Below are 72,089 nucleotides of genomic sequence, written 5' to 3'. Positions count from 1 at the left end.
GCAGATAGTGCTAGTTTTGGTCCGTGTCACCCTTATTACCGTCACCACTCACATCGACTGTAAAAAAACATGGAATTTTCTTTATTGATTTCCCAGGCCATATGTATGTGAACATATCACCAAACCAACATTTTCTTTATACGTATATCAAGCAGCCCAGGCAGACTGAGGCTAGGAGTTCAGGGGCAGATAGTGCTAGTACTGGTCCGAGTGTCACCCTCATTACCATCACGACTCACATAGATTGTAAAGGAACATTGAATTTTCTTTATTGATTTCCCAGACAATATGTATATGAATATATCACGAAACCAACATTTTCTTTATACATATTTCGAGCGGGCCAGGCAGATTGCGGGAAGGAGTTCAGATGCAGATAGTGCTAGTCTTGGTCCGAGTGTCACCCTCATTACTGTCGTCACTCACATCGATTGTGAAGGAACATTGAATTTTCTTTATTAAATTCCCAGACCATATGTATATGAACATATCACCAAACCAACATTTTCTTTATACATATATCGAGCGAGCCAGGCAGATTACGGCAAGGAGTTCTGGGCAGATAGTGCTAATCTTGGTCCGAGTGTCACCCTTATTACCGTCACCACTCACATCGACTGTAAAGGAACATGGAATTTTCTTTATTGATTTCCCAGATCATATGTATGTGAACATATCACCAAACCAACATTTTCTTAATACATATATCAAGCAGCCCAGGCAGATTGAGGCAAGGTGTTCAGGGGCAGATAGTGCTAGTCCTGGTCCGAGTGTCACCCTCATTACCATCACGACTCACATTGATTGTAAAGGAACATTGAATTTTCTTTATTGATTTCCCAGACAATATGTATATGAACACATCACCAAACCAACAATTTCTTTATACATATATCGAGCGGGTCAGGCAGGTTGATGCAAGGAATTCAGGGGCAGATATTGCTAGTCCAGATCCGAGTGTCATCCTAATTACCGTCAATACTCACATTGATTGTAAAGGAACATTGATATTTCTTCATTGATTTCAAAGACCATATGTATATGAACATATCACCAAACCAACATTTTCTTTATACATATATCGAGCGGGCCAGGCAGATTGCAGCAAGGAGTTCAGGGGCAGATGGTGCTAGTCCTGGTCCGAGAGTCACTCTCATTACCATCACGACTCACATTGATTGTAAAGGAACATGGAATTTTCTTTATTGATTTCCCAGACCATATGTATATGAACATATCACCAAACCTACATTTTCTTTATACATATATCGAGCAGGCCATTCAGGTTGATGCTAGGAATTCAGGGGCAGATAGTGCTAGTCCAGATCCGAGTGTCAGCCTCATTACCGTCACAACTCACATTCGTTGTAAGGGAACATTGAATTATCTTTATTGATTACCTGGACCATATGTATATGAACATATCGCCAAACCAACATTTTCTTTATACATATATCGAGCTGCGCAGGCAGATTGTGGGTAGGAGTTGTGATGCAGATAGTGCTAGTCCTGGTCCGAGTGTCACCCTCATTACCGTCGTTACTCACATCGATTGTAAAGGAACATGCAATTTTCTTTATTGGTTTCCCAGACCATATGTATGTGAACATATCACCAAACCAACATTTTCTTAATACATATATCAAGCAGCCCAGGCAGATTGAGGCAAGGAGTTCAGGGGTAGATAGTGCCAGTCCTGGTCCGAGTGTCACCCACATTACCATCACGACTCACATTGCGTGTAAAGGAACATTGAATTTTCTTTATTGATTTCCCAGACAATATGTATATGAACACATCACCAAACCAATATTTTCTTTATACATATATCGAGTGGGCCAGGCAGGTTGATGCAAGGAATTCAGGGGCAGATAGTGCTAGTCCAGATCCGAGTGTCATCCTCATTACCGTCACCACTCACATTGATTGTAAAGGAACATTGAATTTTCTTTATTGATTTCCCAGACCATATGTATATGAACATAATACCCAACCTACATTTTCTTTATACATATATCGAGCGGGCCAGGCAGATTGCGGCAAGGAGTTCTGGGGCAGATAGTGCTAGTCTTGGTCCGAGTGTCACCCTCATTACCGTCATCACTCACATTGATTGTAAAGGAACATTGAATTTTCTTTATTAAATTCCCAGACCATTTGTATATGAACATATCACCAAACCAACATTTTCTTTATACATATACCAAGCAGCCCAGGCAGATTGCGGCAAGGAGTTCAGGGGCAGATAGTGCTAGTCCAGGTCCGAGTATCACCCTCATTTTCCGTCACCACTCACATTGATTGTAAAGGAACATTAAATATTCTTTATTGACTTCCCAGACCATATGTATGTGAACATATAACCAATCCAACATTTTATTTTCATATATATATCGAGCTGCCCAGGCAGATTGCGGCAAGGAGTTCAGGGGCAGATAGTGCTAGTCTTGGTCCGAGTGTCACCATCATTACCGTCACCACTCACATCGACTGTAAAGGAACATTGAATTATCTTTATTGATTTCCTGTACCATATGTATATGAACATATCACCAAACCAACATTTTCTTTATACATATATCGAGTTGGCCAGGCAGATTGCGGTTAGGAGTTCTGAGGTAGATAGTGCTAGTATTGGTCTGAGTGTCACCCTCATTACCGTCACCACTCACATCGACTGTAAAGGAACATTGAATTATCATTATTGATTTCCCTGACCTTATGTATATGAATATATCACTCAACCTACATTATTCCTTATACATATATCGAGCGGGCCAGGCAGATAGTAACAAGTAGTTCAGGGGCAGTCAGTGATAGTCTTGGTCCGAGTGTAACCCTCATTACCGTCGTCACTCACATCGATTGTAAAGGAACATTGAAATTTCTTTATTAAATTCCCAGACCATATGTATATGAACATATCACCAAACCAACATTTCCTTTATACATATATCGAGCGAGCCAGGCAGATTACGGCAAGGAGTTCTGGGGCAGATATTGCTAGTTTTGGTCCGTGTCACCCTTATTACCGTCACCACTCACATCGACTGTAAAGGAACATGGAATTTTCTTTATTGATTTCCCAGACCATATGTATGTGAACATATCACCAAACCTACATTTTCTTTATACATATATCAAGCAGCCCAGGCAGATTGCGGCAAGGAGTTCAGGGGCAGATAGTGCTAGTCCTCGTCCGAGTGTCACCCTCATTTTCCGTCACCACTCACATTGATTGTAAAGGAACATTGAATTTTCTTTATTGATTTCCCAGACCATATGTATGTGAACATATAACCAATCCAACATTTTATTTACATATATATATCGAGCTGCCCAGGCAGATTGCGGCAAGGAGTTCAGGGGCAGATAGTGCTAGTCTTGGTCCGAGTGCCACCCTCAATACCGTCACCACTCACATCGACTGTAAAGGAACATTGAATTATCTTTATTGGTTTCCTGTACCATATGTATATGAACATATCACCAAACCAACATTTTCTTTATACATATATCGAGTTGGCCAGGCAGATTGCGGTTAGGTGTTCTGGGGTTGATAGTGCTAGTCTTGGTCTGAGTGTCACCCTCATTACTGTCACCAATCACATCGACCGTAAAGGAACATTGAATTTTCATTATTGATTTCCCGGACCATATGTATATGAATATATCACTCAACCTACATTTTCTTTATACATATATCGAGCGGGCCAGGCAGATTGTGGCAAGTAATTCAGGGGCAGACAGTGATAGTCTTGGTCCGAGTGTAACCCTCATTACCGTCGTCACTCACATCGATTGTAAAGGAACATTGAATTTTCTTTATTAAATTCCCAGACCATATGTATATGAACATATCACCAAACCAACACTTCCTTTATACATATATTGAGTGAGCCAGGCAGATTACGGCAAGGAGTTCTGGGGCATATAGTGCTTTTTCTTGTCCTTGTCACCCTTATTACCGTCACCACTCACATCGACTGTAAAGGAACATGGATTTTCTTTATTGATTTCCCAGACCATATGTATGTGAACTTATCACCAAACCAACATTTTCTTAATACATATATCAAGCAGCCCAGGCAGATTGAGGCAAGGAGTTCAGGGGCAGATAGTGCTAGTCCTGGTCCGAGTGTCACCCTCATTACCATCACGACTCACATTGATTGTAAAGGAACATTGAATTTTCTTTATTGATTTCCCAGACAATAAGTATATGAACACATCACCAAACCAACATTTTCTTTATACATATATCGAGCGGGCCAGGCAGGTTGATGCAAGGAATTCAGGGGCAGATAGTGCTAGTCCAGATCCGAGTGTCATCCTCATTACCGTCACCACTCACATTGATTGTTAGGAACATTGAATTTTCTTTATTGATTTCCCAGACCATATGTATGTGAACATATAACCAATCCAACATTTTATTTACATATATATATCGAGCTGCCCAGGCAGATTGCGGCAAGGAGTTCAGGGGCAGATAGTGATAGTCCAGGTCCGAGTATCACCCTCATTTTCCGTCACCACTCACATTGATTGTAAAGGAACATTGAATATTCTTTATTGACTTCCCAGACCATATGTATGTGAACATATAACCAATCCAACATTTTATTTACATATATATATCGAGCTGCCCAGGCAGATTGCGGCAAGGAGTTCAGGGGCAGATAGTGCTAGTCCTGGTCCGAGTGTCACCCTCATTACCGTCACCACTCACATCGACTGTAAAGGAACATTGAATAATCTTTATTGATTTCCTGTACCATATGTATATGAACATATCACCAAACCAACATTTTCTTTATACATATATCGAGTTGGCCAGGCAGATTGCGGTTAGGAGTTCTGAGGTAGATAGTGCTAGTCTTGGTCTGAGTGTCACCCTCATTACCGTCACCACTCACATCGACTGTAAAGAACATTGAATTATCATTATTGATTTCCCTGACCATATGTATATGAATATATCACTCAACCTACATTTTCTTTATACATATATCGAGCGGGCCAGGCAGATTGTAGCAAAGTAGTTCAGGGACAGACAGTGATAGTCTTGGTCCGAGTGTAACCCTCATTACCGTCGTCACTCACATCGATTGTAAAGGAACATTGAAATTTCTTTATTAAATTCCCAGACCATATGTATATGAACATATCACCAAACCAACATTTCCTTTATACATATATCGAGCGAGCCAGGCAGATTACGGCAAGGAGTTCTGGGGCAGATATTGCTAGTATTGGTCCGTGTCACCCTTATTACCGTCACCACTCACATCGACTGTAAAGGAACATGGAATTTTCTTTATTGATTTCTCAGACCATATGTATGTGAACATATCACCAAACCAACATTTTCTTAATACATATATCAAGCAGCCCAGGCAGATTGAGGCAAGGAGTTCAGGGGCAGATAGTGCTAGTCCTGGTCCGAGTGTCACCCTCATTACCATCACGACTCAAATTGATTGTAAAGGAACATTGAATTTTCTTTATTGATTTCCCAGACAATAAGTATATGAACACATCACCAAACCAACATTTTCTTTATACATATATCGAGCGGGCCAGGCAGATTGCTGCAAAGAGTTCAGATGCAGATAGTGTTAGTCTTGTTCCGAGTGTCACCCTCATTACCGTCGTCACTCACATAGATTGTAAAGGAACATTTAATTTTCTTTATTAAATTCCCAGATCATATGTATATGAACATATCACCAAACCAACATTTTCTTTATACATATATCGAGCGGGCCAGGCAGGTTGATGCTAGGAATTCAGGGGCAGGTAGTGCTAGTCCAGATCCGAGTGACATCCTCATTACCGTCACCACTCACATTGATTGTAAAGGAACATTGATATTTCTTTATTGATTTCCCAGACCATATGTATGTGAACATATCACCAAACCAACATTTTCTTTATACATATATTGAGCTGCCCAGGCAGATTGCTGCAAGGAGTTCAGGTGCAGAGAGTGCTAGTCCAGGTCCGAGTGTCACCCTCATTACCGTCATGACTCACATTGATTGTAAAGGAACATTGAATGTTCTTTATAGATTTCACAGACCATATGTATATGAACATATCATGAAACCATCATTTTCTTTATACATATATCGAGCGGGCCAGGCAGATTGCGGCAAGGAGTTCAGGTGCAGATGGTGCTAGTCCTGGTCCGAGTGTCACCCTCATTACCATCACGACTCACATTGATTGTAAAGGAACATGGAATTTTCTTTATTGATTTCCCAGACCATATGTATATGAACATATCACCAGACCTACATTTTCTTTATACATATATCGAGCGGGCCAGGCAGGTTGATGCTAGGAATTCAGGGGCAGGTAGTGCTAGTCCAGATCCGAGTGACATCCTCATTACCGTCACGACTCACATTCCTTGTAAAGGAACATTGAATTATCTTTATTGATTACCTGGACCATATGTATATGAACATATCACCAAACCAACATTTTCTTTATACATATATCGAGCTGCCCAGGCAGATTGTGGTTAGGAGTTGTGAGGCAGATAGTGCTAGTCCTGGTCCGAGTGTCACCCTCATTACCGTCGTTACTCACATCGATTGTAAAGGAACATGGAATTTTCTTTATTGATTTCCCAGACCATATGTATATGAACATATCACTAAACCTACATTTTCTTTATACATATATCAAGCAGCCCAGGCAGATTGAGGCAAGGAGTTCAGGGGCAGATAGTACTAGTCCTGGTCCCAGTATCACCCTCATTACCATCACGACTCACATTGATTGTAAAGGAACATGGAATTTTCTTTATTGATTTCCCAGACCATATGTATATGAACATATTACCCAACCTATATTTTCTTTATACATATATCGAGCGGGCCAGGCAGATTGAGGCAAGGAGTTCTGGGGCAGATTGTGCTAGTCTTGGTCCGAGTGTCACCCTCATAACCGTCATCACTCACATTGCTTGTAAAGGAACATTGAATATTCTTTATTGACTTCCCAGACCATATGTATGTGAACATATAACCAATCCAACATTTTATTTACATATATATATCGAGCTGCCCAGGCAGATTGCGGCAAGGAGTTCAGGGGCAGATAGTGCTAGTCTTGGTCCGAGTGTCACCTTCATTACCGTCACCACTCACATCGACTCTAAAGGAACATTGAATTATCTTTATTGATTTCCTGTACCATATGTATATGAACATATCACCAAACCAACATTTTCTTTATACATATATCGAGTTGGCCAGGCAGATTGCGGTTAGGAGTTCTGAGGTAGATAGTGCTAGTATTGGTCTGAGTGTCAACCTCATTACCGTCACCACACACATCGACTGTAAAGGAACATTGAATATTCATTATTGATTTCCCTGACCCTATGTATATGAATATATCACTCAACCTACATTTTCTATATACATATATCGAGCGGGCCAGGCAGATTGTGGCAAGTAGTTAAGGGGCAGACAGTGATAGTCTTGGTCTGAGTGTAACCCTCATTACCGTCGTCACTCACATCGATTGTAAAGGAACATGGAATTTTCTTTATTGATTTCCCAGACCATATGTATGTGAACATATCACCAAACCAACAATTTCTTTATACATATATCAAGCAGCCCAAGCAGACTGAGGCAAGGTGTTCAGGGGCAGATAGTGCTAGTCCTGGTCCGAGTGTCACCCTCATTACCATCACGACTCACATTGATTGTAAAGGAACATTGAATTTTCTTTATTGATTTCCCAGACAATATGTATGTGAACATATCACCAAACCAACATTTTCTTTATACATATATCAAGCAGCCCAAGCAGACTGAGGCAAGGAGTTCAGGGGCAGATAGTGCTAGTCCTGGTCCGAGTGTCACCCTCATTACCATCACGACTCACATTGATTGTAAAGGAACATTGAATTTTCTTTATTGATTTCCCAGACAATATGTATGTGAACATATAACCAAACCAACATTTTCTTTATACATATATTAAGCAGCCCAGGAAGACTGAGGCAAGGAGTTCAGGGGCAGATAGTGCTAGTGTTGGTCCGAGTGTCACCCCCATTACAGTCATCACTCACATCGATTGAAAAGGAACATTGAATTTTCTTTATTGATTTCCCTGACCATATATATATGAATATATCACTCAACCAACATTTTCTTTATACATATATCGAGCGGGCCAGGCAGATTGTGGCAAGTAGTTCAGGGGCAGACAGTGATAGTCTTGGTCCGAGTGTAACCCTCATTACCGTCGTCACTCACATCGATTGTAAAGGAACATTGAAATTTCTTTATTAAATTCCCAGACCATATGTATATGAACATATCACCAAACCAACATTTCCTTTATACATATATCGAGCGAGCCAGGCAGATTACGGCAAGGAGTTCTGGGGCAGATATTGCTAGTTTTGGTCCGTGTCACCCTTATTACCGTCACCACTCACATCGACTGTAAAGGAACATGGAATTTTCTTTATTGATTTCCCAGACCATATGTATGTGAACATATCACCAAACCAACATTTTCTTAATACATATATCAAGCAGCCCAGGCAGATTGAGGCAAGGAGTTCAGGGGCAGATAGTGCTAGTCCTGGTCCGAGTGTCACCCTCATTACCATCACGACTCACATTGATTGTTAAGGAACATTGAATTTTCTTTATTGATTTCCCAGACAATAAGTATATGAACACATCACCAAACCAACATTTTCTTTATACATATATCGAGCGGGCCAGGCAGATTGCTGCAAAGAGTTCAGATGCAGATAGTGTTAGTCTTGTTCCGAGTGTCACCCTCATTACCGTCGTCACTCACATAGATTGTAAAGGAACATTGAATTTTCTTTATTAAATTCCCAGATCATATGTATATGAACATATCACCAAACCAACATTTTCTTTATACATATATCGAGTGGGCCAGGCAGGTTGATGCAAGGAATTCAGGGGCAGATAGTGCTAGTCCACTTCCGAGTGTCATCCTCATTACCGTCACCACTCACATTGATTGTAAAGGAACATTGATATTTCTTTATTGATTTCCCAGACCATATGTATGTGAACATATCACCAAACCAACATTTTCTTTATACATATATCGAGCTGCCCAGGCAGATTGTGGTTAGGAGTTGTGAGGCAGATAGTGCTAGTCCTGGTCCGAGTGTCACCCTCATTACCGTCGTTACTCACATCGATTGTAAAGGAACATGGAATTTTCTTTATTGATTTCCCAGACCATATGTATGTGAACATATCACCAAACCAACATTTTCTTAATACATATATCAAGCAGCCCAGGCAGATTGAGACAAGGAGTTCAGGGGCAGATAGTACTAGTCCTGGTTCGAGTGTCACCCTCATTACCATCACGACTCACATTGATTGTAAAGGAACATGGAATTTTCTTTATTGATTTCCCAGACCATATCTATATGAACATATCACTAAACCTACATTTTCTTTATACATATATCAAGCAGCCCAGGCAGATTGAGACAAGGAGTTCAGGCGCAGATAGTACTAGTCCTGGTCCGAGTGTCACCCTCATTACCATCACGACTCACATTGATTGTAAAGGAACATGGAATTTTCTTTATTGATTTCCCAGACCATTTGTATATGAACATATTACCCAACCTATATTTTCTTTATACATATATCGAGCGGGCCAGGCAGATTGAGGCAAGGAGTTCTGGGGCAGATTGTGCTAGTCTTGGTCCGAGTGTCACCCTCATAACCGTCATCACTCACATTGATTGTAAAGGAACATTGAATATTCTTTATTGACTTCCCAGACCATATGTATGTGAACATATAACCAATCCAACATTTTATTTACATATATATATCGAGCTGCCCAGGCAGATTGCGGCAAGGAGTTCAGGGGCAGATAGTGCTAGTTTTGGTCCGAGTGTCACCTTCATTACCGTCACCACTCACATCGACTCTAAAGGAACATTGAATTATCTTTATTGATTTCCTGTACCATATGTATATGAACATATCACCAAACCAACATTTTCTTTATACATATATCGAGTTGGCCAGGCAGATTGCGGTTAGGAGTTCTGAGGTAGATAGTGCTAGTATTGGTCTGAGTGTCAACCTCATTACCGTCACCACACACATCGACTGTAAAGGAACATTGAATATTCATTATTGATTTCCCTGACCCTATGTATATGAATATATCACTCAACCTACATTTTCTATATACATATATCGAGCGGGCCAGGCAGATTGTGGCAAGTAGTTAAGGGGCAGACAGTGATAGTCTTGGTCTGAGTGTAACCCTCATTACCGTCGTCACTCACATCGATTGTAAAGGAACATGGAATTTTCTTTATTGATTTCCCAGACCATATGTATGTGAACATATCACCAAACCAACAATTTCTTTATACATATATCAAGCAGCCCAAGCAGACTGAGGCAAGGTGTTCAGGGGCAGATAGTACTAGTCCTGGTTCGAGTGTCACCCTCATTACCATCACGACTCACATTGATTGTAAAGGAACATTGAATTTTCTTTATTGATTTCCCAGACAATATGTATGTGAACATATAACCAAACCAACATTTTCTTTATACATATATTAAGCAGCCCAGGAAGACTGAGGCAAGGAGTTCAGGGGCAGATAGTGCTAGTGTTGTTCCGAGTGTCACCCCCATACAGTCATCACTCACATCGATTGAAAAGGAACATTGAATTTTCTTTATTGATTTCCCTGACCATATATATATGAATATATCACTCAACCAACATTTTCTTTATACATATATCGAGCGGGCCAGGCAGATTGTGGCAAGTAGTTCAGGGGCAGACAGTGATAGTCTTGGTCCGAGTGTAACCCTCATTACCGTCGTCACTCACATCGATTGTAAAGGAACATTGAAATTTCTTTATTAAATTCCCAGACCATATGTATATGAACATATCACCAAACCAACATTTCCTTTACACATATATCGAGCGAGCCAGGCAGATTACGGCAAGGTGTTCTGGGGCAGATATGCTAGTTTTGTTCCGTGTCACCCTTATTACCGTCACCACTCACATCGACTGTAAAGGAACATGGAATTTTCTTTATTGATTTCCCAGACCATATGTATGTGAACATATCACCAAACCAACATTTTCTTTATAAATATATCAAGCAGCCCAAGCAGACTGAGGCAAGGGGTTCAGGGGCAGATAGTGCTAGTCCTGGTCCGTGTGTCACCCTCATTACCATCACGACTCGCATAGATTGTAAAGGAACATTGAACTTTCTTTATTGATTTCCCAGACAATATGTATATGAACATATCACCAAACCAACATTTTCTTTAGACATATATCGAGCTGCATAGGCAGATTGCTGCAAGGAGTTCAGGGGCAGATAGTGCTAGTCCAGGTGCGAGTGTCACCCTAATTACCGTCATGACTCACATTGATTGTAAAGGAAAATTAAATGTTTTTTATTGATTTCACAGACCATATGTATATGAACATATCACCAAACCAACATTTTCTTTATACATATTTCGAGCGGGCCAGGCACATTGCGGGAAGGAGTTCAGATGCAGATAGTGCTAGTCTTGGTCCGAGTGTCACCCTCATTACCGTCGTCACTCACATCGTTTGTAAAGGAACATTGAATTTTCTTTATTAAATTCCCAGACCATATGTATATGAACATATCACCAAACCAACATTTTCTTTATACATATATCGAGTGGGCCAGGCAGGTTGATGCAAGGAATTCAGGGGCAGATTGTGCTAGTCCACATCCGAGTGTCATCCTCATTACCGTCACCACTCACATTGATTGTAAAGGAACATTGATATTTCTTTATTGATTTCCCAGACCATATGTATGTGAACATATCACCAAACCAACATTTTCTTTATACATATATCGAGCTGCCCAGGCAGATTGCTGCAAGGAGTTCAGGGGCAGAGAGTGCTAGTCCAGGTCCGAGTGTCACCCTCATTACCGTCATGACTCACATTGATTGTAAAGGAACACTGAATGTTCTTTATTGATTTCACAGACCATATGTATATGAACATATCACCAAACCAACATTTTCTTTACACATATATCGAGCGGGCCAGGCAAATTGGGGCAAGGAGTTCAGGGGCAGATGGTGCTAGTCCTTGTCCGAGTGTCACCCTCATTACCATCACGACTCACATTGATTGTAAAGGAACATGGAATTTTCTTTATTGATTTCCCAGACCATATGTATGTGAACATATCACCAAACCAACATTTTCTTAATACATATATCAAGCAGCCCAGGCAGATTGAGGCAAGGAGTTCAGGGGCAGATAGTGCTAGTCCTGGTCCGAGTGTCACCCTCATTACCATCACGACTCACATTGATTGTAAAGGAACATTGAATTTTCTTTATTGAATTCCCAGACAATATGTATATGAACACATCACCAAACCAACATTTTCTTTATACATATATCGAGCAGGCCAGGCAGGTTGATGCAAGGAATTCAGGGGCAGATAGTGCTAGTCCAGATCCGAGTGTCATCCTCATTACCGTCGCCACTCACATTGACTGTGAAGGATCATTGAATTTTCTTTATTGATTTCCCAGACCATATGTATATGAACATTTTACCCAACCTACATTTTCTTTATACATATATCGAGCGGGCCAGGCAGATTGCGGCAAGGAGTTCTGGGGCAGATAGTGCTAGCCTTGGTCCGAGTGTCACCCTCATTACCGTCATCACTCACATCGATTGTAAAGGAACATTGAATTTTCTTTATTAAATTCCCAGACCATATGTATATGAACATATCAACAAACCAACATTTTCTTTAGACATATATCAAGCAGCCCAGGCAGATTGCGGCAAGGAGTTCAGGGGCAGATAGTGCTAGTCCTGGTCTGAGTGTCAACCTCATTTTCCGTTCCACTCACATTGATTGTAAAGGAACATTGAATTTTCTTTATTGACTTCCCAGACCATATGTATGTGAACATATAACCAATCCAACATTTTATTTACATATATATATCGAGCTGCCCAGGCAGATTGCGGCAATAAGTTCAGGGGCAGAAGGTGCTAGTCTTGGTCCGAGTGTCACCCTCATTACCGTCACCACTCACATCGACTGTAAAGGAACATTGAATTATCTTTATTGATTTCCTGTACCATATGTATATGAACATATCACTAAACCAACATTTTCTTTATACATATATCGAGTTGGCCAGGCAGATTACGGTTAGGAGTTCTGGGGTAGATAGTGCTAGTTTTGGTCCGTGTCACCCTTATTACCGTCACCACTCACATCGACTGTAAAGGAACATGGAATTTTCTTTATTGATTTCCCGGAAAATATGTATGTGAACATATCACCAAACCAAGATTTTCTTTATACTTATATCAAGCAGCCCAGGCAGACTGAGGCAAGGTGTTCAGGGGCAGATAGTGCTAGTCCTGGTCCGAGTGTCACCCTCATTACCATCACGACTCACATAGATTGTAAAGGTACATTGAAATTTCTTTATTGATTTCCCAGACAATATGTATATGAACATATCACCAAACCAACATTTTCTTTATACATATATCGAGCTGCCCAGGCAGATTGCTGCAAGGAGTTCAGGGGCAGAGAATGCTAGTCCAGGTCCGAGTGTCACCTTCATTACCGTCATGACTCACATTGATTGTAAATGAACATTGAATGTTCTTTATTGATTTCACAGACCAGATGTATATGAACATATCACCAAACCAACATTTTCTTTATACATATATCGAGCTGGCCAGGCAGATTGCGGCAAGGAGTTCAGGGGCAGATGGTTCTAGCCCTGGTCCGAGTGTCACCCTCATTACCATCACGACTCACATTGATTGTAAAGGAACATGGAATTTTCTTTATTGATTTCCCAGACCATATGTATATGAACATATCACCAAACCTACATTTTCTTTATACATATATCGAGCGGGCCAGGCAGGTTGATGCTAGGGATTCAGGGGCAGATAGTGCTAGTCCAGATCCGAGTGTCATCCTCATTACCGTCACGACTCACATTCGTTGTAAAGGAACATTTAATTATCTTTATTGATTACCTGGACCATATGTATATGAACATATCACCAAACCAACATTTTCTTTATACATATATCGAGTTGGCCAGGCAGATTGCGGCAAGGAATTCAGGGGCAGATAGTGCTAGTCCAGGTCCGAGTGTCACCTCCATTACCGTCACCACACACATTGCTTGTAAAGGAACATTAAATTTTATTTTGATTTCCCAGACCATATGTATATGAACATATCTCCAAACCTACATTTTCTTTATACATATATAGAGCGGGCCAGGCAAATTGCGGCAAGGAGTACTGAGGCAGATAGTGCTAGTTATGATCTGAGTGTCACCCTCATTACCATCACCACTCACATTTGTTGTAAAGGAACATGGAATTTTCTTATTGATTTCACAGACCATATGTATGTGAACATATCACCAAACCAACATTTTCTTTATACATATATCGAGCGGGCCAGGCAGACTGTGGCAAGGAATTCAGGGGCAGATAGACCTAGTCCAGATCCGAGTGTCATCCTCATTTTCCGTCACCACTCACATCGATTGTAACGGAACATTGAATTATTTTTATTGATTTCCTGTACCATATGTATATGAACATATCACGAAACCAACGTTTTGTTGATACATATATCGAGTTGGCCAGGCAGATTGCGGTTAGGAGTTCTGGGGCAGATAGTGCTAGTCTTGGTCCGTGTGTCACCCTCATTAGAGTCACCAATCACATCGATTGTAAGGATCATTGACTTTTCATTATTGATTTCCTGGACGATATGTATATGAGCATATTACCCAACCTACATTTTCTTTATACATATATAGAGCGGGCCAGGCAGATTGCGGCAAGGAATTCAGGGGCAGATAGTGCTGGTCTTGGTCAGAGTGTCACCCTCATTACCGTCACCACTCATATCGATTGTAAAGGATCATTGCATTTTCTTTATTAAATTCCCAGACCATAAGTATATGAACATATCACCAAACCAAAATTTTCTTTATACATATATCGAGCGAGACTGGCAGATTACGGCAAGGAGTTCTGGGGCAGATAGTGCTAGTCTTGGTCCGAGTGTCACCCTCATTACCGTCACCATTCACATCGACTGTAAAGGAACATAGAATTTTCCTTATTGATTTCCCAGACCATATGTATGTGGACATATCACCAAACCAACATTTTCTTTATACATATATCAAGCTGACCAGGCAGATAGCGGCAAGGAGTTCAGGGGCAGATAGTGCTAGTCCTGGTCTGAGTGTCACCATTATTTTTGTCACCAGCACACATTGATTGTAAGGGAACATTGAATTTTCTTTATTGATTTCCCAGACCAAATGTATGTGAACATATCACCAAACCAACATTTTATTTATATATATATCGATCTGCCCAGGCAGATTGCGGCAATTAGTTCAGGGGCAGATAGTGCTAGTCTTTGTCCGAGTGTCACCCTCATTACCATCACCACTCACATTGATTGTAAAGGAACATTGAATTTTCTTCATTGATTTCCCAGACCATATGTATATGAACATATCACCAAACCAACATTTTCTGTATACATATATCGAGCGGGCCAAGCAGATTGCGGCAATGAGTTCTGAGGCAGATAGTGCTAGTCTTGGTCCGAGTGTCACTCTCATTACCGTAACCACTCACATCGATTGTAAAGGAACATTGAGTTATCTTTATTGATTTCCTGTACCATATTTATATGAACATATTGCCAAACCAACATTTTCTTTACACGTATATCGAGTTGGCCAGGCAGATTGCGGTTAGTAGTTGTGGGGCAGATAATGTTAGTCCAGATCCGAGTGTCATCCTCATTACCGTCACCACTCACATTGATTGTAAAGAAACATTGAATTTTCTTCATTGATTTCCCAGACCATATGTATATGAACATATCACCAAACCAACATTTCCTTTATACATATATCGAGCGGGCCAGGCAGATTGTGGCAAGTAGTTAAGGGGCAGACAGTGATAGTCTTGGTCTGAGTGTAACCCTCAATACCGTCGTCACTCACATCGATTGTAAAGGAACATGGAATTTTCTTTATTGATTTCCCAGACCATATGTATGTGAACATATCACCAAACCAACAATTTCTTTATACATATATCAAGCAGCCCAAGCAGACTGAGGCAAGGTGTTCAGCGGCAGATAGTGCTAGTCCTAGTCCGAGTGTCACCCTCATTACCATCACGACTCACATTGATTGTAAAGGAACATTGAATTTTCTTTATTGATTTCCCAGACAATATGTATGTGAACATATCACCAAACCAACAATTTCTTTATACATATATCAAGCAGCCCAAGCAGACTGAGGCAAGGTGTTCAGGGGCAGATAGTGCTAGTCCTGGTCCGAGTGTCACCCTCATTACCATCACGACTCACATTGATTGTAAAGGAACATTGAATTTTCTTTATTGATTTCCCAGACAATATGTATATGAACATATCACCAAACCAACATTTTCTTTAGACATATATCGAGCTGCATAGGCAGATTGCTGCAAGGAGTTCAGGGGCAGATAGTGCTAGTCCAGGTGCGAGTGTCACCCTAATTGCCGTCATGACTCACATTGATTGTAAAGGAAAATTAAATGTTTTTTATTGATTTCACAGACCATATGTATATGAACATATCACCAAACCAACATTTTCTTTATACATATTTCGAGCGGGCCAGGCACATTGCGGGAAGGAGTTCAGATGCAGATAGTGCAAGTCTTGGTCCGAGTGTCACCTTCATTACCGTCATGACTCACATTGATTGTAAATGAACATTGAATGTTCTTTATTGATTTCACAGACCAGATGTATATGAACATATCACCAAACCAACATTTTCTTTATACATATATCGAGCTGGCCAGGCAGATTGCGGCAAGGAGTTCAGGGGCAGATGGTTCTAGCCCTGGTCCGAGTGTCACCCTCATTACCATCACGACTCACATTGATTGTAAAGGAACATGGAATTTTCTTTATTGATTTCCCAGACCATATGTATATGAACATATCACCAAACCTACATTTTCTTTATACATATATCGAGCGGGCCAGGCAGGTTGATGCTAGGGATTCAGGGGCAGATAGTGCTAGTCCAGATCCGAGTGTCATCCTCATTACCGTCACGACTCACATTCGTTGTAAAGGAACATTTAATTATCTTTATTGATTACCTGGACCATATGTATATGAACATATCACCAAACCAACATTTTCTTTATACATATATCGAGTTGGCCAGGCAGATTGCGGCAAGGAATTCAGGGGCAGATAGTGCTAGTCCAGGTCCGAGTGTCACCTTCATTACCGTCACCACACACATTGCTTGTAAAGGAACATTAAATTTTATTTTGATTTCCCAGACCATATGTATATGAACATATCTCCAAACCTACATTTTCTTTATACATATATAGAGCGGGCCAGGCAAATTGCGGCAAGGAGTACTGAGGCAGATAGTGCTAGTTATGATCTGAGTGTCACCCTCATTACCATCACCACTCACATTTGTTGTAAAGGAACATGGAATTTTCTTATTGATTTCACAGACCATATGTATGTGAACATATCACCAAACCAACATTTTCTTTATACATATATCGAGCGGGCCAGGCAGACTGTGGCAAGGAATTCAGGGGCAGATAGACCTAGTCCAGATCCGAGTGTCATCCTCATTTTCCGTCACCACTCACATCGATTGTAACGGAACATTGAATTATTTTTATTGATTTCCTGTACCATATGTATATGAACATATCACGAAACCAACGTTTTGTTGATACATATATCGAGTTGGCCAGGCAGATTGCGGTTAGGAGTTCTGGGGCAGATAGTGCTAGTCTTGGTCCGTGTGTCACCCTCATTACAGTCACCAATCACATCGATTGTAAGGATCATTGACTTTTCATTATTGATTTCCTGGACCATATGTATATGAGCATATTACCCAACCTACATTTTCTTTATACATATATAGAGCGGGCCAGGCAGATTGCGGCAAGGAATTCAGGGGCAGATAGTGCTGGTCTTGGTCAGAGTGTCACCCTCATTACCGTCACCACTCATATCGATTGTAAAGGATCATTGCATTTTCTTTATTAAATTCCCAGACCATAAGTATATGAACATATCACCAAACCAAAATTTTCTTTATACATATATCGAGCGAGACTGGCAGATTACGGCAAGGAGTTCTGGGGCAGATAGTGCTAGTCTTGGTCCGAGTGTCACCCTCATTACCGTCACCATTCACATCGACTGTAAAGGAACATAGAATTTTCCTTATTGATTTCCCAGACCATATGTATGTGGACATATCACCAAACCAACATTTTCTTTATACATATATCAAGCTGACCAGGCAGATAGCGGCAAGGAGTTCAGGGGCAGATAGTGCTAGTCCTGGTCTGAGTGTCACCATTATTTTTGTCACCAGCACACATTGATTGTAAGGGAACATTGAATTTTCTTTATTGATTTCCCAGACCAAATGTATGTGAACATATCACCAAACCAACATTTTATTTATATATATATCGATCTGCCCAGGCAGATTGCGGCAATTAGTTCAGGGGCAGATAGTGCTAGTCTTTGTCCGAGTGTCACCCTCATTACCATCACCACTCACATTGATTGTAAAGGAACATTGAATTTTCTTCATTGATTTCCCAGACCATATGTATATGAACATATCACCAAACCAACATTTTCTGTATACATATATCGAGCGGGCCAAGCAGATTGCGGCAATGAGTTCTGAGGCAGATAGTGCTAGTCTTGGTCCGAGTGTCACTCTCATTACCGTAACCACTCACATCGATTGTAAAGGAACATTGAGTTATCTTTATTGATTTCCTGTACCATATTTATATGAACATATTGCCAAACCAACATTTTCTTTACACGTATATCGAGTTGGCCAGGCAGATTGCGGTTAGTAGTTGTGGGGCAGATAATGTTAGTCCAGATCCGAGTGTCATCCTCATTACCGTCACCACTCACATTGATTGTAAAGAAACATTGAATTTTCTTCATTGATTTCCCAGACCATATGTATATGAACATATCACCAAACCAACATTTCCTTTATACATATATCGAGCGGGCCAGGCAGATTGTGGCAAGTAGTTAAGGGGCAGACAGTGATAGTCTTGGTCTGAGTGTAACCCTCAATACCGTCGTCACTCACATCGATTGTAAAGGAACATGGAATTTTCTTTATTGATTTCCCAGACCATATGTATGTGAACATATCACCAAACCAACAATTTCTTTATACATATATCAAGCAGCCCAAGCAGACTGAGGCAAGGTGTTCAGCGGCAGATAGTGCTAGTCCTAGTCCGAGTGTCACCCTCATTACCATCACGACTCACATTGATTGTAAAGGAACATTGAATTTTCTTTATTGATTTCCCAGACAATATGTATGTGAACATATCACCAAACCAACAATTTCTTTATACATATATCAAGCAGCCCAAGCAGACTGAGGCAAGGTGTTCAGGGGCAGATAGTGCTAGTCCTGGTCCGAGTGTCACCCTCATTACCATCACGACTCACATTGATTGTAAAGGAACATTGAATTTTCTTTATTGATTTCCCAGACAATATGTATATGAACATATCACCAAACCAACATTTTCTTTAGACATATATCGAGCTGCATAGGCAGATTGCTGCAAGGAGTTCAGGGGCAGATAGTGCTAGTCCAGGTGCGAGTGTCACCCTAATTACCGTCATGACTCACATTGATTGTAAAGGAAAATTAAATGTTTTTTATTGATTTCACAGACCATATGTATATGAACATATCACCAAACCAACATTTTCTTTATACATATTTCGAGCGGGCCAGGCACATTGCGGGAAGGAGTTCAGATGCAGATAGTGCTAGTCTTGGTCCGAGTGTCACCCTCATTACCGTCGTCACTCACATCGTTTGTAAAGGAACATTGAATTTTCTTTATTAAATTCCCAGACAATATGTATATGAACACATCACCAAACCAACATTTTCTTTATACATATATCGAGTTGGCCAGGCAGATTACGGTTAGGAGTTCTGGGGTACATAGCGCTAGTTTTGGTCCGTGTCACCCTTATTACCGTCACCACTCACATCGACTGTAAAGGAACATGGAATTTTCTTTATTGATTTCCCGGACCATATGTATGTGAACATATCACCAAACCAAGATTTTCTTTATACTTATATCAAGCAGCCCAGGCAGACTGAGGCAAGGTGTTCAGGGGCAGATAGTGCTAGTCCTGGTCCGAGTGTCACCCTCATTACCATCACGACTCACATAGATTGTAAAGGTACATTGAAATTTCTTTATTGATTTCCCAGACAATATGTATATGAACATATCACCAAACCAACATTTTCTTTATACATATATCGAGCTGCCCAGGCAGATTGCTGCAAGGAGTTCAGGGGCAGAGAGTGCTAGTCCAGGTCCGAGTGTCACCCTCATTACCGTCATGACTCACATTGATTGTAAAGGAACATTGAATGTTCTTTATTGATTTCACAGACCATATGTATATGAACATATCACCAAACCTACATTTTCTTTATACATATATCGAGCGGGCCAGGCAGGTTGATGCTAGGGATTCAGGGGCAGATAGTGCTAGTCCAGATCCGAGTGTCATCCTCATTACCGTCACGACCCACATTCGTTGTAAAGGAACATTTAATTATCTTTATTGATTACCTGGACCATATGTATATGAACATATCAGCAAACCAACATTTTCTTTATACATATATCGAGTTGGCCAGGCAGATTGCGGCAAGGAATTCAGGGGCAGATAGTGCTAGTCCAGGTCTGAGTGTCACCTTCATTACCTTCACCACACACATTGCTTGTAAAGGAACATTAAATTTTATTTTGATTTCCCAGACCATATGTATATGAACATATCTCCAAACCTACATTTTCTTTATACATATATAGAGCGGGCCAGGCAAATTGCGGCAAGGAGTACTGAGGCAGATAGTGCTAGTTATGATCTGAGTGTCACCCTCATTACCATCACCACTCACATTGGTTGTAAAGGAACATGGAATTTTCTTATTGATTTCACAGACCATATGTATGTGAACATATCACCAAACCAACATTTTCTTTATACATATATCGAGCGGGCCAGGCAGACTGTGGCAAGAAATTCAGGGGCAGATAGACCTAGTCCAGATCCGAGTGTCATCCTCATTTTCCGTCACCACTCACATCGATTGTAACGGAACATTGAATTATTTTTATTGATTTCCTGTACCATATGTATATGAACATATCACGAAACCAACGTTTTGTTGATACATATATCGAGTTGGCCGGGCAGATTGCGGTTAGGAGTTCTGGGGCAGATAGTGCTAGTCTTGGTCCGTGTGTCACCCTCATTACCGTCACCAATCACATCGATTGTAAGGATCATTGACTTTTCGTTATTGATTTCCTGGACCATATGTATATGAGCATATTACCCAACCTACATTTTCTTTATACATATATAGAGCGGGCCAGGCAGATTGCGGCAAGGAGTTCAGGGGCAGATAGTGCTAGTCCTGGTCCGAGTGTCACCCTCATTACCATCACGACTCACATTGATTGTAAAGGCACATTGAATTATTTTTATTGATTACCTGGACCATATGTATATGAACATATCACCAAACCAACATTTTCTTTATACATATATCGAGTGGGCCAGGCAGATTGCGGCAAGGAATTCAGGGGCAGATAATGTTAGTCCAGATCCGAGTGTCATCCTCATTACCGTCACCACTCACATTGATTGTAAAGGAACATTGAATTTTCTTCATTGATTTCCCAGACCATATGTATATGAACATATCACCAAACCAACATTTTCTGTATACATATATCGAGCGGGCCAAGCAGATTGCGGCAATAAGTTCTGAGGCAGATAGTGCTAGTCTTGGTCCGAGTGTCACTCTCATTACCGTAACCACTCACATCGATTGTAAAGGAACATTGAGTTATCTTTATTGATTTCCTGTACCATATTTATATGAACATATTGCCAAACCAACATTTTCTTTACACGTATATCGAGTTGGCCAGGCAGATTGCGGTTAGTAGTTGTGGGGCAGATAATGTTAGTCCAGATCCGAGTGTCATCCTCATTACCGTCACCACTCACATTGATTGTAAAGGAACATTGAATTTTCTTCATTGATTTCCCAGACCATATGTATATGAACATATCACCAAACCAACATTTTCTGTATACATATATCGAGCGGGCCAAGCAGATTGCGGCAATGAGTTCTGAGGCAGATAGTGCTAGACTTGGTCCGAGTGTCACTCTCATTACCGTAACCACTCACATCGATTGTAAAGGAACATTGAATTTTCTTTATTAAATTCCCAGACCATATGTATATGAACATATCACCAAACCAACATTTTCTTTATACATACATCGAGCGAGCCAAGCAGATTGCGGCAAGGAGTTCAGGGGCAGATAGTGCTATTCCTGGTCCGAGTGTCACCCTTATTTTTGTCACCACTCACATTGATTGTAAGAGAACATTGAATTTTCTTTATTGTTTTCCCAGACCACATGTATGTGAACATATCACCAAACCAACATTTTATTTATATATATGTCGAGCTGCCCAGGCAGATTGCAGCAAGGAGTTCAGGGGCAGATAGTGTTGTCTTTGTCCGAGTGTTACCCTCATTACCGTCACCACTCACATTGATTGTAAAGGAACATTGATTTTTCTTTATTTATTTCCCAGACCATATGTATGTGAACATATCACCAAACTAACATTTTCTTTAGACATATATTGAGCTGCCCAGGCAGATTGCTGCAAGGAGTTCAGGGGCAGATAGTGCTAGTCCAGGTCCGAGTGTCACCCTCATTACCGTCATGACTCACATTGATTGTAAAGGAAAATTGAATGTTCTTTATTGATTTCACAGACCATATGTATATGAACATATCACCAAACCAACACTTTCTTTATACATATATCGAGCGGGCCAGGCAGATTGAGGCAAGGAGTTCAGGGGCAGATAGTGCTAGTCCTGGTCCGAGTGTCACCCTCATTACCGTCCCGGCCTCACATTGATTGTAAAGGATCATTGAATTTTCTTTATTGATTTCCCAGACCATATGTATATGAACATATCAGCAAACCAACATTTTCTTTAAACATATATCGAGCGGGCTAGGCAGATTGCCGCAAGGACTTCAGGTGCAGATGGTGCTAGTCCTGGTCCGAGTGTCACCCTCATTACCATCACGACTCACATTCAGTGTAAAGGAACATGGAATTTTCTTTATTGATTTCCCAGACCATATGTATATGAACATATCAACAAACCTACATTTTTTTTATACATATATTGAGCGGGCCAGGCAGGTTGATGCTAGGAATTCAGGTGCAGATAGTGCTAGTCCAGATCCGAGTGTCATCCTCATTACCGTCACGACTCACATTGGTTGTAAAGGAACATTGAATTATCTTTATTGATTTCCTGGACCATATGTATATGAAAATATCACCAAACCAACATTTTCTTTATACATATATCGAGTTGGCCAGGCAGATTGCGGTTAGGAGTTGTGGGGCAGATAGTGCCAGTCCTGGTCCGAGTTTCACCCTCATTACCGTCACCACTCACATTGATTGTAAAGGAAGATTGAATTTTCTTTATTGATATCCCAGACCATATGTATGTGAACATATCACCAAACCAACATTTTATTTATACATTTTTTGAGCTGCCCAGGCAGATTGCGGCAAGGAGTTCCGGGGCAGATAGTGCTAGTCCTGGTCCGAGTGTCACCCTCATTAACGTCACCACTCACATTGATTGTAAAGGAACATTGAAGTTTCTTTATTGATTTCCCAGACCATATGTATATGAACATATGACCAAACCAACATTTTCATTATACTTATATCGAGCGGGTCAGGCAGATTGCGGCAAGGAGTTCAGGGGCAAATAATTCTAGTCCAGGTGCGAGTGACACCCTCACTACCGTCACAACTCACATTGATTGTAAAGGAACATTGCATTTTCTTCATTGATTTCCCAGACCATATGTATATGAACACATGACCAAACCAACATTTTCATTATACTTATATCGAGCGGGTCAGGCAGATTGCGGCAAGGAGTTCATTGACAGATAGTGCTAGTCCTGGTCCGAGTGTCACCCTCATTACCATCACCACTCACATTGATAGTAAAGGAACATGGAATTTTCTTATTGATTTCCTAGCCCATATGTATGTGAACATATCACCAAACCAACATTTTCTTTATACATATATCGAGCGGGCCAGGCAGATTGCGGCAAGGAATTCAGGGGCAGTTAGTGCTAGTCCTGTTCCGAGTGTCACCCTTATTACCGTCACCACTAACATTGATTGTAAAGGAACATTGAATTTTCTTTATTGATTTCCCAGACCATATGTATATGAACATATCACCAAACCAACATTTTCTTTATACATATATCGAGCGGGCCAGGCAGACTGCGGCAAGGAATTCAGGGACAGATAGTTCTAGTCCTGGTCCGAGTGTCACCGTCATTACCCTCACGACTCACATTGGTTGTAAAACAACATTGAATTTTCTTTATTGATTTCCCAGACCATATGTATATGAACATATCACCAAACCAACATTTTCTTTATACATATATCGAGCGAGCCAGGCAGATTGCGGCAAGTAATTCAGGGGCAGATAGTGCTAGTCCTGATCCAAGTGTCACCCTCATTACCGTCACCACTCACATTGATTGTAAAGGAACATTGAATTTTCTTTATTGATTTCCCTGACCATATGTATGTGAACATATCACCAAACCAACATTTTCTTTATACATATATGGAGCGGGCCATACAGATTGCGGCAAGGGGTTCTGGGGGAGATAGTGCTAGTTTTGGTCTGAGTGTCACCCTCATTGCCGTCACCACTGACATTGATTGTAAAGGAACATTGAATTATCTTTATTGATTTCATAGACCATATGTATATGAACCTAACCTGCCCCTTGCTCTTTCCAACCCATTCGTTACATTCAACCTCTTACGAGACTGACCAAAAATAGACTGGGAAACAAGACCACACACTTTGTGCATTCGGAACCGAAGGCAGGGCGTCCCACGCCGCATTTCCTATGATAGCCATTTGCTACTTCTGCAGAAGCGGCGGCGACGGCGACAGCGACAGGTTCTGACACATGTGAGAAATACATCTATAAAATCTAATTCAGATCGCCTCGACCCACCAAATGCTGTACCACTTTGGCAAATGCTTTATCTGCGCCATTCGCCTTTATCACATCTGAGAGTAATTCTTAATAAAGCGCCTGTCGCTATTTGTTCGTCAACACAGATACTGTTTGCTATACGGCCATGTCGCGCAATTGATATCCAAAATTCGTCTTCCTCCCGTGAGGATGGAAATCACGACCCCTGGTTTACTAGACCAGTGCTCTACCACTGAGCTAAAGAGGCGCGACCTAGCGGTACTTTTGCGTACTTCGTCCTTATGGTCGTCTGGATCATCAGACTTCAGCTGACAACACTTCATATTACCGACTAATATTTGCAGCTAAGGCGACCCATTATTGCTTGGCTACACATCTGACACGTAACCGATGTACTCTGCAAACAACAACACTTGCATTTCAGAACATGTCTTTCACACATGTCTACAAAATCACCTTCACCTTCAAATAAAGATTCCTTGCGACTGACAGAGACGTAGGCAAAGTTTAAAGTTGCTATTTCCATTACATCTCGTTAATCAGAAAAACGGCAATTTACATCTGCAGTGGAACAAAATTCCGTTCCTCCCAGCGTGTGGCTCGAACCCACGACCCTGGGAATAAGAGACATTCTCTACCGACTGAGCTAGCCTGCTACCTCGGTGAATCCCTGCCGGGTTGCACGTCACACAGTACTCGTTTGGGTTGGGTGGTCCCATACAGAATCTCTCCATGCTGCCTAATGTTTTCCTAACGTCACACTCGTCACGTTCTTCACTTTTATTTCATAAACATTTCTGAGAGGTAAAGGAATTGCATGACAACCTGCAGAGCTAGTGGCGTCAAAATTAACACACATACTTGATGTGACTCAAAAGCCGAACGAGTTAGTTTCCGACGTTGTTTTAGATGTGCAAGTGCCAGTCAAAACTCGCGGTGACGGCACTCTGCCGTCCATTTCGCTAGTTAACACCGGTCTTGTTGCGTGAGTTTCAAGCTCAAGAGCATCTCCAAGCAAAAAATGGTCAACAGCAACATTCAGACGGTTTCGTACTGCTCAATTGCTACATTAAAACGGTATGTTTCTTTTTCAGAACTGGAAAAACACGAGCGTGACAGCATTCGAACCTGTAATCTTCAGATCCGATGTCCGACGCCTTATCCATTAGGCCACACGGTCACTGACGTCCCAGTGTAACTTGTATACGACTCATCTCGAAACGCTCACACCCCTGAGGATTTGTGTTTTCGTTCTACACAGCCGCTGTTCCTTGCTCTTTCCCACCCATTCGTTACATCCAACCTCTTACGAGACCGACCAAATATAGACTATGAAACAACACCACACACTTTGTGCATTCGGAATCGAAGGCAGGGCGTCCCTCGCCGCATTTGCTACGATGGCCATTTGCTACTTCTGCAGAAGCTTCGGCGACGACGACGACGACGACGACGACCGCGACGACGACGACGACCGCGAGATGCCCTGACATATGTGAGAAATACATCTATAAAATGTAATTCAGACTGCCTCGTACCACTTTATGTGTACCAATTTTTTTTTTTTTTTTTCCGTAGTTGTTATTTGATACCTATACATAGGTAGGCCAGCAGCGGCGTAACTAAGCCGCTCTTCGGCCACAGACATGAACATAGTACAAGCAGTAAGAGATACAATGAGACATGGAGGTTAAAAAACAGTAGACAAACAGAGTAAAATAAGAGAAGCCGTTCACTGTGGAGCAGTCAAGTAAAAACGAGTCACACAGCACATAACGGAGAGATACAAAGTAGAACACGTGAACGATGGAGCACGGAACAAGAGACACGGATGCACTAACAGGACGACAAAACACATAAGCACTGAAGCGACAATCTCCGGCGGTTGGTGATGCACTTGTCACATGAGTAATGCCGGGGCCTGCCAGAGGGAAGGGGCGAGGGTAGGAGTGAATGGGGGAGGGGTTGATGCCAATGGGGAGAGGATGGGAGAGGGAGGGGTGATGGGTGGTAGCCCAGGGAGAGGGGGAGGGGAGGGAAGGAGGTAGGGAGAGAAGGGAGAGAGGGCGCTAACAGGGTAAGGAGAGGAGAGGGAAGGCAAGGCTCAAAGTTGGTAGGAGGGGTAGATGGAGGGGAGGAGGGCATCATCCGGGAGAGGGAGTTGGCGGAAGCCACCTTGGGAGAGGGTGTGGAGAGTGTGAAGATGGAGAGCAGGTGGGATACAGGAGTACAGGTGCGGCAGTGGGTGGGGGTGGGAGAGGATGGGAGAGACAAGCGGGTGGGGAGGATCAAGCTTGCGGGAGGAGTAGAGGATCCGTATCCATTCGAGGAAAAGGAGGAGGTGTGGGAAGGGGATGAGGTCATAGAGGATCAGCGTGGGGGAAGGGAGGCGGATGCGATAGGCGAGACGGAGTGCATGGCGTTCAAGGATTTGAAGGGATTGGTAAAAGGTAGGAGGGGCGGAGATCCAGGCGGGATGGGCATAACAAAGGATAGGACGGATGAGGGATTTATAGATGTGGAGGACGGAGGACGGGTCCAGACCCCATGTGCGGCCAGAGAGGAGCTTGAGGAGGCGGAGTCGGGAGCGTGCCTTGGCTTGGATTGTCTGGAGATGAGGGGTCCAGGAGAGGCGACGATCAAGGGTGACGCCAAGATACTTGAGGGTGGGGGTGAGGTTAATAGGACGGCCATAAATGGTAAGATAGAAATCAACGAGCCGGAAGGAAGGGCAGGTTTTGCCTTTGATGATTGCCTGGGTCTTGAAAGTATTGACCTTGAGCAACCACTGGTTACACCAAAAGGTGAACCAGTCAAGATGGGATTGGAAAAGGTGCTGGGAGTGTTGCAGGGTGGGGGCGAGGTCTAGGAAGGCGGTGTCATCGGCGTACTGGAGAAGGTGTAAGGGGGGTGCAGGCAAACGCATGTCCGCCGTATAAAGAAGGTAAAGAAGAGGGGAAAGGACAGAGCCTTGGGGCACACCAGCGGAGGGGTAGAAGGTGGAGGAATCCGTGTTGTGGATGGTGACATAGGAAGGACGGTGGGAAATGAAGGAGTCGAAGACCGAGGTAAGGCTTACAGGACAGTAGGAGGGGACAGCGGAAGGTGGTTAATCAGGTTTGAGGAACATCAGGATCCGGGAGGTTTTCCACAGGTCGGGGTAGAAGCCGGTGGACAAGACCACATTGTAGAGTCTGGCCAGGGTGGAGAGGAAGGAGGCGGGAGCTTCACGGAGGTGACGGTAAGTAACACGGTCGCGACCAGGAGCGGTGTTGCGTTTGGTGCGGAGTATAGCTAGGATGTCATGAGTAGTGATAGGGGCATTGAGTTTGGTGTGTGTAAAGTTGTCCAAGTATTGGAAGCCAGGAGCGAGTGGAGGGACAGAGGTGTCAGTTCGATCGCGGACATCGGGGAAGAGGGAATAATCGAACTGGGGATCGTCAGGGACGGTAAAGATATCCGTGAGGTATGAGGCAAAATGGTTGGCCTTACTACGGTTGTCAGGAAAGGGACGGTCATTATGGAGGAGAGGATAGTAAGGGGGGGGTTTAGATCCGGTAAGGCGGCGGAAGGCAGACTAGTGCTTGGACGAGTTAAGAGGTAGGGTAGCATTAAGACGGGTGCATGTCTGTCGCCAGTCTCGGCGTTTCTTAGCCGCGAGCAAGTTCCGGATGTGTCTCTGGAGTTTCCGGTGGCGTCGTAGTGTGTCCCGGTCACGCGTGTGAAGGAAGGCACGGTAAAGACGACGGGATTCTCGAAGGAGGAGAACGGCCTGTGGGGGTAAAGTGGGATGGTGCGGGTGGATAGCGAGGGTAGGGATGTGGGCCTCCACGGCCTCAGACAAGGTCTGCTGGAGAAAGGACGCGGCATGGGTGATGTCATCCGGTTGGTGGTAGGTGAGGGGGTGGCTATCGACTCGGGCAGTAAGGGTATCCCAGTAGGCATTCCAGTCGGCACGGGAGTAATTATGGACATACCTGGGGGGTGGGTCCAGGCGAGGGTCGGGACGGGGGCGACGACCGTCAGATATGGTAAGGAGGACAGGGAAATGGTCACTGCCAATGGGATCAAGGACGTCCACCGCTAAGCGGCCAAGGAGGTTGGGGGAGGCCAGGACAACATCGGGAGTGGTATTGGATTCAGGGCGGGTGTGTTGGGGAAGAGGAAGTTCATCTCCTTGGAGGGTGGGAGGAACCGATGCCACCGCTGTAGCTGGGCAGCGGGGGAGAAGGTACGGTCGATGTGGGAAAGGAAGTCGAAAGGAATAGGGGCAGTGGAGCGGACATAAATGGTGACACAGGTAATGGTGAGGCCGGGGAAGAAGAGGCTGAGGATCAGATGTTCTGTGGTGTCAGGAAGGAGGGGTTTGGAGCCGAACAGGGATCTGGCGGTGGTGGCCAATGGCGACTCCACTACGCGCTATTGGGAGGGGATTGTCGGAGCGATGAAGGAGGTAGGGGGAGGTGTGGACGGCGATGTGGGGCTGGAGAAGGGTTTCGTTCAGAAGGAAGGCATCCACGCGGTGGGTCGAGAGTGTATGCAGAAAGAGGTTCTTGTTGACAGGAAGGGAGCAGAAAGTATTGAACAAGATACAGTGCTGTCGCGCCATGATGGGAATTTAGACAAGGGTGTCAAGACGGGAGAAGGTGAAGTGGGCCTGGTTATGGGAGTAGGTGGCATAGGTATTGAGATGGAACACGGAGCGTGCGGCGAGGGATATCTGCTGGAGGGTGTAGGGGCGCTGGAAAGGATGGACGTTTTGGAGGACAATGGTGACAAAGCGAATGATGTCCTCGGCAGAGGGGGGGGGGGGACGAAGGGAGTGACCAGGGCTGGTAGGGTCATCCAGAGGGCGGACAGGGATGGTGAGTTCAGGAGTGGAAGGGGCTGGTCAAGCCTTTCATTTCTGGGAGTATGTGGGGTGAGGGAGGTTACAGGTGTTGCAGGATGGAGGGGACTGAAGGTTGGGGCACTGCCGGAGGTAGTGCGCTTGCTTGCAGTGCAGGTAGAGAGGGGCCTCACGGCACTCAGATGTTGGGTGTGCATTATAGCACAGGCACCTCTGGCATCGGATGGACTGGGGAGGGGAGCGGGAGGGGTCGACCTTGTAGCGGCAGTTGAAGAGGAGGGCACCCTCCTTTAGTAGAAGGTCGATCGAAGGAGCGTGCTCAGAAAAAACCCGCAGAAGGCGGGTGGGGCCGGCAGGTTTGTGGATCCGGCGAACAGCACGAACATCGAGGTAGGGATTCGCCTTAAGCTCTGCCAACACCTCCTCCACCGTGATCGTCGGACTAAGCCGAGTGATCATGGCGGTGGTGTTGACGGGAGGAGGAAGGGGAAAGTGCAGGGGCGAGAGAGGCATTGGGGCTGAAGCGGGTAATGGGGATGCGGGTTAGGATGTCGTTGTGGAATGTGGGGCTAGAGGAGGTGATAAGGACTGAGTCCCTACGGGGGGTGAGAAGGGAGATAGGGGCGCCAGGAAAGTGTTGGCAGAGGAGCAAGGTGAGGTTGCGGGCCTCCAGGAGAGAGGGATCCGGATGGGAAAGGAGGTATCTGTAGGAGGGGGTGGTAGAGGAAGCGGTAGAAGGGGCGGGCGGGGAGACATCCATGGCATCTTTGGGGGGAGGAGGGGGAAGTGGCTGTGATTTCTTGGGAGTGGAGTAGGCGGGGGTGCCACTTGGACGTTTTACAGGATGGGAAGAGGGGCGGGGTACAGGAGCAACCGGGAGATGGTGGGAGAAGGCAGATCCGGGCAGTGGTGCTGGGGCTGGTGCTGCAGATGATGCAGGTGCGGGCGCAGGTGCTGGTGCTGGTGCTGGTGAAGGTGCGGCATGGGTGGTGGCTCTCCGCACCACAACCCTGGCGGGGGCTGCATGAGCGGATTAAGTGGCGTGGGGGAGTGGAGGGAAGGGGTCAGGTGAGGTGGCTGGGGGAGAAGAAGCGACAAAGGGAGCTGGGGAGGGAAGGGTGAGGAGGGGTGGGATGTAGGGGGCGAGGGGCGTTTGAGAACACCAAGTAATGGTTATGGCAGCTGCTGAGGGGGAGGTGTAAGTTATGGCTGTGATAGTGGCGGTGGTGGTAGGGGTGGTCATGGTGAAATGAAACAACTGAACGGGATGAGGGAAAAAGAAACACTAAGGATGACAGACAACGAAGACGAAGATGAAGACGGACACTACCCTACACTGCACAAGTCCAGGAAGGTGAAAGACGGCGGCGGCGGCTGCTGCTGCGACGGCGGGGAGCGGGGTTCGGGGCCCCGCCCTGCTGCTGCGGCGGCGGAGGAGGACGGGCTCGGCGGCGGAGGCGGCGGCGATGATGACGAACGGGGCAGACTGCGTCAGCCGGCGACGAGAACGACGAGCAGGAAGGGCTGCACCGGCGACAGGAGTCGCGCTGCGGGGGCGGCAGCTGCTGCTGATGCTGCTGACACTGGTGCCTGCGCTGCCAGAACTGCTAGAACCGCTGGAACTGCGACAGCTCTATATATGGTGTACCTCTATTTCAAATTCTTTATCTGCGCCATTCGCCTTAATCACATCGGAGAGTAATTCTTAATAAAACGCCTGTCGCTAATAGTTCGTCATCACAGATACTGTTTGCTATACGGCCACGACACGCAACTGATTTCCAAAATTCGTCTTCCTGCTGTGCGGGTGGAACCCACAACCCCTGGTTTACTAGACCAGTGCTCTACCGCTGAGCTAAAGAGGCGCGGCCTAGCAGTACTTTTGAGTACTTCGTCCTTACGGTCGTCTGGATCATCAGACTTCAGCTGACAACACTTCATATTACCGACTAATATTTGCAGCTATGGCGACCCATTACTGCTTGGCTACACATCTGATACGTTACAGATGTTCTCTCCAAACAACACCACTTGCATTTCAGAACATGTCTTACACACATGTCTACAAAATCCCCTTCACCTTCTAATACAGTTTCCGTGCGACTGACAGAGACGTAGGCAAAGTTTAAAGTTGCTATTTCCAATACATCACGTGAAACAGAACAACGGTAATTTACATCTGCATCGGAACAAAATTCCGTTCCGCCCAGCGTGGGGCTCGAACCCACGACCCTGGGATTAAGAGTCTCATGCTCTACCCAATGAGCTAGCCGGCTACCTCGGTGAGTACCTCCCGGGTAGCAACTCAAATGGTAATCGTTTGGGTTGGGTAGTCCCATACAGAATCTCTCCACGCCGTCTAATGTTTTCCTAACGTCACACTTGTCACGTACTTCACTTTTATTTCATGATCTTTTCTGAGTGGTAAAGGAATTGCATGACAACCTGCAGAGCTAGTGGCGTCAAAATTAACACACATACTTGATGTGATTCAAAAGCCGAACGTGTTACTTTCCGACGCTGTTGTAGATGTGCAAGTGCCAGTCAAATCTCGCTGTGTCGGCACTCTGCCGACCATTTCGCTAGTTAACACCGGTCTTGTTGTGTGTGTTTCAAGCTCAAGAGCATCTCCAAGCAGAAAATGGTCAACAGCAACATTCAGACGGTTTCGTACTGCTCAATTGCTACATTAAAACGGTATGTTTCTTTTTCAGAACTGGAAAAACACGAGCGTGACAGCATTCGAACCTGTAATCTTCAGATCCGATGTCCGACGCCTTATCCATTAGGCCACACGGTCACTGACGTCCCAGTGTAACTTGTATACGACTCATCTCGAAACGCTCACACCCCTGAGGATTTGTGTTTTCGTTCTACACAGCCGCTGTTCCTTGCTCTTTCCCACCCATTCGTTACATCCAACCTCTTACGAGACCGACCAAATATAGACTATGAAACAAGACCACACACTTTGTGCATTCGGAATCGAAGGCAGGGCGTCCCTCGCCGCATTTGCTACGATGGCCATTTGCTACTTCTGCAGAAGCTTCGGCGACGACGACGACGACGACGACGACCGCGACGACGACGACGACCGCGAGATGCCCTGACATATGTGAGAAATACATCTATAAAATGTAATTCAGACTGCCTCGTACCACTTTATGTGTACCAATTTTTTTTTTTTTTCCGTAGTTGTTATTTGATACCTATACATAGGTAGGCCAGCAGCGGCGTAACTAAGCCGCTCTTCGGCCACAGACATGAACATAGTACAAGCAGTAAGAGATACAATGAGACATGGAGGTTAAAAAACAGTAGACAAACAGAGTAAAATAAGAGAAGCCGTTCACTGTGGAGCAGTCAAGTAAAAACGAGTCACACAGCACATAACGGAGAGATACAAAGTAGAACACGTGAACGATGGAGCACGGAACAAGAGACACGGATGCACTAACAGGACGACAAAACACATAAGCACTGAAGCGACAATCTCCGGCGGTTGGTGATGCACTTGTCACATGAGTAATGCCGGGGCCTGCCAGAGGGAAGGGGCGAGGGTAGGAGTGAATGGGGGAGGGGTTGATGCCAATGGGGAGAGGATGGGAGAGGGAGGGGTGATGGGTGGTAGCCCAGGGAGAGGGGGAGGGGAGGGAAGGAGGTAGGGAGAGAAGGGAGAGAGGGCGCTAACAGGGTAAGGAGAGGAGAGGGAAGGCAAGGCTCAAAGTTGGTAGGAGGGGTAGATGGAGGGGAGGAGGGCATCATCCGGGAGAGGGAGTTGGCGGAAGCCACCTTGGGAGAGGGTGTGGAGAGTGTGAAGATGGAGAGCAGGTGGGATACAGGAGTACAGGTGCGGCAGTGGGTGGGGGTGGGAGAGGATGGGAGAGACAAGCGGGTGGGGAGGATCAAGCTTGCGGGAGGAGTAGAGGATCCGTATCCATTCGAGGAAAAGGAGGAGGTGTGGGAAGGGGATGAGGTCATAGAGGATCAGCGTGGGGGAAGGGAGGCGGATGCGATAGGCGAGACGGAGTGCATGGCGTTCAAGGATTTGAAGGGATTGGTAAAAGGTAGGAGGGGCGGAGATCCAGGCGGGATGGGCATAACAAAGGATAGGACGGATGAGGGATTTATAGATGTGGAGGACGGAGGACGGGTCCAGACCCCATGTGCGGCCAGAGAGGAGCTTGAGGAGGCGGAGTCGGGAGCGTGCCTTGGCTTGGATTGTCTGGAGATGAGGGGTCCAGGAGAGGCGACGATCAAGGGTGACGCCAAGATACTTGAGGGTGGGGGTGAGGTTAATAGGACGGCCATAAATGGTAAGATAGAAATCAACGAGCCGGAAGGAAGGGCAGGTTTTGCCTTTGATGATTGCCTGGGTCTTGAAAGTATTGACCTTGAGCAACCACTGGTTACACCAAAAGGTGAACCAGTCAAGATGGGATTGGAAAAGGTGCTGGGAGTGTTGCAGGGTGGGGGCGAGGTCTAGGAAGGCGGTGTCATCGGCGTACTGGAGAAGGTGTAAGGGGGGTGCAGGCAAACGCATGTCCGCCGTATAAAGAAGGTAAAGAAGAGGGGAAAGGACAGAGCCTTGGGGCACACCAGCGGAGGGGTAGAAGGTGGAGGAATCCGTGTTGTGGATGGTGACATAGGAAGGACGGTGGGAAATGAAGGAGTCGAAGACCGAGGTAAGGCTTACAGGACAGTAGGAGGGGACAGCGGAAGGTGGTTAATCAGGTTTGAGGAACATCAGGATCCGGGAGGTTTTCCACAGGTCGGGGTAGAAGCCGGTGGACAAGACCACATTGTAGAGTCTGGCCAGGGTGGAGAGGAAGGAGGCGGGAGCTTCACGGAGGTGACGGTAAGTAACACGGTCGCGACCAGGAGCGGTGTTGCGTTTGGTGCGGAGTATAGCTAGGATGTCATGAGTAGTGATAGGGGCATTGAGTTTGGTGTGTGTAAAGTTGTCCAAGTATTGGAAGCCAGGAGCGAGTGGAGGGACAGAGGTGTCAGTTCGATCGCGGACATCGGGGAAGAGGGAATAATCGAACTGGGGATCGTCAGGGACGGTAAAGATATCCGTGAGGTATGAGGCAAAATGGTTGGCCTTACTACGGTTGTCAGGAAAGGGACGGTCATTATGGAGGAGAGGATAGTAAGGGGGGGGTTTAGATCCGGTAAGGCGGCGGAAGGCAGACTAGTGCTTGGACGAGTTAAGAGGTAGGGTAGCATTAAGACGGGTGCATGTCTGTCGCCAGTCTCGGCGTTTCTTAGCCGCGAGCAAGTTCCGGATGTGTCTCTGGAGTTTCCGGTGGCTTCGTAGTGTGTCCCGGTCACGCGTGTGAAGGAAGGCACGGTAAAGACGACGGGATTCTCGAAGGAGGAGAACGGCCTGTGGGGGTAAAGTGGGATGGTGCGGGTGGATAGCGAGGGTAGGGATGTGGGCCTCCACGGCCTCAGACAAGGTCTGCTGGAGAAAGGACGCGGCATGGGTGATGTCATCCGGTTGGTGGTAGGTGAGGGGGTGGCTATCGACTCGGGCAGTAAGGGTATCCCAGTAGGCATTCCAGTCGGCACGGGAGTAATTATGGACATACCTGGGGGGTGGGTCCAGGCGAGGGTCGGGACGGGGGCGACGACCGTCAGATATGGTAAGGAGGACAGGGAGATGGTCACTGCCAATGGGATCAAGGACGTCCACCGCTAAGCGGCCAAGGAGGTTGGGGGAGGCCAGGACAACATCGGGAGTGGTATTGGATTCAGGGCGGGTGTGTTGGGGAAGAGGAAGTTCATCTCCTTGGAGGGTGGGAGGAACCGATGCCACCGCTGTAGCTGGGCAGCGGGGGAGAAGGTACGGTCGATGTGGGAAAGGAAGTCGAAAGGAATAGGGGCAGTGGAGCGGACATAAATGGTGACACAGGTAATGGTGAGGCCGGGGAAGAAGAGGCTGAGGATCAGATGTTCTGTGGTGTCAGGAAGGAGGGGTTTGGAGCCGAACAGGGATCTGGCGGTGGTGGCCAATGGCGACTCCACTACGCGCTATTGGGAGGGGATTGTCGGAGCGATGAAGGAGGTAGGGGGAGGTGTGGACGGCGATGTGGGGCTGGAGAAGGGTTTCGTTCAGAAGGAAGGCATCCACGCGGTGGGTCGAGAGTGTATGCAGAAAGAGGTTCTTGTTGACAGGAAGGGAGCAGAAAGTATTGAACAAGATACAGTGCTGTCGCGCCATGATGGGAATTTAGACAAGGGTGTCAAGACGGGAGAAGGTGAAGTGGGCCTGGTTATGGGAGTAGGTGGCATAGGTATTGAGATGGAACACGGAGCGTGCGGCGAGGGATATCTGCTGGAGGGTGTAGGGGCGCTGGAAAGGATGGACGTTTTGGAGGACAATGGTGACAAAGCGAATGATGTCCTCGGCAGAGGGGGGGGGGGGACGAAGGGAGTGACCAGGGCTGGTAGGGTCATCCAGAGGGCGGACAGGGATGGTGAGTTCAGGAGTGGAAGGGGCTGGTCAAGCCTTTCATTTCTGGGAGTATGTGGGGTGAGGGAGGTTACAGGTGTTGCAGGATGGAGGGGACTGAAGGTTGGGGCACTGCCGGAGGAAGTGCGCTTGCTTGCAGTGCAGGTAGAGAGGGGCCTCACGGCACTCTGATGTTGGGTGTGCATTATAGCACAGGCACCTCTGGCATCGGATGGACTGGGGAGGGGAGCGGGAAGGGTCGACCTTGTAGCGGCAGTTGAAGAGGAGGGCACCCTCCTTTAGTAGAAGGTCGATCGAAGGAGCGTGCTCAGAAAAAACCCGCAGAAGGCGGGTGGGGCCGGCAGGTTTGTGGATCCGGCGAACAGCACGAACATCGAGGTAGGGATTCGCCTTAAGCTCTGCCAACACCTCCTCCACCGTGATCGTCGGACTAAGCCGAGTGATCATGGCGGTGGTGTTGACGGGAGGAGGAAGGGGAAAGTGCAGGGGCGAGAGAGGCATTGGGGCTGAAGCGGGTAATGGGGATGCGGGTTAGGATGTCGTTGTGGAATGTGGGGCTAGAGGAGGTGATAAGGACTGAGTCCCTACGGGGGGTGAGAAGGGAGATAGGGGCGCCAGGATAGTGTTGGCAGAGGAGCAAGGTGAGGTTGCGGGCCTCCAGGAGAGAGGGATCCGGATGGGAAAGGAGGTATCTGTAGGAGGGGGTGGTAGAGGAAGCGGTAGAAGGGGCGGGCGGGGAGACATCCATGGCATCTTTGGGGGGAGGAGGGGGAAGTGGCTGTGATTTCTTGGGAGTGGAGTAGGCGGGGGTGCCACTTGGACGTTTTACAGGATGGGAAGAGGGGCGGGGTACAGGAGCAACCGGGAGATGGTGGGAGAAGGCAGATCCGGGCAGTGGTGCTGGGGCTGGTGCTGCAGATGATGCAGGTGCGGGCGCAGGTGCTGGTGCTGGTGCTGGTGAAGGTGCGGCATGGGTGGTGGCTCTCCGCACCACAACCCTGGCGGGGGCTGCATGAGCGGATTAAGTGGCGTGGGGGAGTGGAGGGAAGGGGTCAGGTGAGGTGGCTGGGGGAGAAGAAGCGACAAAGGGAGCTGGGGAGGGAAGGGTGAGGAGGGGTGGGATGTAGGGGGCGGGGGGCGTTTGAGAACACCAAGTAATGGTTATGGCAGCTGCTGAGGGGGAGGTGTAAGTTATGGCTGTGATAGTGGCGGTGGTGGTAGGGGTGGTCATGGTGAAATGAAACAACTGAACGGGATGAGGGAAAAAGAAACACTAAGGATGACAGACAACGAAGACGAAGATGAAGACGGACACTACCCTACACTGCACAAGTCCAGGAAGGTGAAAGACGGCGGCGGCGGCTGCTGCTGCGACGGCGGGGAGCGGGGTTCGGGGCCCCGCCCTGCTGCTGCGGCGGCGGAGGAGGACGGGCTCGGCGGCGGAGGCGGCGGCGATGATGACGAACGGGGCAGACTGCGTCAGCCGGCGACGAGAACGACGAGCAGGAAGGGCTGCACCGGCGACAGGAGTCGCGCTGCGGGGGCGGCAGCTGCTGCTGATGCTGCTGACACTGGTGCCATTCGCCTTAATCACATCGGAGAGCAATTCTTAATAAAACGCCTGTCGCTAATAGTTCGTCATCACAGATACTGTTTGCTATACGGCCACGACACGCAACTGATTTCCAAAATTCGTCTTCCTGCTGTGAGGATGGAACCCACAACCCCTGGTTTACTAGACCAGTGCTCTACCGCTGAGCTAAAGAGGCGCGGCCTAGCAGTACTTTTGAGTACTTCGTCCTTACGGTTGTCTGGATCATCAGACTTCAGCTGACAACACTTCATATTACCGACTAATATTTGCAGCTATGGCGACCCATTACTGCTTGGCTACACATCTGATACGTTACAGATGTTCTCTCCAAACAACACCACTTGCATTTCAGAACATGTCTTACACACATGTCTACAAAATCCCCTTCACCTTCTAATACAGTTTCCGTGCGACTGACAGAGACGTAGGCAAAGTTTAAAGTTGCTATTTCCAATACATCACGTTAAACAGAACAACGGTAATTTACATCTGCATCGGAACAAAATTCCGTTCCGCCCAGCGTGGGGCTCGAACCCACGACCCTGGGATTAAGAGTCTCATGCTCTACCCAATGAGCTAGCCGGCTACCTCGGTGAGTACCTCCCGGGTAGCAACTCAAATGGTAATCGTTTGGGTTGGGTAGTCCCATACAGAATCTCTCCACGCCGTCTAATGTTTTCCTAACGTCACACTTGTCACGTACTTCACTTTTATTTCATGATCTTTTCTGAGTGGTAAAGGAATTGCATGACAACCTGCAGAGCTAGTGGCGTCAAAATTAACACACATACTTGATGTGATTCAAAAGCCGAACGTGTTACTTTCCGACGCTGTTGTAGATGTGCAAGTGCCAGTCAAATCTCGCTGTGTCGGCACTCTGCCGACCATTTCGCTAGTTAACACCGGTCTTGTTGTGTGTGTTTCAAGCTCAAGAGCATCTCCAAGCAGAAAATGGTCAACAGCAACATTCAGACGGTTTTGTACTGCTCAATTGCTACATTAAAACGGTATGTTTCTTAATCAGAACTGGAACAACACGAGCGTGACAGCATTCGAACCTGTAATCTTCTGGTCCGAAGTCCGACGCCTTATCCATTAGGGCACACGGTCACAGACGACCAACTATAACTTGTATACGACTCATCTCGAAACGCTCACACCCCTGTGGAATTGTGTTTTCGTTCTACACAGCCGCTGCCCCTTGCTCTTTCCCACAAATTCGTTCTCGACCCTTCCCGCTCCCCTCCCCAGTCCATCCGATGCCAGAGGTGCCTGCGCTATAATGCACACCCAACATCTTAGTGCCCCGAGGCCCCTGTCTGCCCGCACTGCAAGCAAGCGCACTTCCTCCGGCAGTGCCACAATCTTCAGTCCCCTCCATCCTGCAACACCTGTAACCTCCCTCACCCCACATACTCCCAGAAATGCAAGGCTCGACCAGCCCCTTCCACTGCTGAACTCACCGTCCCTGTCCGCCCTCTGGATGACCCTACCCCCCCTGGTAACTCCATTCGTCCCCCCCCCCCCCCCCCACTGCCGAGGACATCATCCGCTTTGTCACCATTGTCCTCCAAAACGTCCATCCTTTTCAGCGCCCCCACACCCTCCAGCAGATATCCCTCGCCGCACGCTCCGTGTTCCATCTCAATACCTATGCCACCTACTCCCATAACCAGGCCCACTTCACCTTCTCCCGTCTTGACACCCTTGTCTAAATTCCCATCATGGCGCGACAGCACCGTATCATGTTCAATACTTTCCGCTCCCTTCCTGTCAACAAGAACCTCCTTCTGCATACACTCACGACCCACCGCGTTGATGCCTTCCTCCTGAACGAAACTCTTCTCCAGCCCCACATCGTCGTCCACACCTCCCCCTACCTCCTTCATCACTCCGACAATCCCCTCCCAATAGCGCGTGGTCGAGTCGCCATTGGCCACCACCGCCAGATCCCTGTTCGGCTCCAAACCCTCCTTCCTGACCCCACAGAACATCTGATCCTCAGCTTCTTCTTCCCCGGCCTCACCATTACCTGTGGCACCATTTATATCCGCTCCACTGCCCCTATTCCTTTCGACTTCCTTTCCTACATCGACCGTACCTTCTCCTCCTACATGATTGCCGCCGACCTTAACATCCATAGTCGCTCCGCTGCCCAGCTACAGCGGTGGCATCGGTTCCTCGCCACCCTCCAAGGAGATGACCTTCCTCTTCCCCAACACACCCGCCCTGAATCCAATACCACTCCCGATGTTGTCCTGGCCTCCCCCAACCTCCTTGGCCGCTTAGCGGTGGACGTCCTTGATCCTATTGGTAGTGACCATCTCCCTGTCCTCCTTACCAAATCTGACGGTCGTCGCCCCCATCCCGACCCTCGCCTTGACCCACTTCCCAGGTATGTCCATGATTACTCCTGTGCCGACTGGAATGCCTACTGGGATACCCTTACTGCCCGAGTCGATAGCCACCCCCTCACCTACCACCAACCGGATGACATCACCCATGCCACGTCCTTTCTCCAGCAGACTGTGTCTGAGGCCGTGGAGGCCCACATCCCTACCATCGTTATCCACCCACACCGTCCCACTTTACCCCCACAGGCCGTTCTCATCCTTCGAGAATCCCGTCGTCTTTACCGTGCCTTCCTTCACACGCGTGACCGGGACACACTACGACGCCACCGGCAACTCCAGAGACACATCCGGAACTTGCTCGTGACTAAGAAACGCCGGGACTGGCGACAGACATGCACCCGTCTTAATGCTACCCTACCTCTTAACTCGTCCAAGTACTGGTCTGCCTTCCGCCGCCTTACCGGATCTAAACCCCCCCCCCCCCTTACTATCCTCTCCTCCATAATGACCGTCCCTTTCCTGACAACCTTAGTAAGGCCAACCATTTTGCCTCCTACCTCACGGATATCTTTACCGTCCCTGACGATCCCCAGTTCGATTATTCCCTCTGCCCCGATGTCCGCGATCGAACTGACACCTCTGTCCCTCCACTCGCTTCTGGCTTCCAATACTTGGACAACATTACACACACCAAACTCAATACCCCTATCACTACTCAAGACATCCTAGCTATACTCCGCACCAAACGCAACACCGCTCCTGGTCACGACAGTGTTACTTACCGTCACCTCCGTGAAGCTCCCGCCTCCTTCCTCTCCAATCTGGCTAGACTGTACAATTTGGTCTTGTCCACCGGCTTCTACCCCGACCTGTGGAAAACCTCCCAGATCCTGATGTTCCTCAAACCTGATAAACCACCTTCCGCTGTCTCCTCCTACCGTCCTATAAGCCTTACCTCGGTCTTCAGCAAGGTCCTGGAATCCATTCTTACTCGCCGCATCCACCAGCACCGCCACCAGCACCGCTTCCTTCCCTCCACCCAATGTGGCTTCCGGCCATCCTTCTCTGCCGATGACCTTCTCCTTCACCTCACTCACCTCCTCTCAGAACAACTCAACTCCCGTCGCTCTGCCATATTCCTCTCCCTTGACCTTGAACGCGCATATGACCGTGTATGGCATTCTGGTCACCTCTTCAAGCTCGAAACCTTTGCCATTCCTATAAACTACGTCCGTCTGGTCGCCTCCTTCATTTCCCACCGTCCTTCCTATGTCACCATCTACAACACGGATTCCTCCACCTTCTACCCCTCCGCCGGTGTGCCTCAAGGCTACAACCTTTCCCCTCTTCTTTACCTTATTTATACGGCGGACATGCCGCCTCCTGCACCCCCCCTACACCTTCTCCAGTACGCCGATGACACCGCCTTCCTTGCCCTCGCCCCCACGCTGCAACGCTCCCAGCACCTTCTCCAATCCCATCTTGACCAGTTCACCTCTTGGTATAACCAGTGGTTGCTCAAGGTCATTCCTTTCAAGACCCAGGCAATCATCGTCGGCAAAACCACCCCTTCCTTCCGTCTCCTTGATTTCTACCTCACCATTTATGGCCGTCCTATTAACCTCACCCCCACCCTCAAGTACCTTGGCGTCACCCTTGATCGTTGCCTCTCCTGGACCCCTCATCTCCGGACACTCCAAGCCAAGGCACCCTCCCGACTCGGCCTCCTCACGCTCCTCTCTGGCCGCACATGGGGTCTGGACCCGTCCACCGTCCTCCACACCTATAAATCCCTCATCCGTCCTATCCTTTGTTATGCCCATCCCGCCTGGATCTCCGCCCTCCTACCTTTTACCAATCCCTTCAAATCCTTGAACGCCATGCACTCCGCCTCGCCTATCGCATCCGCCTCCCTTCCCCCACGCGGATCCTCTATGACCTCATCCCCTTCCCACACCTCCTCCTTTTCCTTGAACGGATATGGATCCTCTACACCTCCCGCAAGCTTGATCCTCCGCACCCGCTTGTCTCTCCCATCCTCTCCCACCCCAACCCACTGCCGCTCCTGTACTCCTGTATCCCACCTGCTCTCCATCTTCACACTCTCCACACCCTCTCCCAAGGTGGCTTCCGCCAACTCCCTCTCCCGGATGATGCCCTCCTCCCCTCCATCTACCCTTCCTACCAACTTTGAGCCTTGTCTTCCCTCTCCTCTCCTTATCCTGTGGGCACCCTCTCTCCCTTCACTCCCTGCCTCCTGTCCTCCCCTCCTCCTCACCCTGGGCTTCCACACACCACCCCTCCCTATCCCATCCTTCCCCATTGGCATCAACCCCTCCCCAACTCCCTCCTACCCTCGCCCCTTCCCTCTGGCAGGTCCCCGGCCTTACTCATGTGACAAGTGCATCACCAACCGCCCGAGATTGTCGCCGCAGTGCTTATTTGTTTTGTCGTCCTGTTAGTGCTTCCGTGTCTCTTGTTCCGTGCTCTATCGTTCACGTGTGCTACTTTGTATCTCTCCGTTATGTGCAGTGTGAATCGCCTTTAACTTGACTGCTCCACAGTGAACGGCTTCTGTTATTTTACTCTGTTTGTCTACTATTTTTTAACCTCCATGTCTCTTTGTATCTCTTACTGCTTGTACACTGTTCATGTCTGTGGCCGAAGAGCGGCTTAGTTACACCGCCGCTGGCCTACCTATGTGTAGGTATAAAATAACAATAAAGAAAAAAAAAGGTACACCATAAGGTGGGACGAGGCAGTCTGAATTACATTTTTAGGAGAAGGTCGATCGAAGGAGCGTGCTCAGGAAAAACCTGCATAAGGCGGGTGGGGCCGGCAGGGTTGTGGATCCGGCGAACGGAACGGACATCGAGGTAGGGATGCGCCTTAAGCTCCGCCAACACCTCCTCCTCCGTGATCGTCGGACTAAGCAGAGTGAACACGGCGGTGAGGGTTGGCGGGCGACTCGGGGGATGGTGTTGACAGGAGGAGGAAGGGGAAGGAGCAGGTGCGAGAGAGGCATTGGGGCCAAAGCGGGTAATGGGGATGCGGGATAGGATGTCGGTGTGGAGGGTGTGGCTTGAGGAGGTGATAAGGACGGAGGCCCTACGGGGGGTGAGAAGGGAGATAGTGGCGCCAGGAAAGTGTTGGCGGAGGAGCAAGGTGAGGTTGCGGGACTCTAGGAGAGAGGGATCCGGATGGGACAGGAGGTATCTGTAGGAGGGGGTGGTAGAGGAAGAGGTAGAAGGGGCGGGCGGGGAGACATCCATGGCATCTTTGGGGGGAGGAGGAGGAAGTGGCTGTGATTTCTTGGGAGTGGAGTAGGCAGGGGTGCCACTTGGACGTTTTACAGGATGGGAAGAGGGGCGGGGTACAGGAGCAACCGGGAGATGGTGGGAGGAGGCAGATCCCGGCAGTGGTGCTGGGGCCGGTGCTGCGGATGATGCAGGTGCGGGTGCAGGTGCTGGTGCTGGTGCTGGTGAAGGTGCGGCATGGGTGGTGGCTCTCCACGCCACAACCCTGGCGGGGGCTGCATGAGCGGATTAAGTGGCGTGGGGGAGTGGAGGGAAGGGGTCAGGTGAGGTGGCTGGGGGAGAAGGAGCGACAAAGGGAGCTGGGGAGGGAAGGGTTAGGAGGGGTGGGATGTAGGGGGCGGGGTGCGTTTAAGCACACCAAGTAATGGTGGAGGCAGCTGCTGAGGGGGAGTTGTAAGTTATGGCTGTGATAGTTGCGGTTGTGGTAGGGGTGGTCATGGTGATATGAAACAACTGAACGGGATGAGGGAAAAAGAAACACTAAGGATGACGGACAACGAAGACGAAGAGCAAGACGAACACTACACTACACTGCACAAGTCCAGGAAGGCGAAGGCGGCGGCGGCGGCTGCTGCTGCGACGGCTGGGAGCGGGGTCCGGGCCCCGCCCTGCTGCTGTGGCGGCGGAGGAGGACGGGCTCGGCGGCGGGCTGGCGGAGGCGGCGGCGATGACGACGAACGGGGCAGACTGCGTCAGCCGGCGACGAGAACGGCGAGCAGGAAGGGCTGCACCGGCGACAGGAGTCGCGCTGCGGGGGCGGCGGCTGGTGCTGCTGACACTGGTGCCTGCGCTGCCGGAACTGTTGGAACTGCTGGATCCGCTGGACCTGCGACGGGAACCGCTACTGGAAGTACTACTGCTGCTGCTGCTGCTGCTGCTAAACCTATCGCTTCGACGATTGCGAAAAATCAAATCTCGAAGGGCGCAACTCTCTCGAGTTCCGCCGAAGATGTGGGTATGGTGTACCGCTTTGGCAATTGCTTTATCTGCGCCATTCGCCTTAATCACATCTGAGAGTAATTCTTAATAAAATACCTGTCGCTAATTGTTCGTCATCACAGAAACTGTTTGCTATACGGCCATGACGCGCAACGTACTTCCAAAATTCGTGTTCCTCCTGTGAGAATGGAACTCACGGTCTCTGGTTTACTAGACCAGTGCTCTACCACTGAGCTAAAGAGGCGCGGCCTAGCGGTAACATTGCGTACTTCGTCCTTACGGTCGTCTGGATCATCAAACTTCACCTGACAACACTTCATATTACCGACTAATATTTGCATCTATGGCGACCCATTACTGCTTGGCTGCACATCTGACACTTAACCGATGTTCTCTCCAAACACCACCACTTGCATTTCAGAACATGTCTTTCACACATGTCTACAAAATCACCTTCACCTTCAAATACAGTTTCCTTGTGACTGACAGAGACGAAGGCAAAGTTTAAAGTTGTTATTTCCATTACATCACGTTAATCAGAAAAACGGAAATTTACATCTGCAGCGGAACAAAATTCCGTTCCGCCCAGCGTGGGGCTCGAACCCAAGACCTTGAGATTCAGAGTCTCATGCTCTACCGACTGAGCTAGCCGGCAACCTCATTGAATATGTGCCGGGTAGCACGTCACACAGTACTCGTTTGGGTTGGGTGGTCCCATACAGAATCTCTCCATGCTGCCTAATGTTTTCCTAACGTCACACTCGTCACGTACTTCACTTTTATTTCATAATCATTTCTGAGAGGTAAAGGAATTGCATGACAACATTCAGAGCTAGTGGCGTGAAAATTAACACATATACATTATGTGACTCAAAAGCCCAACGAGTTACTTTCCGACGTTGTTTTAGATGTGCAAGTGCCAGTCAAAACTCGCTGTGACGGCACTCTGCCGACCATTACGCTAGTTGACACCGGTCTTGTTGTGTGTGTTTCTAGCTCAAGAGCATCTCCAAGCAAAAATGGTCAACAGCAACATTCAGCAGGTTTCGTACTGCTCAATTGCTACATTAAAACGGTATGTTTCTTTTTCAGAACTGGAAAAACACAAGCGTGACAGCATTCGAACCTGTAATCTTCAGATCCGAAGTCCGACACTTATCCATTAGGCCACACAGTCACTGACCTCCAACTTTAACTAGTATACGACTCATCTCCAAAAGCTCACACCCCTGAGGATTTGTGTTTTCGTTCTACACAGCCGATGCCCCTTGCTCTCTCCCTCCCATTCGTTACATTCAACTTCTTACGAGACCGACCAAATATAGACTGGGAAACAAGACCACACACTTTGTGCATTCGGAATAGAAGGCAGGGCGTCCCTCGCCACATTTGCTACGATGGCCATTTGCTACTTCTGCAGAAGCGGCGGCGACGACGACGACGACGGTCGTCTGCATCATCAGACTTTAGCTGACAACACTTCATATTACCGGCTATCATTTGCATCTATGGCGACCCATTACTGCTTGGCTGCACATCTGACACTTAACCGATGTTCTCTCCAAACACCACCACTTGCATTTCAGAACATGTCTTTCACACATGTCTACAAAATCACCTTCACCTTCAAATACAGTTTCCTTGCGACTGACAGAGACGTAGGCAAAGTTTAAAGTTGCTATTTCCATTACATCTCTATAATCAGAAAAACGGTAATTTACATCTGCAGCGGAACAAAATTCCGTTCCGCCCAGCGTGTGGCTCGAACCCACGACGCAGGGATTAAGAGTCTCACGCACTACCGTCTTTTTTTTTCTTTTTTTTTTAACTGATTTCCAAAATTCATCTTTCTCCTGTGAGGATGGAACTTAGGACCCCTGGTTTATTAGACCAGTCCTCTACCACTTTTTTTTTTTTTTTTTTTGGGCCTCCCATCACCCCTTTTAGCCCATCCATGCGCTCTCCATAATTCGCCTTCATCGGCGTCAGCTTCTCACGCCATGTACATAACCATAAACTGATGAGACAAAGTTAATCCCTTTATCGTGGAGAAACTAATGTACCCCTTCTTTGGGCTTATTCATAATGTGAAAAAAGAATGAAGTCTTCAGTAGGTAGAAACAGAAGTTATGTTCAGTTTGTTTCCTTCTTCATCGCAGTTTTTTGTTGTCACACTTAAAGCAAATAGCCTTCCTTGACAAAGAAACGTCAGAGGGCATTCCGAAACTGCCTCTTCTCTCTGAAAATGCTTAAAAATCAAACCATATTCGGTGAGAAGCAACTATTTATAATGGCTTCTTGAAAAATAAATTAATAAACGTTGAACTCAAAGAACGGCATCTCCGGTAAAAACTAAATTTTTTTTTTTTCTTTCCACGATTGTAAAGTAAGTTAGTAGTGGTGTACACTCTCTTACGTTTGTCTTCTGTGTCCGCAGATATTTCTTGTGGATTCTTTTACATCAAGGTCTTGATTAAAAAATTTGCGTATGTTTCTTTATATTTACTAGTCTTCAGTAACATGTGATGCTCAGTTAGCAGATAGATCCAAAAATCCTCTTGGCTTTTCTCTTCCTTCGTGAAGAGGTAATGTACCGTTGCCGCTTTCAGCCAATTGACTGCGTTGCGTTTCGTGTTAGGAAAGGGTACATCATCTGGTATCAAAAAGTCCGCAGGCGTTAAAGCGTTAGGTGACGTTCGAAGGATGAGTGCCAGCTTTCGTCGGACATTCAGCCATATATCTTTAACCTTGTCACACACGAAACGATGTTCTTCGTTATCAATTAAACTACACGTTGCACACAAAGGCGAATCCGCTAAGTGGATCGTATGAACTTTCGAGTTTGTTGCAACTTTCCTATTTACAACAAAGTACCATGTTGCTTTCAGATGAGTAGCTAAGTTACGGTTATGAATATTTGCCCATATCACTTTCCAGTTAAACATGGATAGTTTTGTTCTATTTTGTCGTTCTTCTTTTCTCCCATCAATTTGCCATATATTTCTTTTACGTTTGTCATGTCTTTTTCCGGAATTCTTGAATGTAGGTAGCTATATTCTATTAAAAACCATCGTAAATGGTAAAGTCCGCTCGGTATGTGCTGCACATTAATGGGTGGAGAGAGGTCATCTGGAGCTATTTCAGATAGCAAGTGCGCGGCGATACAGCTGCCGGATTGTCTCCATTGTTGAAACGTATTGGAGATGTACAGAGCCTGCGACTTTTTAGTAACATTCGTTAAGTTTAAGCCGCCATTATTAGCGGCGAGCGTCAGAGTGTCATACTGGATTTTAAATATGTGGCCACGGCTCACAAAATAGCCTATTTCTGACATAATTTGTTTGGCGATGCCGGCGGGTATTGGCAGTATCTGGGCGACATAATTGACTTTGGAAGTAATAGAGACGTTCGCTAAAGACACTCTCTGAATTTCATTTAATTGTCGAATACTATGTGTCCGTACACTAGCTCGTATGGTAGTTAGTACTTGTCTATAGTTGGCCGCAATAGTTTGACGTATATTTTTTCGCAAATCAATGCCGAGACACTTCAAGGCTGCTAGCTCACGTAACTGACCGTGTGTGCGCATGCCAATGCCACGTCCGATATTGAATATGCCGGACTTGGTTTTGTTTAACCTCGCGGCTGACGCTCGTTCGTATTTTTCTATTATGTGCATTGCCGTCTCGACTTCCGCTACATTCATAACGAGAAACCCAACATCGTCCGCATAAGCTTTACATATTATTTTGTTTCCTCGTATTTGCAATCCTTGTAACCGCTGAGTCAAGGTAGCGAGCAAAGGTTCGATGGCCATGGCAAAAAGTGCCATGGACAACGGACAACCTTGCCTGACGGAACATGCGATCTCGACTGGCCGGCTAGGCTGTCCATTTATGATGATTCTGGAGGAGTTATTCGTTACCAAACGTCGTATGAGGTCAACGAATCTCGGCGGAAAACCCATTGCGCCTATCGTTTTCAGGAGGTAGGAGTGGCTGATCCTGTCGAAGGCTTTATCGAAATCTAACGACACGATGGCACATTTTAGTCGACATACTTCTGCTATTGAAATTATGTCGCGGTAGTCGGACAGCGTCTGCTGAATTTTCCTATCCTTGCCCACGCTAGACTGATATGGGCCGGTGACGCTGGCCATTACATTTTTAAGTCTGTGGGCTAAGAGCCGCGAAAAAATTTTATAGTCACTGTTCAGCAGAGTGATTGGTCTCAAATTTCCAATTTTCTTGCCAGCCGATTTTTTTGCGATTAACACTATCATACCTTCGCGAAAATCTTTCGGTATCTCCTTATTGAGGTTCAGAAGTTCATTACAGATGCATGTTATTCTATGTTTTATATGTTCCCAGAAGACTTGATAAAATTCTGCTGGTATGCCGTCAGCTCCAGGGGATTTATTTTTTGCACTTTGATAGACAGCATAGTGTACATCGTCTCCGGTCGCCTCCGCTATTAGAGCTTCCGCGTACGCGTTACCAACGCGTCCTTGCAGGTGGGTCAGTAAATCGTCCTGTGCTTTTTCGTCTACCTCTTTATGTGAAAACAAGTTGTCGAAATGGGTTAGTATTTCTGCTTTTATGTCGTTGTGCATTGTCAAGGTGGTTCCATTATCAGTTTTAAGCTCCGTCAGTATTTTGCGGAATCCTCGTTTAGTTTCACGAATCACATGATATACCGAAGTGGCTTCTTTTTGCGCCACAGTCTCTGCTCTTGACCTTATTTGGTATCCTTCAAGCTGTTGTCGCCTTAATGTCAGTATTTTTGCCTGGATTTTTTTAATTCTCCCATGGTTCCCAATAGCTGTAGCACCTTGCAGGTAGAGTTCTCGGAGACAATGAAAGTAAAATTCTATCGTTCTTTTCCGCCAAAAGCTCTTCTCCCGGGAGTAGTTGATGAAACATCTCCGGATCTGAGGTTTGGCGCATTTGAGCCACCAATCCAAAGTCGAGTGGTAAGAGATGAGTTTGGTCTCGCAGGCTCTCCAAGTGGTGAGAAAGGCTTCTCGACAGGCAGGATCTTTTAAGTGTGAAACATTAAGTTTCCATGGCCCTTTATATCGACAGCTTCCTTGTCGTTCCAAATTTAATGTGCATATATATGCAGCGTGGTCTGAAAAAACGGTTGGCCAAATTTCAGACTGCAGGATGCGGTGTTTCAGATTGGGCGAGACATATATTCGATCCAACCGGCTCGCTGAATGATTAGTGAGGTGGGTAAAGCCGGGTGCCGCGCCGTTCTTATGCTCCCACGAATCAGTTAAACGGAGGTCGGTGACGATACGTTCCAGGTCCGGCGATTTGTTGTAGTTCGGAGTTTGGTCTTTGGCTTGTATGACACTGTTAAAGTCGCCTCCAAGGATGGTATGGGTGCAGTGTACACCAAACAAAGGAACAATTCCCTCCTTAAAAAACTGTGCTCGTTGGCACCGATTGGTAGAACCAGATGGGGCATAGACATTAATAATCCTGGTGTTATAAAGCGTGCCGGCAATGCCTCTGCCGTTGGGCAGTTTTGTTAAGTCTGTAATGATGACGCACTCTTTGAAAAGAAATGCGGTACCCAAATCACATCCAATTCCAGGATTGACTATAGCATTATACCCCTGTATGAAGTCAAGTTTGATGTTTGTTACTTCTTGTAAAAACAAAATGTCCACATCAGCTGCATACAGGAAATCTTTTAAATTTTGTAAATTAAATGGGCTACAAATTTTATTGATGTTCAGCGTAGCGATCTTATAGGCCTGTAACGGAACTACGTTAGCCAAGACGGGAGTGTAATTAGGAAAAACTCTGGCAACATATCATTTCGAAAAAACATTAAGAAATCTGACCCGAGAGACATGTGGACACAAGTCAGTAAAACCGTTCAGACTAGAAATATTCATGACTTGGGAAGGGATCAGTCGGCTTCTCCGTGTCTGGGACAGTATCCGTCGCGGCGATGACATTCAAGACGACGTCATCTCGTGGTGTGGCCATCGTGGTGACTGTAACGGTTCCTGTGGTGTCCATAATTGCGTCCTCCTTTGTAGTGTCGTCGACATCGTCTGCCCACGGATTCGACAGCCCTGTCATCGGTTCGTCATTAAGTGGTGCACTATATTCAGGTGTTTGCTGGTGATTTTTATCTTCGGTGCGGGTAATTGCTACGTCATCGGAGGGCAAACTGGCAGAACCTGAGGTACTATCCAAGGACACAGGGTCTTCGTTAGATGACTGCTGATTGCACTGCAAGTTCTCAGATGCAGATTGACGTATTTTGCCCCCTATTTGCTTCGCCTGTTCACGCAGTTGTGGTGCAGTCTGCTCTGCACCTTGACGCGCGATCCTCCGTTTTTTAGATTTCTTGGGAGATCCGTCTCGTGGTGGACTTTGGACGGTACCTGGAGAAGCCTCAGGTTGCAAAGTAGTACTACCCGAAGTGACTGACGCCAGGTCTGATTTCATTGCACTTGACGGGCTGTGGTCAGTGCCTAAGGCAGCTGCAGGATTCGGAGGAGCACCACTAGAAACGGCTGGTTGCGAGTCCGTTTTCTGTGCACCTGATACGCTTTTGATACCTCCTAAAGAAGCTCCAGGATGCAGAGGAGCACTACCCGTATCCATTGCCTCATTGGGCGATTCCACGGCGACAAGGGCAGGAGCAGATATGTCTTCGCAGGAGGGTTGAGTGTCTACAGATGCTACACCTGAGTCGGTCGGTTGGTCGTTCGCTTGTGGGTCGGTATTCGTAGTAACTTCGGGGGGTGCAGTGGCACTTGCAAAACCGCGCGCTATGGCGACATATGTCACGGGCAGCGTTTACATAGCAGGGGGCCTGACGGCATCGCCGGCAGGCAGTTGCGCCACTCGCCTTTGAACACATTCTGCACGAACGTGGCCTGGTAAATTGCAGACAGCACACGTTTTCGGTTGGTCATCATACATCACAACAGCTCTATATCCGCAGACGTTTATAAACGACGGAATGTGCTTCTGCAATTCGACTTTTAATTGGCGCACACCATTCAAAACAGGGAATTTGTGTGCAGCAGACCACCGTTCGGCAATATTACTCAAAACTTTCCCGTATGGAGCAATAACAGCATTTATCTGGTCACTTGTAATTTCAAAGGGAAGTTCAAAGACTCGCACGGTCCGAATACCTAGACCAGCATGGGCAACGGTAACCTCCCCAACATTTCCGTCAGCATGTTTAAATTTCAGAATGCCACCACAAGATCGAACTATCCTTTCACACAATTCTGGACTGGCAAGTTTCACGAAAACCACACTGTTCATAATCGAGAAATGTATGCCGATAATATCATCAAGTCCTATTTTAACATCATCCTCTAACCACTGTTCAACATCAAATGACCTCGGTCGGACAAAGTTGCGATCAAACGTGAATTTCAAAGTATCTTTTCGTTGCGGTTGCGACATCTCTTAATTCTTTTTCATGTCCACACAAATACTATAGACAGCGACGCGTTGCAGCAAGAGCAGAGACTTACCACGCGGAGCTAACGCAGCACAGCACACAGCACGGCACGTCCGACCTCCAGCGCAGCCGCTGGCTGAATACGCACTGAGCTAAAGAGGCGCGGCCTAGCGGTACTCTTGGTTACTTCATCCTTACGGTCGTCTGCATGATCAGACTTCAGCTGACAACACTTCATATTACCGGCTAAAATTTGCGGCTATGGCGACCCATTACTGCTTGGCTACACATCTGACACGTAACCGATGTGCTGTCCAAACAACAACACTTGCATTTCAGAACATGTCTTTCACACATGTCTACAAAATCACCTTCACCTTCAAATAAAGTTTCCTTGCGACTGACAGAGACGTAGGCAGAGTTTAAAGTTGCTATTTCCATTACATCACGTTAATCAGAAGAACGGTAAATTACATCTGTAGTGGAACAAAATTCCGTTCCGCCCAGAGTCGGGCAGGAACCCACGACCCTGGGATTAAGAGCCTCACGCTCTACCGACAGAGATAGCCGGCTGCCTCGGTGAACACCTGCCAGGTAGCATGTCACACAGTACTCGTTTCGGTTGGGTGGTCCTATACAGAATCTCTCCATGCTGCCTAATGTTTTCCAAACGTCACACTCGTCACGTACTTCACTTTTATTTCATAATCATTTCTGAGAGGTAAAGGAATTGCATGACAACATGCAGATCTAGTGGCGTCAAAATTAACACACATACTTGATGTTACTCAAAAGCCGAACGAGTTACTTTCCAACGTTGTTTTAGATGTGCAAGTGCCAGTCAAAACTCGCGGTGTCGGCACTCTGCCGACCATTTCGCTAGTTAACACCGGTCTTGTTGTGTGTGTTTCAAGCTCAAGAGCATCTCCAAGCAAAAAATGGTCAACAGCAACATTCAGCCGGTTTCGTACTGCTCAATTGCTACGTTAAAACGGTATGTTTCATTTTCAGAACTGGAAAAACACGAGCGTGACAGCAGTCGAACCTGTAATCTTCAGATCCGAAGTCTGACGCCTTATCCATTAGGCCACACGGTCACTAACGACCAACTATAATTTATATACGGCTCATCTCGAAAAGCTCACACCCCTGAGCATTTGTGTTTTCGTTCTACACAGCCGCTGCCCCTTGCTCTTTCCCACCCATTCGTTACATTCAACCTCTTACGAGACCGACCAAATATAGACTGGGAAACAAGACCACACACTTTGTTCATTCGGAATCGAAGGCAGGGCGTCCCTCGCCGCATTTGCTACTTCTGCAGAAGCGGCGGCGACGACGACGACGACGACGACGACGACAACGACGAAGAAGACAGGCTCTGAGATATGTGAGAAATACATCTATAAAATGTAATTCAGACTGCCTCGTCCCACCTTATGCTGTACGGCTTTGGCAAATGCTTTATCTGTCTGGCGTGAGATCGGTCGCTCCACGGCGCGTTCGGCGCGGGCCCTCCCGTAGCCGGCGCGCCGTAAGGCACGGAGGCTCGTGCTGGGGCGTATCGCTTCCAGACGGGCGTGCCGCGGCAGTCCTCACAGAGGAAGTGATGTGTCTCTTATAGCCTCTCCTTCCCAAGTGGCTCTTTCCGCCTTCCCGTGGTGCCAGACGTTAAGCTTGGCATTCTGCCTTGCGACAAAAGGGAGAGCTGCGACCCAACCCGATGCGAAAGCGAAGGGTGCATGGCACAGGGGGAGCTGTGTCGAGGGACCGTACATCAGTCCCTTCTTTTCGCAGGGCACAGACCAACAGGTGCTTTGCATGCCGGCGATCTCGTTTGTCGGCGTGGGATCGCGGCGCGTGTCGGCAAGGGTGCTTCCCCGCGCCTCTGGGTATCCGGAGCGTGTTCTGCCAAACCCAGGTGGTGGTAACATCGCCATGGCCAGGTTAGATGGGTCCAGACCGCCGAACGCCTGGGGGACCGGCCCGCCACCTGAGTAGGAGTGGGTCCCTGGCCGAGAGGTGGAAACTCGGGCAAGTAGGCGGCGAAGGGCGAGAGGTGCATCCGCCTCTCCAGAGTGCGGGGTGCAGTTGCCGGGGTACGTCACGTGAAATCGCTGATGACGGAGTCACCGAGGGGGACCAGTGCGCTGGAAACGGCGCGCTGAACCCAGCAGTTCTGGAGTGCTCTTGACCTAGGGGCGAGGTCGGTGAGCGAGCTGCAGAATGTCCCCCCCCCCCCCCCCCCCCCATGCCAGAGGAGCCGGTCCGGGGCAAGAGACGGGCTCCCACCCCCCTTTTTTTTATCACTCGTTCATCATGGCTACACCAGAAACGAGTGATTCGAGTGCGCCAACGCGATCTTCTGTGATGTCTGAACCCGCTCCTCAGGACGAGTCGGGACTGGCAATTGAGGAAAATGTCTTACAAAGACACACAAGAATAACGTTGCTCCTCGAGCAACATATCAAAAATGGCAAAATTAGTCAAGCGGCTTTGACTATAATCAAAAATGAACTGGCGGCGTGGGCTATCGCACACGCCAAGCTTGAGGGCCGCGTCGAAGAACTTACGAAAGAAAATGAAAGACTAAGAAAACAACCCGGAAAGACCTGGGCGGCGGTGGTCGCACAAGCGCCACCAAAACCGCAGACTACAAAGGATGCCATTGCAAAAGTCACTAAAAGATCAGACACAACGGTTTTCCTAAGGACCCTGCCTGGTCAGGACACTAGCGTAAAAAGAATCCAGGAATTGCTTACGACAACTATCAATCCAGCAAAAGACAAAATTAAAATAAATAAGGTCAAACCCAGCAGAAACTCTGTTATTGTAGAAGTCGCATCAGAAGAGGACAAAGAGAAAATATTAAGTAATGCAAAACTAAACTCGGTGGTCAAATGCGAGCCACCAAGGAAAAGGAACCCATTGGTCATCTTATATGATGTACCAACAATCATGACAAATGAAGAACTGCAAAAATCTATAAAGGCTCAGAATTTCGAAGATATGACAGAAGAAGATTTCAAAGCAAATTTCAATTTGAGATTCAAAACTGGGCCTCGGGACCGTGATGTGGTCCATCACGTTGCCGAGGTCTCCGCTCAAATGTGGAAAAAAATTACAGCAATGGGCAGACTATACGTCGGCTTTCATGCCATAAATACACGCGACTTTCTGGTCGTACCGCGTTGCCACAATTGTGGAGATCTCGACCACATTTTGAGGCACTGTACCAGGGGGTCGGCCTGCTCGAAATGTGGCGAGGATGGCCATGTCAGGAAGGACTGTAGGGCTGCGGCGGTTTGCATCCCCTGCAAGAGACGGGGTAAAAAACCCTGTGGTACCATGGGACGTAGCTGCCCCACCTACAGACTTCTGGAACAAAGGCTTATTTCAAGAATAGACTATGGCTGATCAAACCAAAGAGAACAGGATGCCCAAAAGAAAATCCCCAAGCAAAAGGAGGAGGGATGCCATGAGGGCGAGTGCCTTCAAGCTTTTCTTGAGGTTGCACATGGGCACCACAACCAGAACCGTAGACATAGGCACTCAAACTGACTCTACCACTACGGATAGGGGGACACAAACTAGGCCTCTGGCAGTCACGCTCCCCTCCTCCCCAAGCAGGGAAACAAGGCCGACTAAAGACCTACGGCAACGGCATCCTGTACCAGTGACTGTGGCAGTCTCAGCAGAAATAAATATAACAACAAAACAACCAGTTCAAGAAAATAAAATAACTAGTTCAAGTGAACCAGCTGCAACAAAAGATCCTGTAGTGAGACTGCCACCTGTCGATCCAGTTAGAGTCTATCCAAACCTTGAACTCACCATGCAACTGGCGAGGCTGGAGCAGCCGACTACCCTGACCACTGCCTTGAGACATGTGGTTCGGGTGGGACATGAATATGGACAGAGAGTCACCTTCTCGGTAATGGAGGCTGTGGACAGAATTCAACTCAAGTCAGTGAATCTCCCCACTGACTTCGGAGCCCTGCGTGACCTGCTAAAGAAAGTCTTTGACAGACGTGGTGAAAAATTCGACCTGAACGAAATTTATCGACAAGCAGTTCCGGCAAATGGAAGTATCACATTTGACTGGAACAAAACATGGCCTCATGACAGAATTCATACATACACTCCATAGACAACTACATGACGGAAATCACCATTGGCCAACTCAACACTCATAACAGCAGACTTGTCATGCAGGAGTTACGAAGGGAAGTGGAGGAGAGGAGACTGGATGTGGTCTGTCTGCAAGAGCCGTACTTCCTAAACGGGAAGATAGCTTTCACAGCTGCGACCTGGCAAGTTGTCTGCAGAGGAGAAGACCCAAAAGCGGCAATAATTATTACAAACAAACTGATAAGGGCTACAGTCCTAACGCAGTTCACAACCAGCCACTGCAACGTCGTGGAGCTGCAGTCTCCATCAGGAGCTATTATTATGATCAACATGTACTTCCAATATGGTGATGATATTGAAAGACACCTAGCACACCTCACCACAGCTATCACGGCGTTGCGGGGGCGGAAATCATTTGTGACTGCCGATATGAATGCCAAATCCCCCCTATGGTACAGCGGCACCAGGGATCCCAATGGAGAGAAGGCAGAAGAGGCCATCATGGCCTTGCAGCTTGTGGTGGCTAACAAGCCAGGCAACCCTCCGACCTATTCGGCGGGAGGTGGCCAAGGCACAAACATCGATGTGACCCTGGCTACGCCAAATGCAGCACACTTAATCCAGCAATGGAAAGTAGTGGTGAATGCCACAACAAGTGACCACAATCTCATTACTTCCAACATAGGAGATGGCGAGAGCCGCTGGTCCATAGGGTGGGAAATACAATATAATTACAATAGAGCCGACTGGGAGAGACTTACTGGGGAGTGCGACATTCCTCCGTTATCAGAAGGTGACGACCACAGAGACCTTGACGTTGACAACAGAGCCGAAGAACTGGTTTCAGTAATAACTCGAGCAGTCAAAGCAGCCGTACCTACTAGGAGGAGGGCCATGGCGGCCTCTTCATCACCATGGTCTGCTGAACTAGAGGAGATGCGCCGGTCAGTCAGAAGGCTCAGGAGGCACTACCAGCGCAGTGTCGTCTGGCCAGAAAGACAAAGATGGCTGCAGCTTTACCGGGAAGCCAAAGATAACTTCCAAAAAACAGCTACAGGAAGTTAGAACAAAGAGTTGGGAACACTTTGTTCTGAACCAATTAGCATTAGACCCATGGGGAGTTCCCTACAGGCTTGTCCGGGAAAAAATCCGTTCTCCGATGGAGCTCTCAACCGTCAGGCATGGGGACCGGATGACGGGGTCTTGGCAGGAAACTGCTGAGGTCCTTCTTCACTCCCTGTTGCCTGATGATACTGCGGATGAGACAGACGAACAACGGCAGCTGTGGGAGAATAACAAAAATGCATATGAAAATGATATGGCAGTCTACCCATTCGCTGAAGAAGAGGTAGCTGCCCATATAAATTCCCTGAAGAGAGGAAAAGCTCCTGGGCCAGACGGTATTGTGGCGGAGGTGGTGCAATTCCTGGCCCCCCAGATAGTCGCCCCTCTAACTCATTTATATAACGAATGCCTCAGGCAGAAAAAGTTCCCTCGAATATGGAAGAGGGCAAATGTGGTAATTATAAAGAAAGGAGCTGACAAAGACCCAGCAGAAACTAAATCTTACAGACCTATCTGCCTGCTTGATCTGCTTGGGAAGATTCTGGAGAGACTTCTGGCTGATAGACTGGCTGCACACTGAGTGCTGTGCGGAATGAGCAACAGGCAGTTTGGCTTCAGGCCTGGACGATCGGCATCTGACGCAATCGCCCTGGCAGCCGAGGTCTGCGGCTCTACCCCATACAAGTTCGTTGTTGGCATCATGGTGGATATAAGTGGCGCCTTCGACAACCTGTGGTGGCCTTCGCTCTTCTCCTGCTTAAGGGAGAAGGAGTGTCCAGGGCCGCTATATGGCTGTCTGAGGAGCTATTGTGAAGATCGGGAGGTCTGGCTATCATCTACTAGCACAAGAGTAAGGAAAACTATCACCAAAAGATGTCCCCAGGGTTCCGTACTGGGTCCGCTGTTCTGGGACATCCACATGGAACCCTTACTAGACACTTTACAGCAAAGTGATGAAGTGCTGGAGGTGATAGCCTACGCAGATGACCTCCTTCTACTGGTCGGCGGCCGTAGCCGAGAAGACATAGAGCCTAAGATCGAGAGAACAATAAACACACTTCAACTGTGGTGCCGTAAGACTAAAATGAAAATTTCACCGGCTAAGTCTACGTACCTTCTTCTAAAGGGACAATTAGCTCGTAACCCTACTGTTAGGATAGATGGATCACCAGTTCTCCGGCGACGTGAGACACGCTACCTTGGTATCATCATTGATGAAAGGTGGACTTTTGGTAGACACATCGAAACTGTAACTCAAAGAGCTTTACAGGTACTCAACAACCTCATCTCCATTGGGCACAAGCGGTTTCATCTTCCACCACATCTCATCAAACTTTATCATAACAGTATACTAACATTCATAGTGGGTTACGGCTCCGGAGTCTGGGCACACAGGCTCACGAGGGTGGCGCCCGCCATGACAGTGAGGAGAGTGCAGAGAAATATGATTCTGAGATCAGTGGGGGCATACAGAACTACACTGGGAGGAGCCCTGTTAGTTATAATGGGGCTTTGCCCCTTGGATATCAAAATTCGGGAGCAGGCCGCTTGGTACTGGACTAAAAAGGGGAATTTGGAAAAAACAGAGGAAATTCTGGGCAGCAGGACTGAAAATAAAGTAGAGATTAGGAAGAAAGGGGAGCTGCTATGGCAACATTCGTGGGAAAACGAAGAAATAGGGCGTCGAACCTTTGAGCTCCTACCAGATGTCAGGGAAAGGATGGGAATGTCACATTTCGATCCATCCCGGGCACTCATCCACTTCCTCACTGGACATGGACCGTACTCGACATATCTATGTCGATTTGGTAAAAAGGCGACACCTGCGTGTGACTGTGGTGTTCCGGAAGGTACTCCTGACCATGTAGTCTACGAGTGCCCCCTTCTCAATGATGTGGCCTCAGTACTGCGGGACCAACTACCACGCAACGACACATATAGACTAATCAGACATCGCGACACTTTCCATATCATCAATAAACTGGCTAACGCGGTGTCTCAGAAACTCTTAAAGGACTACCTGAAAGAACTATAGTAGTACAAGAAAGAGATAAACCAGGACACAGATAGAGTTCGATACCCTACTCCCAAACCGCCTGGGCGCGGAAAGGCCGACTTCCTCAGTCTGAATCCGCTGCGCCACAGGATTCTGGGGGAGTGGGGTGCAGCCTAACCGAACCAGACAACGCACCAGACTTGACATTAGGATAAGTTAGTTGTAGGACTTAGTTTTAGACACTATTATTAGAAACCTGCAGCGATTACAATCTTGGCCTGACCAGTGTCAGGGGCACGCTCATTGGGGTTAGCTCAATGAGCAAGGCTCTATAGTAGGTTTATATTAATTAGCTGACACAACTGTAACGCTGTAGGATTTAGTAACTAGTCTTAAGATTAAATGTTTGTAGTAGACTAACATTAATGTTTGCCCATTGCTTACTCCTGATCACTTACATACTAACTAGTTACTACATAAGACTTAGAATTAGCTGCTAATTATCTTTGTGTAACTAACTTGGCCCACTAATCAAATAAGGCAGTGGGCTAGATGTAAAATTAACATTCTTTTTTGGAAATAAAGATTTTTTTTTTTAAATGATTTATCTGCGCCATTCGCCTTAATGCCTGTCGCTAATTGTTCGTCATCACAGATACTGTTTGCTATACGGCCACGAAGCGCAACTGATTTCCAAAACACATCTTTCTTCTGTGAGGATGGAACTTACGACCCCTGGTTCAATAGACAGTGCTCTACCACTGAGCTAAAGAGGCGCGGCCTAGCGGTGCTCTTTGGTACTTCGTCCTTACGGTCGTCTGCATCATCAGACTTCAGGTGACAACACTTCATATTACCGGCTAATATTTGCAGCTATGGCGACCCATTACTGCTTAGCTACACATCTGACCCGTAACCGATGTGCTCTCCAAACAACAACACTTGCATTTCAGAACATGTCTTTCACACATGTCTAAAAAGACACCTTTACCTTCAAATACAGTTTCCTTGCGACTGACAGAGACGTAGGCAAAGTTTAAAGTTGCTATTTCCATTACATCTCGTTAATCAGAAAAGTGGTAGTTTACATCTGCAGCGGAACAAAATTCCGTTCCGCCAAGCGTGTGGCTCGAACCCACGACCCTGGGATTAAGAGTCTGACGCTCTACAGACTGAGCTAGAAGGCTACCTGACGGGTAGCACGTCACACAGTACTCGTTTTGGTTGGGTGGTCCCATACAGAATCTCTCCATGCTGCCTAATGTTTTCCTAACGTCACACTCGTCACGTACTTCACTTTTATGTCATAATCATTTCTGAGAGGTAAAGAAAGTGCATGACAACATGTAGACCTAGTGGCGTCAAAATTAACACACATACTTTATGAGACTCAAAAGCCGAACGAGTTACTTTCCGATGTTGTTTTAGATGTGCAAGTGCCAGTCAAAACTCGCGGTGTCGGCACTCTGCCTACCATTTCGCTAGTTAACACCGGTCTTGTTGTGTGTGTTTCAAGCTCTAGAGCATCTCCAAGCAAAAAAATGGTCAACAGCAACATTCAGACGGTTTCGTACTGCTCAAATGCTACATTAAAACGGTATGTTTCTTTTTCAGAACTGGAAAAACACGAGCGTGACAGCAGTCGAACCTGTAATCTTCAGATCCGAAGTCCTACGCCTTATCCATTAGGCCACACGGTCACTGACGACCCACTATAACTTATATACGGCTCATCTAGAAAATCTCACACCCCTGAGCATTTGTGTTTTCGTTCTACACAGCCACTGCCCCTTGCTCTTTCCCACCCATTCGTTACATTCGACCTCTTACGAGACCAACCAAATATAGACTGAGAAACGAGACCACACACTTTGGGCATTCGGAATCGAAGGCAGGGCGTCCCTCGCCGCATTTGCTACGATGGCCATTTGCTACTTCTGCAGAAGCGACGACGACGATGACAACCGCGAGAGGCTCTGAGATATGTGAGAAATACATCTATATAATGCAATTCAGAGTGCCTCGTCCCACCTTATGCTGTACCGCTTTCCAAATGCTTTATCTGCGCCATTCGCCTTAATCACATCTGAGAGTAATTCTTAAAAAAACGCCTGTCGCTAATTGTTCGTCATCACAGATACTGTTTGCTATACGGCCACGAAGCGCAACTGATTTCCAAAATTCATCTTTCTCCTGTGGGGATGGAACTTACGACCCCTGGTTTATTAGACCAGTGCTCAACCACTGAGCTAAATAGGCGCGTCATAGCGGTACTCTAGGGTACTTTGTCCTTACGGTCGTCTGCATCATCAGACTTCAGCTGACAACACTTCATATTACCGGCTAATATTTGCAGCTATGGCGACCCATTACTGCTTGGCTACACATCTGACCCGTAACCGATGTGCTCTCCAAACAACAACACTTGCATTTCAGAACATGTCTTTCACATATGTCTACAAAATCACCTTCACCTTCAAATACAGTTTCCTTGCGACTGACAGAGACGTAGGCAAAAATTTAAAGTTGCTATTTCCATTAAATCTCGATAATCAGAAAAACGGTAACTTACATCTGCAGCGGAACAAAATTCCTTTCCGCCCAGCGTGTGGCTCGAACCCACGACCCTGGGATTAAGAGTCTGACGCTCTACCGACTGAGCTAGCCATTTTTTTTTCTTTATTTTTTTTTTTTACCTCATAGCCCGTCCTTGCGCTCTCCAATTACGCCTTCTTCGGCGAGCTTCTTTAGCTATAAATAAAAATACATTGCTTCTTCCAAACTTAGAAGACGAATTTGTTAACTCTTCATGTATTCTGAAAAGAGGAAACCTCTCGGTTCATGTTCCGTGGCCGTCGACGTCCTGTGTAAGACGTGCACCTTCCAGTTGAAGTGATGAAAGCGGAGACCCTGAAGTCCTTCGTGGAAAATTATTGTGTTCATTGACCGCAAACGAAGCATCGAAGAAAAATAAAATCCTCTTGAAGTGAAAGCTCATGATTATGACGACTGCGAATCAGTCGCTTTGTGCCTACACTTCATAAATTAAAAATTAGAAAATAAAAGTATGACAGCGTATCAGGCGCATCGCACCGAAAATCGATAAAATAAAGAATTTAGGTTGAAAAAAAAGGGAATAAAAAGCAAATAGTGCCTGAGTAGTCCTCTCAGCCATAGGGGCGGTACACCCTTCACGCGTTCCATGATATTATGTTCCAAAGCTTCGTGCCGGCCAGTAAATATATTTAATGGTAAGGTATCGACGCACATTATCAAAGGAATAAGTACACTCCCGACCTTGACAAACTGTCTGTCGTCTAAGGAGAAGGAAAACACAATTCTCCCCGACGTGTTAAAAATAAATTGAAATTAAGTGAAAGTCCTGCTTTATTGAAACCCAAATAACTCCGTGGCAGCTTCGTGCGCAACGCATTCGTGATGGGACGCCGATGACGCAGGAATCAGACGTTGGAAAAAAAAAGAGAATGAGAAAACATAAAAAAAACACTAAACGACAGCGAACACAAAACACACACGAACACAGGATAATACATTGGGAACATTCGTCGTAATTTCCACATGGCAGTCCTTGTACAATAGGCACTCTTCCTGTAGCATTCAATTTGCAAGGACCATGACTTCGTACTCAAAAACAGTTCAGAGCACTGAGGGAAATAAAGATTGCAGCAGTGAAGTCCGTATTATAGCAGTCTGTCGTGGGCAAATGCGAGTGCAATTTGCAGGAAATTGGCAAAGAGTTTAGGATAATCGTTCCTGGTTTTAGTAAGGTCATGTTGCGTATCCAAATAAACCAAAAAGGCATAGTCACCCGTAAGTCTTAAATGCAGGATGGCGAACACAGTGTGCGCCACGATCCATGCGGTAGCGGCACGCTTCGTAGGCGGATACGGATTAAAGTCTGGGATCAAAGCCGTGTCCGCAGAAAAACTGGCAGCGCTGGTCCGGTTAATAAGTGCGAGCATCCTGGCGGCAAGGTTCCAGATCGACAATGACCTCAGGCACACGAAACGATGTTCTAACGTGTCGTCTTGTCGACAGTCTTCACACAAGCTCGACGGAGATAAATGGATGCGGCGCAGCTTTTCGTTGGTGGGGATAATTCTGTTAACCACTTGGTACCAAAAGCTGCTGACTTCCGCTGACAGGTAAAGAGCGTGAACGTGAGCCCACGCCGTCCTCCACGCAGACCGCGGGTAGCGCGCCTCCATCTTATTGCCCACTGGCCGTCCTCTTAGTCCCTGGTAGACACCTTTCACAGTCCGCGTTCGATGGTCAAGTACGTCGGCGGCGAGATAACTTTTCTGAATGTAGTATTCTCGAACATACCGCAGCTGAAACGGTATTGTAGTCGGGTCGAGAGGGGCCACGTCAGACAGAGGACGATGAATATTGAACAAGACAGCCGTTGGGCCGGACGGATCCTGTTCAATGGTGACGCTCGTCCGATGAACGAGCAACGCCGCGGCTTTCGTTGCGAAATGAATAAGGCCGAGTCCTCCCTGTTCGCGCGGCAAAGTACATGTGTCGTAAGCCACCTTGAAAATATGTCCCCGCCACAACAGCCAATAGACTGCCTGTGTTATGGCTCTGCCCAAATTCTTGGGTACCTGAAATAACTGTGCGAGGTACCAAGCTTTGCTGAGCAAGAAAACATTTATTAAAAGCACCCGCTGTGTTAATGCCAGGGTGCGAGTCGCGCACAGGCTAGCCATAGCTCGTATGCCATTTAAGACAATGCGCCAGTTGTAAGACGCAGTCTGTAGCAGATTGGGTTGAAAACGAACACCCAAAATTTTGTGTTCCCGTTTCACTGTAAACCACGGGCGTTTGAAGCCCCGCGTCGCCGCATAAACGGGCAGAAAAACCGTCTTTCGGGTATTGATGCTCGCACCGGATGCACGTTCATACTGGGTGAGAACTGCGCGTATTGTGTCGAAGTCTGTGGCCGAGGACACCAAGAGGCCAAGGTCATCGGCGTAAGCGCGACAAACGTGGTTCTCATCCCCAATCCATATTCCCCTGCAAGCACAGTGCAAATTACGCAACAAAGGATCTATGGAAATTGCGTAAAGTGCCATTGACAGAGGGCACCCTTGTGTGACAGAACAGCGGAGTGGCACAGGTTCCGACAGAAATCCATTGATGCTAATCCGTGAGGTGGAATTATTGAAAAGGTTAAAAATCATAGTGATAAACTTTACACCGAAACCAAATTTCTGTTGCACTCGCCGGAGATATAGGTGGCTAACTCTGTCAAATGCCATTGCGAAATCGATGGATAAAATGCCAAATGAAATTCTATTCGTCCAAGCATAGGCAATGGCATCTCGGTACGTCGAGACAGCACCATAGATAGTGCGTTTCGGCACTGCACAGTATTGAAAGGGACTAATCAGTTTTTTCATGACTAGTTTCAAACGAGAGGAGACACATTTGGTAAAGAGTTTATAATCGCCATTAAGAAGGGTGATCGGTCGAAGATTGCACAGTTTCCTTGTGACAGTAACCTTTGGAGCCAATACCACAATACCCTCCAGGAAGGACGCGGGGACGTCCACGCCATTTAAAATTTCATTAAAAACATCAGTCAGGGCCGAGCCAAACAAGTGCCAAAACTGTAGATAAAATTCCGGTGGCAAGCCATCTGCACCCGGGGATTTATTAGGGGAACATAGTTTTAAGACATCACCCACTTCCTCTACGGTAAATTGTTCAGTGAGGTGACGGCGGTCCCTTACTGATAAGACGTATGGAACGTCATGGAGAAGCTCGGAAATGGCAGCAGCATCCGTGCGTTTCTCACTGAAAATTTCGACAAAGTGACGGCGGGTCTCGGCAAGAATTGCCGCCTGGCCGTAAAGACGCGCACCGTCAGCTGATTCCAGCTCCGTGACGTAACGTCGCGTAGCGCGCCGGCGTTCACGCAGCTGGTGAAAGACGGAGGGTGCTTCATCGACAAGCTTCCCGGGGGCCCGACTCCGTACGACAGATCCGCGCAATGAGTCCCTTTTCAAGTTAAGTAGACGGTGTTTTATTTGCCGAATTGTCGCCATCCGAAGAGCGGGATTATCTGTGTGCAAGTGGATGGCATCATTTAAACATCTCTCATAAAATTGCAATGTACATCGCTCCCAATGAGCAACATTCTGACTAAACTCCACGATGGTCTTGCGTAAAGCCGGCTTAACAGATTCTACCCACCAAGACAAAGTGGAGGCATATAGGCCGCGATATTTCAGCACCCTCTGCCAAACACGCATTATAACCGGCGCAAATTGTGGGTGTGAAATATGTCTCACATTAAACTTCCATAACCGACTTGCGCGGGGTTTAATGGCCAACAGAGAATGAAATCTGCAGACATACGCGCAATGATCGGAAAAAATCACGGGGTGAACAGAGGACTCCGTGAGACAGTGCTGTTTCTCCCGAGAAACATAAATTCTGTCAAGCCGACTCCTACCCGTGGGGTAAAAGAAAGTAAATCCCACGTCCCGTGGGTGTAAATAACACCAAGAGTCAATTAAATTCATCTCCGTGACGAGCGTCTGCAATTCAAGGCACTTATATGGCCGCGGCTCCTGATCTCTATCGTCCAGCACACAATTAAAATCGCCGCCCATGACTACAGGCAGGTGGGGGCCCTGTAAAAGGTGACAAACGTCACTACTATAAAAAACGCGGCGAAGCGGCTGCCCGTCGGCTCCAGAAGGGGCGTACACGTTAATGTATCGTACGTTGTTAATCGTGCAAGCTATACCACGACCATTCGGAATTGTAGCAACATTACTATAATCATGATCAACCCGAATTAAAATGGCAGTACCACAATTACACTCGACATCAAAGTTCAAGAGGACTTGATATCCCGGAATCGAGTGAATTAGGTCTGTCACAACCTCCTGCAAAAACACTACGTCAGCAGCAATGTTATTTAAAAAACCCACAAAACTTGCAAACTTTACATATGACTCCAATTTATTAAGATTTATAGTAGCAACGACAGATGGTGAGCGTGCTACCATAGACTACAGGGAAAAAAAAACAACACAAATTTAAACAAATTAGACTGCGGGAGTGGACCCACCCTCCTCCTCCATATCGTCTGCCCAGTCAGAACGTGCAGACGGTGCAGCCGAAGTAAGCGGTTCTTGTGTGGGAGGTGCAGACGCCGAATTCTGCGAAGAGGGGCGCGTGCGCCGCTGGGGGGTGTCTTCCGCCTTACGCTTAACCGAAAGTTGTGCCGGGTTCGTTGCCTGAGACGTCGTAGTGTCCATCGCTAACGTTGCATCAGAGTGGTGCAACATTTCTTTTAACTGCCGGACAACCTCTTCCCGCCTGTCTTCCGACACACTTGTCGTAGGCGCTGGCTGACTGCTCGCCACAGGACGCTGTGGACGACGTCCTGCCGCGACAGACGGCCGAGATTCGACTACGGGGCGGGGCAAGGGCTTGTGCGCCGACCTTTGCACAGATTTTGGCTTTTGTTTCGACTTCGGACGCGGAACCTGCTTCCATTCCGGAGACGGGCTACGTTCTCCGCGAGGAAGGGATCGCTTTTCTAAAATCCGTGAACTACTGGCACTGCGGAAGCGTTCGGTATTACCACGCCTCTCCGAAACACTTTCTCGCCGTGGCTTTGGTTCCTGTGTGGCAGTAGTCCCGTCCGGAACACCTTGAAGTACGGCATTTGATGGGGACGAATCCACAGCCACAACAGGGGGAGTAACCACCTGAACTGGTTCTGATCCGGTCCGTTCCGGAACTTCAGGCACAGCCAGAGGCTGAAGTACTACACTAGCTACGGGAACTGACTGAGAAGGGACGGACATGGCTTGAACAGAATCAATACCGGTTGCAATGGGATCAGTATCCATCGCGACCGCAGCATTTAAAGGCGTTGCCGTTTCCACGGAACGTGGCGGTGAAGAGGGAACACCTAACAACACGGCCGCGTATGACGCGTCGTCATCTTGGGCACGGGGCGGCAGCTGCACAGGGCGCCGACGCCGAGGACAATTTTGCCTAAAATGGTCTGTGGCATTACAATAGGAGCAGGTTTGCGGCTGACCACTATACGAAATGAAAGCCCTGTGGCCGGCCATAACCAAAAACGAAGGAACGTGCTTCCTCACAATCATTTTAACATTACGGATACCGTTTTCCACTTGATATATATAAGCGGATAACCACTTTTCTTTCGTAACAGACAAAACTGTACCATAAGGCGTAAGGCTACGAGCTATTGTCTCATTTCTAGTTTCGAACGGAAGATTAAATACTCTCACATTTCTGATACCAAAACCCGCATTCGACAAAGTAACATTGCTAATGGACCCATCAGAGTGTTTAAATTTTCGTACACCACCGTTTTCACTGACGAGAGCATCACACAGTTCCGGACTTTTCAGTTTGACGAACAAAGAGTTCAGGAACGCGTCTAATTGCAAGCCTAGCACATCACTTTCAGGAATTTTCAAATCAGTTTTCAGCCACGAATGAATTTCGAAAGCAGACGGTTGGGTTACGTTTCTGTCAAATTCACATTGGATATTATTTTCGCGTTCTTCAGAATCCATCGTAACTTACAGTTCAGCTGACTACAGCAGCGAAGAAGCAGGCACCGCGCCGAACCGCCGCCAACCGCGAAGCACACGTAAACACCGCACGATACGTCGGAGCGAGGGCGCGATGTGTTCGGGCCCACGGCTCCCAAAAAAGCCTGTCGCTAACTGTTCGTCATCACAGATACTGTTTGCTATACGGCCACGACGCGCAACTGATTCCCAAAATTCATCTTTCTTCTGTGAGGATGGAACTTAGGACACCTAGTTTAATAGACAGTGCTCTACCACTGAGCTAAAGAGGCGCGGCCTAGCGGTGCTCTTTGGTACTTCGTCCTTACGGTCGTCTGCATCATCAGACTTCAGGTGACAACACTTCATATTACCGGCTAATATTTGCAGCTATGGCGACCCATTACTGCTTGGCTACACATCTGACCCGTAACCGATGTGCTCTCCAAACAACAACACTTGCATTTCAGAACATGTCTTTCACATATGTCTACAAAATCACCTTCACCTCCAAATACAGTTTCCTTGCGACTGACAGAGACGTAGGCAAAAATTTAAAGTTGCTATTTCCATTAAATCTAGATAATCAGAAAAACGGTAATTTACACCTGCAGCGGAACAAAATTCCGTTCCGCCCAGCGTGTGGCTCGAACCCACGACACTGGGATTAAGAGTCTGACGCTCTACCGACTGAGCTAGCCGGCTACCTCGGTGAATACCTGCCGGGTAGCACGTCACACAGTACTCGTTTGGGTTGGGTGGTCCCATACAGAATCTCTCCATGCTGCCTAATGTTTTCCTAACTTCACACTCGTCACGTACTTCACTTTTATGCCATAATCATTTCTGAGAGGTAAAGAAATTGAATGACAACATGCAGAGCTAGTGGCGTCAAAATTAACACACATACTTTATGTGACTCAAAAGCCGAACGAGTTACTTTCCGACGTTGTTTTAGATGTGCAAATGCCAGTCAAAACACGCGGTGTCGGTACTCTGCAGACCATTTCGCCAGTTAACACCGGTGTTGTTGTGTGTGTTTCAAGCTCAAGAGCATGTCCAAGCAAAAAATGGTCAACAGCAACATTCAGACGGTTTCGTACTGCTCAATTGCTACATTAAAAAGGTATGTTTCTTTTTCAGAACTGGAAAAACACGAGCGTGACAGCATCCGAACCTGTAATCTTCAGATACGAAGTCCGACGCCTTAACCATTAGGCCACACGGTCACTGACGACCAACATTTACATTATACGACTTATCTCGAAACGCTCACACCCCTGAGGATTTGTGTTTTCGTTCTACACAGCCGCTGCCCCTTGCTCTTTCCCACCCATTCGTTACATTCAACCTCTTACGAGACCGACCAAATATAGACAGAGAAACAAGACCACACACTTTGTGCATTCGGAATCGAAAGCAGGGCGTCCCTCGCCGCATTTGCTACGATGGCCATTTGCTACTTATCAGAAGCGGCGGCGGCGGCGACGACGGCGACGACGACGACGACGACGACGACGACGACGACGACCGCGAGAGGCTCTGAGATATGTGAGAAATACATCTGTAAAAAGTAATTCAGACTGCCTCGTCCCACCTTATGCTCTACCGCTTTTTCAAATGCTTTATCTGCGCCATTCGCCTTAATCACATCTGAGATTAATTCTTAAAAAAAATCCTGTCGCTAATTGTTCGTCATCACAGATACTGTTTGCTATACGGCCACGACGCGCAACTGATTTCCAAAATTCAACTTTCTCCTGTGAGGATGGAACTTACGACCCCTGGTTTATTAGACCAGTGCTCTATCACTGAGATAAAGAGGCGCTTCCTAGCGGTACTCTTGGGGACTTCGTCCTTACGGTCGTCTGCATCATCAGACTTCAGCTGACAACACTTCATATTACCGGCTAATATTTGCAGCTATGGCGACCCATTACTGCTTGGCTACACATCTGACCCGTAACCGATGTGCTCTCCAAGCAACAACACTTGCATTTCAGAACATGTCTTTCACACATGTCTACAAAATCACCTTCACCTTCAAATACAGTTTCCTCGCGAGTGACATAGACGTAGGCAAAGTTTAAAGTTGCTATATCCATTACATCTCGTTAATCAGAAAAACGGTAATTTACATCTGCAGCGGAACAAAATTCCGTTTCGTCCAGCGTGTGGCTCGAACCCACGACCCTGGGATTAAGAGTCTGACGCTCTACCGACTGAGCTAGCCGGCTACCTCGGTGAATACCTGCCGGTTAGCACGTCACACAGTAATCGTTTGGGTTGGGTGGTCCCATACAGAATCTCTCCATGCTGCCTAAAGTTTTCCTAACGTCACACTCGTCACGTACTTCACTTTTAAGTCATAATCATTTCTGAGAGGTAAAGAAATTGCATGACAACATGCAGAGCTAGTGGCGTCAAAATTAACACACATACTTTATGTGACTCAAAAGCCGAACGAGTTACTTTACGACCTTGTTTTACATGTGCAAGTGCCAGTCAAATCTCGCGGTGTCGGCACTCTGCCGACCATTTCGCTAGTTAACACCGGTCTTCTTGTGTGTGTTTCAAGCTCAAGAGCATCTCCAAGCAAAAAATGGTCAACAGCAACATTCAGACGGTTTCGTACTGCTCAATTGCTACATTAAAACGGTATGTTTCTTTTTCAGAACTGGAAAAACACGAGCGTGACAGCATTCGAATCTGTAATCTTCAGATCCGAAGTCCGACGCCTTATCCATTAGGCCACACCGTCACTGATGACCAACATTTACATGTATACGACTCATCTCGAAACGCTCACACCCCTGAGGATCTGTGGTTTCGTTCTACACAGCCGCTGCCCCTTGCTCTTTCCCACCCATTCGTTACATTCAACCTCTTACGAGACCGACCAAATATAGACTGAGAAACAAGACCACACACTTTGTGCATTCGGAATCGAAGGCAGGGCGTCCCTCGCCGCATTTGCTACGATGGCCATTTGCTACTTCTGCAGAAGCGACGACGACGACGACGACGACGGCGAGATGCTCTGAGATATGTGAGAAATACATCTAAAAAAGTAATTCAGACTGCCTCGTCCCACCTTATGCTGTATCGCTTTGGCAAATGCTTTATCTGCGCCATTCGCCTTAATCACATCTGAGAGTAATTCTTAAAAAAACGCCTGTCGCTAATTGTTCGTCATCACAGATACTGTTTGCTATACGGCCACGAAGCGCAACTGATTTCCAAAATTCATCTTTCTCCTGTGGGGATGGAACTCACGACCCCTGGTTTATTAGACCAGTGCTCTACCACTGAGCTAAAGAGGCGCGGCCTAGCGGTACTCTTGGGTACTTCTTCCTTACGGTCGTCTGGATCATCAGACTTCAGCTGACATCACTTCATATTACCGGCTAATATTTGCTGCTATGGCGACCCATTACTGCTTGGCTACACATCTGACCCGTAACCGATGTGCTCTCCAAACAACAACACTTGCATTTCAGAATATGTCTTTCACACATGTCTACAAAATCACCTTCACCTTCAAATACAGTTTCCTTGCGACTGACAGAGACGTAGGCAAAGTTTAAAGTTGCTATTTCCATTACATCTCGTTAATCAGAAAAACGGAAATTTACATCTGCAGCGGAACAAAATTCCGTTTCGCCCAGCGTGTGGCTCGAACCCATGACCCAGGTATTAAGAGTCTCACGCACTACCGACTTTTTTTTGTTTTTTTTCTTTTTTTTATTTTTTATTTATTTATTTTTTTTTCTTTGGGCCTCCCATCACCCCTTTTAGCCCATTCTTGCGCTCTCCATAATTCGCCTTCATCGGCGTCGGCTTCTCACGCCATGTACATAACCATAAACTGATGAGACAAGGGTAATCCCTTTATCGTGGAGAAACTAATGTACCCCTTCTTTGGGCTTA

At 47.1% G+C, this 72,089-nt stretch overlaps 5 non-coding genes across 5 annotated transcripts; all 5 read right to left on the bottom strand.

The window, feature by feature from the left end:
• Window positions 1–32,445: 32,445 nt before the first annotated feature.
• On the bottom strand, window positions 32,446–32,518 carry Trnak-cuu (transfer RNA lysine (anticodon CUU)). Its single transcript has one exon. It is a non-coding gene; the product is annotated as a tRNA-Lys (tRNA).
• A 6,309-nt stretch (window positions 32,519–38,827) lies between these two features.
• Trnak-cuu (transfer RNA lysine (anticodon CUU)) lies at window positions 38,828–38,900 on the bottom strand. Its single transcript has one exon. It is a non-coding gene; the product is annotated as a tRNA-Lys (tRNA).
• Window positions 38,901–45,094: 6,194 nt separating this feature from the next.
• Trnat-agu (transfer RNA threonine (anticodon AGU)) lies at window positions 45,095–45,168 on the bottom strand. The gene has a single exon. It is a non-coding gene; the product is annotated as a tRNA-Thr (tRNA).
• A 338-nt stretch (window positions 45,169–45,506) lies between these two features.
• Window positions 45,507–45,578, bottom strand: Trnaq-cug (transfer RNA glutamine (anticodon CUG)). Its single transcript has one exon. It is a non-coding gene; the product is annotated as a tRNA-Gln (tRNA).
• A 25,832-nt stretch (window positions 45,579–71,410) lies between these two features.
• Trnai-aau (transfer RNA isoleucine (anticodon AAU)) lies at window positions 71,411–71,482 on the bottom strand. The gene has a single exon. It is a non-coding gene; the product is annotated as a tRNA-Ile (tRNA).
• Between the last annotated feature and the right edge of the window lie 607 nt (window positions 71,483–72,089).

Source organism: Schistocerca gregaria, unplaced genomic scaffold, assembly GCF_023897955.1.
Source record: "Schistocerca gregaria isolate iqSchGreg1 unplaced genomic scaffold, iqSchGreg1.2 ptg000178l, whole genome shotgun sequence".
Taxonomy (NCBI): domain Eukaryota; kingdom Metazoa; phylum Arthropoda; class Insecta; order Orthoptera; family Acrididae; genus Schistocerca; species Schistocerca gregaria.
Note: the sequence above shows the minus strand (reverse complement) of the source record. Positions and strands in the feature narration are given on the sequence as shown.